This window comes from Strongylocentrotus purpuratus, unplaced genomic scaffold (genome assembly GCF_000002235.5).
Source record: "Strongylocentrotus purpuratus isolate Spur 01 unplaced genomic scaffold, Spur_5.0 spur5_scaffold_13, whole genome shotgun sequence".
In the NCBI taxonomy this organism is placed as follows: Eukaryota; Metazoa; Echinodermata; class Echinoidea; order Camarodonta; family Strongylocentrotidae; genus Strongylocentrotus; species Strongylocentrotus purpuratus.
The window spans coordinates 25628210-25700298 of NW_022145598.1; the positions used below are offsets into that span (position 1 = coordinate 25628210).

The 72089-nt window shown below is 38.0% G+C and overlaps 3 protein-coding genes across 3 annotated transcripts in view; 2 read left to right on the forward strand and 1 right to left on the reverse strand.

The window, feature by feature from the left end:
- The first annotated feature begins 4694 nt into the window (after window positions 1–4694).
- Window positions 4695–31146, forward strand: LOC588904 (serine/threonine-protein kinase RIO1). Its single transcript, XM_030983245.1, has 18 exons — window positions 4695–4886; window positions 8794–8864; window positions 10366–10458; window positions 11074–11117; window positions 12101–12151; window positions 14528–14655; window positions 15120–15162; window positions 18522–18665; window positions 20530–20672; window positions 21327–21413; window positions 22910–23047; window positions 23723–23826; window positions 24925–25031; window positions 25871–25936; window positions 27182–27274; window positions 28924–28977; window positions 29483–29671; window positions 30697–31146. The coding sequence occupies exons 1-18, from the start codon at window positions 4834–4836 to the stop codon at window positions 30811–30813; spliced, it is 1725 nt and encodes a 574-aa protein (XP_030839105.1). The 5' UTR covers window positions 4695–4833; the 3' UTR covers window positions 30814–31146.
- A 3910-nt stretch (window positions 31147–35056) lies between these two features.
- Window positions 35057–42789, reverse strand: LOC588937 (ADP,ATP carrier protein). The gene is made up of 6 exons (XM_011666870.2): window positions 42523–42789; window positions 40598–40803; window positions 39037–39179; window positions 38128–38516; window positions 37692–37890; window positions 35057–35549 (listed from the first exon to the last, which is right to left on the reverse strand). Exons 3-6 carry the CDS (start codon window positions 39154–39156, stop codon window positions 35358–35360), a joined length of 900 nt encoding a protein of 299 aa, XP_011665172.1. The 5' UTR covers window positions 39157–39179; window positions 40598–40803; window positions 42523–42789; the 3' UTR covers window positions 35057–35357.
- A 25473-nt stretch (window positions 42790–68262) lies between these two features.
- Window positions 68263–72089, forward strand: part of LOC575038 (regucalcin) — a 12823-nt gene continuing 8996 nt past the window's right edge. The window contains exons 1-2 of the mRNA XM_030983246.1: window positions 68263–68374; window positions 71578–71755. Of these exons, the coding sequence (XP_030839106.1) occupies window positions 71602–71755 (154 nt within the window). The 5' untranslated portion in view covers window positions 68263–68374; window positions 71578–71601. The remainder of the gene's footprint in view (window positions 68375–71577; window positions 71756–72089) is intronic.

The following is a 72089-nucleotide window of genomic DNA, read 5'->3' on the forward strand; positions in this document are numbered from 1 at the left end:
AGAGTGGTGAAAACAAGCTAAAGTGGGGGGGGGTAGCCTCTTGTCGATGGCCCTCGCGTTGTTGGAGTCCGTAAATTCTGGCGAGCGAAGCGAGTCAGAGAAACCGAGCGCGGTTCTGACTCGCTTCGCTCGCCAGAATTTACGGACTCCAACAAAGCGAGGGCCATCGACAAGAGGCTACGGGGGGGGGGGGGGGCGGGCAAGGATAACCGCAGGGGAAGAGGGTGGAGAAGAAGAGAGAGAGAGAGAGAAAGTGTGGGCAATATTATGTGGTGTTTATGTCTAAGAAAGAGAGAGATCGAGGGAGACGGAGAGAAAGAGAGAGACAGGAAAAAAACGGGTGAGAGAGAGCAAGAGAGAGAGAGAGAGAGGTGACCCTGGGACATTTGCTCAGGCAACTTTTGTGAAAAGCCTTATTTCTCTAAAGATTATCTTCTTTATTTCTTCAGGGTTTATGATTGGGTTGCGAGGATTAGTTGGATGTGAAAGGGTCCAGGGTTGCAGTTCCAGTGCACCTAATCATGGAACAATATTGTACCCAGAGGATGTGATGAGCAATCATGAGAGAGAGAGAGAGAGAGAGAGAGAGAGAGAGAGAGAGAGAGAGAGAGAGAGAGAAAGAGAGCGACCTCTACATAATTATTACCAAGGAATCTTATTTGAAAACAATTGGGTTTTTTAAAAGTAAAAATTGGTTTTGAAGAAGGGGAACCTGACACACAGAATGTTTTAAAGATGTGCAGAAATCACACAGGGATTCTTTTTGTCAAATTCAAGTGTTAAATTAAAGCTTCATTTTCACGTTACTCTTTAGCTCATTAGTATAGTTACATTAGAAAAAAAAGGAACACATAATATATAGAAGGCCAACAATATAGAAACTCTGGGAAAGCAACGAAGTTTGTTACAGGATCTCAAATTTCAAGCTATTATAATTGGACTCTTAATGACTACAAATTCACTAAACAAGACAAATAAAAGAAATAACAAATGGTAGAAAGTTATTAAACAGGCATCAATAATAATCAAGAACTTAGATTATGATTGTCCAATACACACAATTAATTATGTACAACTACAACCGCATTTTCATGAAAATAAAGAAAATATTATTGCTTGATTTTCTTCACTCATTTTTAGCTCTATCTTACTGAAAACCCATTTCTTGAATGTACAATCTTAGCACAGACAATTATGTTGATAAGCTTGTTTAATTTGAACTATTTAAACCTCGATTCCTCCATTGTTACATAAAACAAATACAATGGATGAAAGAAGAACATCAACGGTCCTAGAGAACAATCAAACATAATATATTTACATAATTATCTACATATTGACATATAAGGATTACAAAAAAGGGATTTCCCCTTCAATTTCCCTGGATGGGGAGGGGAGCATATTCTGAGATGGGGGGAGCGCTAGCTTGCCACGCAAATTTCAAGCTATTATAATTGGACTTTTAATGACTACAAATTCACTAAACAAGACAAATAAAAGAAATAACAAATGGTGGAAAGTTAAACAAGCATTACTAATAATCAAGAACTTGAATCTTGATTGTCAAATATGAATGTACAACCGAATTTAATGAAAATAAAATCAGTTTTAGCTCTATTACTGAAAACCCATTTGTGATGTAAAGATGACGTAATGGTATCGAAATAAAAACCAGTTGGATATGGTTTTTGGACAAGAAGCAAGAGATAATTCATTGCCCGGCAATCTGAACTGTATTTGAAACAGAGCATCCAACATTCCTGATATTTAATAGTATACTGTCAATGAAAAAATATAACTAAAAAACCCCATGAAGCTCAGAGTTTATAGGCATTTGATAAGGGTCAGATGAGCATATTATTTTGATACCTTATTTGTGACACTTGCATGCAGGTCACTAATCGGAGTGGGGTCCAGGGGGCGAAGCCCTCAGAAGCTCAGCGGTTTTAGGCATTCAATTACGATCAGGTGAGCATCCATGGTGGGGTCCAGGGGCGGAGCCTCCCGAAGCTCAGGTGTTTTAGGCATTTATTTATGGTCAGCTGAGCAACCAGGGGCCCACCTTGGGGCCCTTGGTGGGGTACAGGGGAAGCTCAGGGAAAACCAAACCATTTCAGCAACATTTGTAAATTAGTCACTGGTATCGAATTAGAAATAAACCACGTTTGAATTTTATCGGGAGAGGGGGGGGGGGGGAGACTGCCCCAAGCCCGATTGAGTGAGCATAGTGAATGAAGGGGTTAAGGTGACGAAAGTGAATACCCCTCACAGGTTTTGAAGTTTTGTTGTATTACAAAATTATATTCCTAAGCAAAAATACAGTATGAAACAAACAATGTACTTTTTCACACTTCACTTTTCTACAATATTAACTTGTACATTTTGAAGGATGTTATGCGAGGGAGCATAGCTCCAGAGCCAGGAGATTTTTGCATTTTTATTTGTCTAAACGCTGCACTCTTGGGCCCTGCAAAACCTAATCGTGTGTTGCAGTCTTTAGTCAGTATTTGCTGTACATTATTTTTTTGCACTTTTTCAAATTTTCCGGGGGGGGGGGGGGACGAAAAAAAAATCGAGGGGGGCGTCCCCCCGTCCCCCCCCCCCCCCCCCCCCCCCGGGATCGCCGCCCCTGGTTAGCCCATATTGGGCTTGAATAGACTTGAATTTGAAAGACCCTTTGTTTCACCTCGCGAAGTTTGGGCGCTTCCATATGAGAAGTAAAACCCTGCCCATCATTGAATTCATGTTGTAAAGTTGTTTACAGACTGGGAAAGGATAGCATGGGAGTGTACAGAGTGAATAAAAGGAAGAAGGTAGTACTGAAAATGTAAAAAAAACTGTTTTAACCTGGCAATAAGGGACTCTTGAATGTAGTTTAAAAATTGGGCATGGCTTTGGGGCTAACGCTACCGGCCGCCGGCTACGCTACGATGACGACCGCCAGCAAGCTGACGACCCTGACCCCCCCCCCCCAAAAAAAAAAGACCCCGAAAGGGGCTTTTTTCCTAAACTCAGCTGCTCCCCCCTCACATTAGGCTCTTTTTTTTCTTCTTTTGAGGAATCCATTGACATATTGTGCTTTAGAACCCTTTCCCATACATCAAAAACACCAACAATGATTATTTTATCACACCAAAATTGGAAAAATGATTAACTTTTAAAATCTTTTTTGGCTTAAAAAAAATACACTAGCTGGGGATCGAACCCGATACCTTCCACTTATTTTGTACCATTATTATTAATCTCGATGTAATTTAGTAATGTAAAAGGCATTATTTATTCCCATTAGTAGCGTACGCAGGATTTTTCCAAGGAGGGGGTTAACATTTTTAAATCGGGCCGAAAATTTCGCAACGACTCAGCCAGCCGCTGAATAAGTGGGGGGGGGGGGGGTGGGGGTTACCTTGGGTTAACCCCAACCCCCCCCCCTCCCCCTGCGTACGCGCCTTATTCCCATGCTCACTGTCTCCCACGAGTTTGGAATAGAAATAGGGTCGAGCTGTGGGGATCATCTAAATTTGGTAATCATAAAACATATATATGTACATTGTCTTACTATCAATTGAATATATATTTACATTTTATTTTCTTCTTTTTATTTGAAAAGAAAAGGGGAAAAAACGGTATAAAGTATTATACAAAGTAATATAATTTATTCTCATCCCTGTATTATATTTCAGGTGAGACATGCAGCAGTATGTTAATTTGTGTCACTCCTGGTTATTGTTATCTTTACTCGATTATCTATGTTACACTATAAGGCCTAAACAAAAAAGATGTTGTATTGCCCTTTGCGACCCAAAAATCTTGACATCTACGGTCGTCTTTAAAAAAAAATGTACTAGCATTCAAAATTGAGAAATATCAGCCCAAAGGGGGAGTAAATAAAAGAGAAAGATTTCCGACCGACCGACCGACCGACCCATGTTTTGGCACCTAAAGGGCAATACAACATTTTTGTTTTAGGCCTAACTTTGAAATTTATTATCCAATGTACACAAATTGAGAATGATCCTATCTGTTTGAATTGAAATCAATAAAATTTGAATTTGAATTTGAATTTGTAACATGTAAGAGTAGTGGTGATGCAGATTTTTTGTTCTCCTGCTCCCCCAAACGTTTTTGCTCATTAAGCCACTGAATTTCCACTTGTTTGAACTTACCATGGAAGTTGTCATTTCATTTTTCAAATTGCAAGAGCTTCAAGGGGGCTTCGCCGCTTCGAACCCGACCCCCACTGACACTGTACTACTTTAATATTCCTTCCGACGGGCTGACCCAACCATTAAAAGGTCCTAGAAATAAAAAAAGATGGGAAGGGGGAGGGGAATAGGGTAACACAAAGAACTATACCCCCCCCCCCCCAATGGCCCCCTCTCTCTCTCTCTCTCTCTCTCTCTCTCTCTCTCAATGTGTGTGTCTCTCTCAATGTCTCTCTCTCTCTCTCCTTCTCTCTCCCTCTCTCTCTCTCTCTCTCTCAATGTCTCTCTCTCCCTCTCTCTCTCTCTCTCTCTCTCTCTCTCTCTCTCTCTCTCTCTCTCTCTCTCTCTCTCTCTCTCTCTCTCTCTCTCTCTCTCTCTCAATGTCAATCTCTAATTTTAGGCTTGTCAAGTGATCCAGTGAGTCGGACACAGTTTATAATAAGTCTGAATTTAAAGACTAGCGCTAGCCAAGACAATGTCCATGTGTTGCATCCAATTTTGCAATACACACGTATCGGCTAGCTACACGCATATCAACCGGAATGAAATCATACCTTATCAATCATTACTGAAGTTTATTTTGACGTATTGGTGTGAACTTGGAGAAAGGATTTCGGCCAGACTTTCTAGTATGGCTGACGGTCAATTTGAAGACGCAGATGAGATGGGATTAGTCGTAAAAATGTGAGTAAAAAATATATAGCGGAAAAAAGACATTCAGTCCCACTCGTTTATTATTTTGTTGTATTTTTAATTATTGTGTGCATTTCTTGGCAACTCTTGGTGACGGCGCTCGTGATGCTCGTCACACAGTTGCATTACTATCCTGGCCTGGCTGTGTATTAAAAGCTGTCCTATTGATTCTCAGCATTTCAAACACCACTGTACAAAACGTAACTGATTTCACTAGAAATCGGCACTCTAGTGACAATTAATGACACCTAGACTAAAAATCAGTAGTTAAAATACAATTTTTAAAACTTGGGTCTAGAAATCTAGATCTAGAATCTAGCCCGAATTTTCGGTCTCTTTCGTTCATTAGCCTCTGATTTGGGTAGGGTCAGCTCCTCTCTTTCTGGAAGAGTCGGCTCCTCTCTTTCTCTAATAACGCCATTACAAACGTGTATGTAGCTCGTGCACAGTTTTTCCTTCATAATCATTTTGCCTTCGGCGTAGACTAAGTGATGAGATTTAGGCCACAACTAGGCGTTGTGGCGTGCGCCTGTAATCCAGCTAACAGTGGAAGTTACAAACTGATTCAGCCGAGAACGCAGGTTCGAAACTGAGTCACGTCTTTCGGATGGTGACGTTAAAAGTCGGTCCCCAGACGTAAATAATCATATCTGATTGATACACGTCTGTAAAAACCCAAATACACACACACACACATACATGTGATGTAGATGACGGCTTGCAAGATTTTCAACAAGGATGTCTATTTTGACCCATAAATTCCTAAAAAGGGAACATTAAGTGGATTATTTCAGTCAAATTGGTAAGTGGAACCGATGTATTATAGCCTACATGTAGGCCTAATTTACAAAATTAAATAAATTGGATAGATCTGTGCACGAGGTTTGGGGGCATAAAAATATGGCCATAAATGGCCTTGGTGTTTGAAAGTGAATGTGTATAGTCGGCTTCCGTCTCTAAAGAGAGAGCCGAACCTACCCAAATAAGAGGCTTAACGAACGAAACAGACGGAAAATTTGGTCTAGGTCTAGTGCAGTACTAGAGTTAAATACCATCACATTAACATCGACTCTCTATGCTTTGCTGGAGTGATGCTCGTGGGGGTGAACGCGCGAATCTCTGAGGCCTCTCAATAGAAAATTGGCCATAAAAAAATTAAGTCGCGAACAGACTGAATCAATTTAAGTTCCCATAATCCTATTCCCCTCCCCCCCCCCCCATTTATATTCCTAACGCATTGTGTGCTCCTACTCCTAGTGGTCGATATACATTTTGGCCTGATTCAGACAGAAGTCGACCAGAATCTAGAAATGTGGAAATTTGTTATCTGAGCGTCAGCTTTGCTTTACCTGCTTAGTGCTTACCATCCTTGTTCTGAATACCTTGAATACTAAAGCTTCTGGAAGAAAGCTGTCTCTAGCTGGGTTAGTTTTCCTGATAATTAACTGACGTGCGATTTACCTGACAGAGATGTTCACCTGTGCTGATCATTTGCGATGTTGAATTAGGCCTGAGTCATGTCGGGATTTTCATAAACCGGGTCCCGACGGCCTTGTACCGATCGGGACCCGGTGTCCCGAAATCAGCTCGCAGGATTTGTCACTTGCCTCTATAAAAAGCGCATATCATCAGTATGTCCCTTAAAAGTGACCTTTTTTATCAATCAAATTAATAAGCACATGCATACCTCGGCTCAGAGCGGTATATTCTTCCATTTGACATTATTTTCATCCATGATTGGCGATGTTTTATGCCATTTTCGTGCCTCTAAAAGTAAAAAACTGGGGCAGAAATGTAAAGACAACATTCAAGCCGCCGTTTCGATTTATGCAGGTTGAATAATTCTGGTAAAAAAATATTAATTTTAGAATAATAAAACGGCTTTCTAAAAATTTCTTCTGTACAATAAACCGATCATATAATATTTTAAAGACAAAATATATATTTTTTCTTTGATTTTGAACACTGCATGCTTCTTTTAAAAGCTGAAAATTACTTGGTAATCACAAGAAGTTTCGATACGGATAGCGTTGCAAGGCAAGTTGAGACTAGTCTCAGAAAAATGCGCAGTGCTCCTCGTAATTAGCTGTAATGCGTGCCAGAACAAACCCAAACAAAGACGTGATCGTAACGAGAAAAAAATCATTAAAAACTATGAGAGCACGATTGGAAAGACAACTACACTGTACTGCTCAAGATTACCATAATCAGATAGATAACTTGGACAAAGAATTCATTAATCGCCCAAGAAATGCCACAGAAATTGTGATAATCGAGGAGTAACTGGGTACATTTTTATCGCAAGGAGCCTGCTGCAAATACTTGAATCCTTTGTTATACTGCTTTTTACCGTAGAGGGCGGTATTTGCCTCGTATAGCCTCGTGTTCAATTTAAACACATGTAATTCGGATATTGCAGCAGGCCCTTCCGATAATGATTGTACCTATAGTAACTCCTTAAATATCACTATTTATGTGGCTTTTCTTGGACAACTATTGTTTTCTTCCTCCAAGTTATATATCTGCTTACGATAATTTTAAGTAGTTGTCAATCCAATTGTGCTCTCGTAGTTTATAATGATTTTTTTCTCGTTACGATCACGTCTTTTTTTGGGTTCGTTCTGGCACGCATTACAGCTAACGAGGAGCACAGTGCGCATTTTTCCGAGACTAGTCTGAACTTGCCTTGCAACAGCTATCCGTATCGAAACTTCTTGTGATTACCAAGTAATTTTCAGCTTTTAAAAGAAGCATGCAGTGTTCAAAATCAAAGAAATAATATATATTTTGTCTTTTAAAAATTATTCGATCGGTATGTTGTAAAGAAGTACTTTTTAGAAAGCCGTTTTATTATTCAAACATTAATGTTTCTTTCAACCTGATTCCTGCCGAGAGACCCGTCCAGTACAGTAGCTAGATAGCAGCTGGCAACAACAACCCCATGGGGCGAACTGCCTAATTGCAACCCATATTTATATCAGCAGTTCGGATTGATTCATGATGAGCTAGAATATGATTGTTAACCATTAAATACTTAAGTTTTAAGGTGGATTGATTTTAGTGGTGTGCAAAACTGCAATTTCTTACATATTTCGTTATTTTTTTCGGAGCGTCGGTTCTCAAAAAACGAAACCGGGACCCGACGGCAACGGTCGGGTCCCGGTGTGACCGACCGTACCGACTCAAGCCTATTGAAGATGGCCAGAAATGCAATTTACGTGGAGTCAGCCTTTTTTACTTGCGTTTCAACTCAATGTCGATCTTTAATTGTCTTTGTGAAACGCGCCCCATGACACCTCTTATTTAAAAGCTCATACTCCCGCTGTTCCTGTTAGAATTAGGTTTGAGTCCCGCCACGGCACTAATGTCCTTTGGCAAGACATTAATCTACATTTGCCACTCTCCACCCAGGTGTAAAATGGGTTATATTGGAGGACCTTGAGCACCTTAGTTGGTGGATATGTGTGCTATATAGATATCTGATATTGTTATCATTATTATAATTTGATGGTTCCATGAGACATGAGTGCTTTTTACCAACTCTGGGTGGTGTTTCACAAAGATCCTAAGTTGAACTTTTTCTAAGTTGGCCATTAGCATCCTTGAAAATAATTTGTAAAAGTTATTTTAAAAGGCATAACATGTTGATTCAAATCATTCATATTTTCTATTATGGGAGATTTCACATTCTTGATGTAGAATTTATTAAAAGTCTAAAATACTTGAATTTTTGCTTTTGAATATACTTCATTATAAGGCTACAAATGGCTCTCCATAATACTTAAGTCCAACTTAGAGTTAAGTTTGACTTATAATCTTCATGAAACACCCCCCCCCCCCTGGTGTAAGTTCTGGTTGTTTGTTATTCTGTTTTCTGTTTTGTTTATTTTGTTCTCAGGGTACAACCACCAAGGAATCCTGTGTCCATATCTACAGCTCAGATTGAGGAAGGAAATTTAACTCAAAAAGGTCTGCTTTTTTCCCCTTTCCCCCCTTTTTTCTTAAATTACATGTAAATTCAACTTTAACAGAATGGGAGAACTCTCTCCCATTCGAGAGACTGTATCCCATATTGGAGATTTAGCTTACAAAAGAACAAAAGAAACAACATCTACTAAAAGGTCTTTTTTCCCAGCCAAAGTTCTGCCTCGTTGAAATCTGGGGGGCGTTTCAGAAAACGTGTCATCAGTGACAAATGACAGTTATACTGTAACTACTAAAATCCTCGCTTCTTATTGGTTATCAGCAGATTTGTCAATGAGGAACCCATTTGTTTTGTGTGTGGATCAATCATAACAAACACAGTTATGAAAACAAAATCAGACTGAAATTTTGTAGACGATCAACAGGGGTAATTTTTCCTGAGGAATATGCTCATCATACATTTGCAGGCCTTAAATTTCAATATTTTTAGGGAGAGGCCGCTTTTCTGTAGGGCACATTCCTATATTACATTCCAAATAGGAAGAATTGGAAAGGGCACAAAAAATCTCCAAGGCCAATGAGAGGGGCATTGAGGCCAATCAAAGGGGCATCCACGGCCATGGCCTTGGTGGCCTTGGGTTAATTTAAGCCCTGCTTTTGATTTGAGCTGAGGTAATTCCTTTAAAACAAATGTAAATCAAAGAAAATGATATCCCAATTAGGAGACTCTTTCCCAAATAGGCTACCAAATATCTTAGACAAAAGTCTCCAATGTTTGTGACTTAAGAGAGTCTCTTAAATAGGAAATGGTCTTCCATATTGCCTGTGTGTCTCTACTGCTTAACCTGTAGAATGCCAAGCCCCAAATAACTTGGGAAGAAGTATATTATTTGATATTGTTGTAATACCAAAATCAGTTTGGTATGCAAGAGGTTAAAGGGAAATCCGATATGAAGAGCTAGTTGCCCTCGAGGAAGGCAGAAAGTTTTAGAAGCAGATTGATGAGATAAATATCAGTGATATCGGAAAAATAAAACTATAGGTAAAGTGTTTGGTGATCTCCACTATTTAAAGAAATCTTAGTTCTCAACATTTCGATTATGTTCTTGGTGAGAGTTTGAATTAAATCAGATAAAGTTATGAACTTTTGGCGAATGCACAACCAGGGGGTGTTTAAAAAAGACTGAGATCAACTTTAAGTTAGATTTAAATATGGCAGGCCATTCATGCCACTGTTTGCTCTCACCATTATGATCTTTAGATAATATTTTTCCCCTTCAATAATGAATTATCAAAAATTCAAATTCTGTAGATTTGTGACCATGACTGGTACGTCCTTTGAGAGACCAATGCCAGTAAACAGTGGGAGCCTGCCATAGTTAAGTCCAACTTAAAGTCAACCTTAGTCTTTTGAAACACCCCACTGCTGGCCCTGTTTAGCTGAGGGGGCACGAACATTACTGTGGATCGTCCTTATGTAAAATCATTCTTTAACATTCCCAATTTCATCCTTCTCTTCTAATTTTTTTTTTTAATGAACTTCTAGTTCTTGAGGCATCTCTGGAGGAGGCTGAGTGGGATGAAGACGACGATGGGGAGGAGGATGATGACTACTATGACTGGGAAGAGGAAAGCACAGGTTAGTCCAGTAGTTGACATATTACAGCCTGCAGTAGAGTTCACATTTATTTTTCTCTTTTTATCAAAGCTCTGTCATTGTAGAGGTGTCATGGACGAGTGGATATGTCAATGGACTGTGGATCACAAGGTCCGGGGTTCAAGTCCTAACGCGGCACTAATGTCCTTTGGCAAGACATTGATCTACATTTTGTCACTCTCCACCCAGGTGTTAAATGGGTACCCGGTAGGATGCGAAAGCTAATGGGCTTAGATTAGCAAGTGTGCGCTTGTAAAAATGACGCCTGGCTGGAGTGATCCCCAGGGAGTGGAGAATGTGCATACATTGTGTGCGGGTAAGCCTGAATCCGGTGACCGGGGTAATAATATATTGTAGGGCCCTCGGGGAGAATACAGTATGAATACTGATGAGGCTACCCTCGGTAAACAAGATTATTATTATTATTGTTATTATTATTGTCTTTTGTGCACTTATTTCTTCATTCAAAGAGACAATATTAGTTCATTAATACATATTCTGTTATCCGTTTGTTTTTAATGTTTTCATGAAGAGTGTTGAATAAACTTTGAATTTTAATTTGAATAATATTTACATTCTTTTATTTTTCTCTTTCAGATTTCACAAAGAAGTTCAATACAGTGAGGGCTTGCAACCCCCAGGTAAAATGAAGACTGATGGTATTGTAACTTAAAATGTTTTATTTATTTTTCCCGAAAATTTAATGAATTTATAGAGCTACAGAAAATTCATATGCCCATGTGTATAATAGGAAACCTGTTCTTATTCATGAAAGTTGGACAGTATTTTAAATAAAAATGGAGAGTAACTATTTACTAATCACAGAGTTGCCAATTTATGATTGATTTCAGGTACGTAAAGAAAATTAAACACTTTTTTCTCCAACTTACTTTTAGGGGTGGACTTTCCTTTCAAAAAGAGAAATTTGTTAATTGTCTTTGTTTGTTTCCTGAAGTGTATTTATCAAACAACATGCATATATCTCTAGCGATTACAGTGAGATTTCACTTCACATGTCCTGAGTCATACATTATTTTTAGCAATGTGTTATACAGTATTATAAGATGGGTTCTAGAATCTAAGCAATCCGATTGGTCAATTGACATCACGTGGGCGTGCATTAGTTTTTCATACCGTGCAAAAAGCTCTCATCAAAAATTGATAACACACACTCGATACCAGCCGATATCTCTTTCGCGTAATTCACCCAAATTTAATTTGTGCATAATTGTCAATATCTAGAATAATCTAGGCGTAGATCTAGTTAGATCTAACTTGGATCTAGATCTAATATCTATCTTTACTCTAGATCTAGACTATATTGTAAGAATGTATTGCTGATCCGTCTCATGAAACAAATAATGCACTGTTTCGCTCGAGTGTTAGGGCAGTTCCAGTGCACTCAGTTTAGTTGGTGCGATATTGATAATGCACTTGCCCTGCGGGCGCCTGCATTATCACTATGGGCACTGACTAAACTTTGTGCACTGGCCCTCCGCTATTACACACTCGCACCCGTGCATTATTTGTATAATAACATTTTTTCTTCCCCTACACCCTGAAAGGATACTTACTTGAGAGATATTAATTTACTTTTCTATGTATCCAATCCCTTGTTATACAGCCTAAACGAGGAATGAACCCGGCCAATCCAAAAGAAGTCTCTTCATTTCAGGTTAGTTAATTGGATGGTCTCTATTTTACTATGTGTGTCTATCTTTCTTTCTCTAATTCTCTGTCTCTATTGCTCTATCTTCTCTCTCTTTTTTTCTCTCTCTCTGTCTCTCTCCCTCTTTCTGTCTGTCTGTATAATAATAATAATAATAATGTAATAATAATAATGTAACTTATATCGCGCCAAATCCACTCTGTGGAGTGCTCAAGGCGTGTGTAAACAGGAAAAAAGATCAAGACTTGAAAAGAAATGTTTTGAGATGAGTTTTGAAAGAATCAGAGGATAAACATTTTTTGATGTCTTCAGGAAGGCCATTCCATAATTTAGGACTAGAGTATGCAAAAGATCTTTCCCCCCACGTTTTGGTAATTTTGGGGGTTACAAGAAAATTGGAAGTGGATGAGCGTAGAGGTCTTGCAGGAGTGTAGTTTTGGATTAGAGAGATAAGGTATTGAGGAGCAGAGCCGTGAACGCAATGAAAGGTGAGCAACAAAATTTTGAAAACAATGCGATCTTTTACTGGGAGCCAGTGTAGCGACTGCAAAACTGGGGAAATGTGGGTACGCTTGGTGGTCAGAGAAACAATACGAGCTGCAGCGTTTTGAAGCTTCTGAAGCTTGGACACTAGATTCTGGGGTAGATTGATTAGGAGGGCATTGGCAAAATCAAGACGGGAGGAAATCAGAGCATGAACTAATTTTTCGGTGGCAGACTTGGACAAATATTTACGAATAAAACCGATATTACGCAAGTGGTACCTTACAGATCTACAAATATTAAGAACTTGGTTAGACATTGTCATATGTGAGTCAAACATAACACCAAGATTGCGACACGTTTGTGACAAGTGAATTATGTGGCCAGAAAATGAAATGCAATTGATATTAACTTTACTAAGCTGTACTTTGGAACCAAATATAAGGAATTCACATTTGTCTAAATTTAATTTCAAGGAATGTGCGAGCAACCAATCAAGAACATCAGCCATGCAAGATTCAAGGCGATGAACGGCTCGTTCTGCAGCAGCTTGATCTGAATTGAAGGAAATCATAAGTTGAATATCGTCTGCATAAATATGATAATCTATGCCATGTTGTAACAAAACTTGTCGCAATCCAATTAAATAAATTGAGAAAAGAGTGGGCCCGCCCACAGAACCTTGTGGTACTCCACAAGAGAGAGGCAAAGCAACTGATTTGCAACCATTAATACAAACGATCTGAGAGTGGTATGACAGATAAGACTCGAACCATTTGTATGCCTCACCCTTGACACCAAGTGAACTAAATGTGTTCAAAAGGATAGTGTGATTAACGGTGTCGAAGGCGGAGGACAAGTCTAGCAGCAGGATAGCAGTTGAGTTACCCCTATCCATCCCTTGCAGGATATAGTTGGACACATTCACAAGCAGTGTTTCCACACTATGATGGGTTCTGTAACCTGACTGGAAAGGGTCGAACAAATCATTGTCCAGAAAATAATCCGAAAGACGAGAAAACACAACCCTTTCAAGAATTTTGAACAAAAACGGTAGGTTTGAAACTGGTCGATAATTTTGGAGGGAATTTCGGTCCAGAGAAGGTTTCTTCAACAACGGAGTAACATGAGCTATTTTCAATGAGGAAGGAACATGTGCCTGCTCTAAACTCAAGTTAATCAAGTAAGAAAGGATGGGAGCGAATGTGGAGGAACAGTCCATTAATAATTTAGTGGGAACAGGGTCTAACTGACATGATTTGGGGGGTAGTTTACGTAAGAGTGACATAATCTCATTGGGGGTAGTAGGTTGTATTACTTCAAAGGAAGAGGAAGTAAGGGGATGGTGTGGTGTTTTGTCAGGTGATAAACTGTCGCAGATGGTCTTGACTTTCGTCTGGAAGAAGTGGATGAATGTAGAGGCCATTTGCTGGCTATCCGTGTGGGCTGGAAGTGGTGGTAACTGTCGACGATTCAGAAGTCGGTTTGCTACTGAGAAGAGCTTTCTTGAATCATTCCGACAGTCTTCAATAAGATCTACAAAGTATGAGCGCTTCGCCTTTTTCACAAGTGAATTTACGAGGTCACGCTGGGCACAGTACAGTTCTTTGTCAGTCTGAAGTCGGCCATTGGCCCTCCATTTCCTCTCCAGTTGTCTACGTAACCTCTTCTGAGTACGAATGTCATTGGTATACCACGGACAGTCTGCATGATTCCTCACTTTCCGTGATCTCTGAGGGGCATGAGCATCTAGAACCCTTCCGAGTTCTAACTTGTATTGATGAACAGCTTCTTCAACACTACAAGTAGCAGGAGCAGTGATGTGGCTCTCCCTCTCTCTCTCTCTCTCTCTCTCTCTCCCTTTCTGATCATAACCATCTTTTTGTCTGTATATTTCAGCCTCATGAAAAGTCAATGCACCGTTACGCCAGCAAGATAACGGTGGATAAATACTCAGGACCCCGATCCCTCTCCAACTCTGCCACCAACTCTCTCATGAAGACAAAAAGGAAGGTGGAATCAGACAGGTAATTAAAGTAATACCATATTATACCTCAAACCAGTTACAAACCATTCCTACTGTCTTTGATAGAGTTATTTTTGTGTGATGGGAAGCAGGGGATTTCATGTTATTTGACATTTGACATTTTTCCTAATGGCTGGATGATAAGCCTATGGTATCACATCCATTATAAGATTGCTAATGGAAATATATTTTAGGTTTAAGTTACTTCGAATTGCAATAGAATTAGTTAATCTACTTAATTGTACCTTTTCTTCAGATTGTTCTTTGGACTGTTCTTTATTTTATGTTGATGCAAATTTTTAGAAATTGAATTGAAAGTATTTTAAGACCCAAAACATTGTAGAATGCTTTGTGTATTCTGAGAATTATCTCTCCCCCTCAAAAAAGAAAAGAAAGAGTTAACAGTGTGATCAGATGTTTAAAAAATGTTTTTATCTGTTTTGCGTGTTTGGAATTACTTTGCAGAGTAAGAGTCAAAGACAAGGCAGATAGAGCTACAATGGAACAGGTAATTTACGGTTTATCACACATGATTGGGATATGTTACAGATTAAACAAGTTAGCATGTCAGAGTTTCTTTAGATCTCCGTATCCAATATATACATATAAACTTTAATAGAGACCCTATTAGATGAAAATTATAACAATGTAAAGATGAATGAACATTAAATACAATAAAGTTTGCTGAAATATAAAAACAAACAGATCACTATAATTATGACACCATTCGTCACTGCTGTTGTAAAGAAATGTTTGGCTCTCACCTAGTAGATGAAAATCTCACGCTCGATTTTGTTATTGAAAACGAGTCATAAACAGCTTGGAACCTGCCATCTACTGCTTGCCGGGCAGCAACTCTACCACCAGGCCATCACTGGTGCATGGCACAGTCATGATGAACTAGAAACAAATACCCAAGACTCTCCTGATTCATTCTGACTTATTAATATTCATCAGTACACAGCGCTCAAAATACACAGGGGCGGTGGGCGATTCGCCCCCGTAAGCTACATAATCGCCCCCGTCAGGTTGCTCACGGGGGCGATTGCAAAATTAAAAATCGCCCCCGTGGAATTTAAAATAAAGATTATCTTTTCTGTTATAACTTTAACACAATATTGAGTTTTAATTTTCAAACCTTAAACCAATGAAATGGAACTTAGATTAGCGTGCAAGATTTCTCGTTTTATGAGTATAGGCCTATTATTACCGATTCAGCTCGCAGTGCAGTGCCGCCGTCAGCAGTGGTTATAGGCCTACTGCGCCGTTAGTAGCGGTATGTGTGCACGCTACCGCGCCATGTCTGCTGGAGCTGGAGGCGATCGCGCAAGGGCAGAAACATGGTCATGGAGAAGTTTTTCGTTGTGAAAGCGTTAACCCGCTGAAATCTGGTGATTTCAAATGACCAGCAAATAATGAACCTCGACCAGTAAATCAATATTAGGGACTTTTAGATTTGCACGATGAGAACGTGGACTGCAACGTGTGACCTCCTTTCAAGGCAGTGCCAGTGCTTAAAAGGACGTCAAATGTGACTGCCAGTGCACGTCCACGCAAATCTAAAAGTCCCTTTTAAGAAGAAGAGGAAGACCAATATGTCGTGGAATGATATGGTAACATGGGCAGATCTACGGGGGGGGGGGGGGGGAGTTAGGGGTTTAACCCCCTCCTCCCACCCCGGCCCCTTTGGGCTGCCAAGTGAAAATGTGATATTAAAGTGGGGGGGGGGGGGGATGCTGGAGAGGAGGACTACTCTATTTTATTTTTTTCAGGGGGGGGGGGAGTGAAGCGCCGTTTTAGCATGACTTTCTTTTTAACTCTTACTTTCACCTATCTCAGATAACCCAAGTTTTTGGTTGCTGCGTTATATGTAGTTGATAATGCATGATTAAAATAAAGAGAGAGAGAGAGAACCACCATCATTTTGCAATGCATTTCTTAGCGTCTCAACCCTAAAAAAATAGCAAAACTATTTTTGAGGAAAAGCATTATACTGAATTAAATAAAGAATAATAGCTTTATTTTGGATCATACTAATACTGATACGGGCTAAAGACAATGTGGTATTTGTATAGAGGTATTCCAAAATGACATTCTGATAATCGACATTTGTTCTGGTATCATAAATGTATATACGCATAATACAACTGATCTTTATGATTTCTTAACGTGACATAGCTTCTTCTCCCCCTGCAAACAAAAAAGAAAACAAGGTTATTTAATAAAAGGATCATGCGACAAATAATCATTGTGATTCAAATTGATGCAAGGATTTTTTTTTAATAAGCAATGCTTTTCACCAGAATCTTCTTTGTAAAAACGACTTTTACAAATCTCAGCCATGCAAATCTGCCACTGTGTTGTAAGATCACTTTCAGATTAGGAGAAGTGTATTCTTTAATGAGTATTTTACATTGAATGGAACGTCTCAACTCAGTAAGCATGGCTGAGATTTGTAAAAGTTGTTTTTACAAAGAAGATTCGGGTGAATAGCAGTGCTTATTCAAACAAATATTCGCATCAATTTGAATCACAATCATTATTTGTCGCTTAATCCCTTTTAATGACCTTGTTTTCTTTCTCGTTTGCAAGGGGAGAAGAAGATATGTCACGTTAAAGACATCATAAAGATCAGTGTTGTATGCGTTTATATTATATACACAGGCCAGTAACAGCTATGTAGCTTGTAAATTTGTAAGAGGGAAAATGCTGATTGAAATGATAATGATGAAATAGCAAATAATTGAGGAGTATCATAGGTACCAATTCAATGGATATTTGTATAAAAAAGAGCCCCCGTCAGTACTAAAAGAGCCCCCGTGAGAAGGCTTACGGGGGCTCTTTTTGGGGGGGAAGAGCCCCCGTGGACAAAAAATTAATTTGAGCCCTGTCAGTACACCATTAGGACGATTGCTTTAAGTGTAAGGTTCCCTGGGAGAAGTTTCAATCGTTGTAAAGAAATCTTTGGCTTGCACCCAGTAGATAAAGATCGCAGGCTCGATCTTGTAACTGCCCTTCATTCTTTCGGCACACATGGTTGGATGACCAAGTGTGCGCTTGTAAAATGGTGACTGGCTGGAATGCTCCCCAGGGAGTGGAAAATGTGTACCGGTATACATTGTGTGCGGGTAAGCCTGAATCCGACGACCGGGGTAATAGTATATATGCAAAGCGCTTAAGCCCCAGTCCCATATAAAGCCGGACCAGCACGGACGAGCACGGACCACTCCGGACCATCCCGGACCATGGTCTGGGGTGATCCGGGATGGTCCGGGATGTTTTGTTAAAAAAAGTGTGATGCTTTAAAAGCTACAGTCCCATATACGTCCCGGACCGTCCCGGACCGTCCCGGACCATCCCGGACCCCATCCGGGGTGATCCGGGATTCGGTCCGTGTTGACACCGTGTTGGCACCGGGGTGGTCCTGGATGGTCCTGGGCGGTCAATAACTCACTCCCGGACTGCCACGGATCAACACGGACCGCCCCGGCGCCACTACGGATGACCCCGGACCCAGCACGGTGGCTACACGGATCACCCCGGATCAAACTTTTGTCCCGGACCGTCCCGGACCACCCCGGCAGTTTTTGACCGTCAAAAACATCCGGGGTCGACTCCCGGACCGCCCAGGACCATCCAGGACCATCCAGGACCATCCAGGACCATCCAGGACCACCCCGGTGCCAACACGGTGTCAACACGGACCGAATCCCGGATCACCCCGGATGGGGTCCGGGATGGTCCGGGACGGTCCGGGACGTATATGGGACTGTAGCTTTAGGCACATTGTATCAATGTATTGGGCGCTATATAAAAGCAGAATATTATTATCGTACAACATTTTTGAATTGCTTTATTTACTGTTAGGTCATGGACCCTAGAACAAGGATGATACTGTTCAAGATGTTGAGTAGGAATGTCATCTATGAAATCAACGGCTGTATCAGTACAGGCAAAGAAGCCAACGTCTATTATGCTACGACAAAGCTAGGAGATCATCGAGCAATAAAGGTAGGGATGAAACTACAGGAATTTGACTTATTATGCCTCCGTTACGAAGTATCCGGAGGCATTATGTTTTCGGGTTGTCCGTCCGTCCGTACGGTACCGTACATCCGTACGTCCGTACGTCACGTTCTCGTGATCGCGTTATCTGAAGAACCAGTAGATGGATTCCTGCCAAACTTTGGTCATGTACGTATCTTGCAGAGCCGATGAACTGAGTAGATTTTGGGGTCACGAGGTCAAAGGTCACAGGGCTCATTATGTATGCAAAACAGCTCGTGATCGCGTTATCTCAAGAACCGATTGATGGATTCCTGCCAAACTTTGGTCATGTATGTATCTTGCAGAGCCGATGAACTGAGTAGATTTTGGGGTCACGAGGTCAAAGGTCAAAGGTCAAAGGGCTCATTATGTATGCAATAGGGATGGGATGTGTAGTCGAATGCTCGAGTACCCGCACGGTTGACAACTACTCAGGTACGATTTTTAGTACCCGAATATTCGGCCGCAAAAAAAAAAAAATCTGTCCAGGCCGACGCTTACCCGTGCCTGGGTGAGTGGCGGCCGCTGGCATGGTGCCGTCGGTAAAAATGCTTCCCAACTCAAGCACTGTCAAACTCACCACTCAGAAACTGGGACCAAATGTCTGGATTTCTGTTTGGACTTTGGAAAATGGATTATTCTGCCATCTTTGGTTTTTAAAACAGCATTGTTTACTGTTATTATTAAATCGGCGCCTTCAACTGCAACTCAAAGTAAAATTGCATGCGTCTTCGGCGACGTGAGATACTGCCCCAGTGGTATGGTGGTGGCAAAAAAAAAAAAAAAAAAAAATTAAAAAAAATCATAAAAATTCAAAAAAATTCAAAAAAATTCAAAAAAATTATAAAAAAACATGGCGTCCGAGTACTCGAGTATTCGCTTGTAAGCCTGGGAGTGTACTCGGGTACCTCATTACACTGTTGTGCACAGCCTTAGTATGCAAAAACAGCTTGTGATCGCGTTACCTAAAGAACCGATTGATGGATTCCTGTCAAACTTAGATCATATATGTATCGTGCAGAGCCAATGAACTGAGTAGATTCTTGGGTCATGAGGTCAAAGATCAAAGGGTCATATATGTATATGAGAAATTGCTTGTAATCACGATATTCTGAGAACCTGTTAATGGATTACAATTGAACTTGAATTTGAAAAATTTCTTCCGTTTTGGTTTGTAAAATTGCTCTTTGACGGAGGCATCATTTTCGACTGCGTGCAGTCGAAGTTCCATCTAGTTTTTTATTAAAGATGGTGGAGTTAAATTTTAAGGGTCCCATGTGCCTATCCTATATTTACTACTTTCATGGTTAAAGATAAAGGTGTGGAATGGATCAGAAAAAGTAGATCATGTAGCATGTAAGTATTGGTGTGTACTGCAAAGTTCTTGAGTCATCAAAATCATAATACATTTGGCCCAGTCTTGGTAAATTAACAAGCACTGTACACAGAAAGATGTATATGGGACTACACAAATGGTGTCAGGGCTACTAACCTTGATTTCCTAATCTTTCTATACTCATTACTCAGCCAGTTCCGTATACATTTTCTACCAAAATTGTTTGGCAAATGACATTTATTTGTAATCTTGAACATTCAGTGTAAGTTTTGTTTGATTCTGTGAGAAATCATTTTCTTTTGTTTACCAGAACTCACCTTTATCTTTAATGGCGTTGTTTTATTATTGTTTGAATTTATGTGCATCATTGTTTTAACAAAAATGGAATGTAATCATTACAAATACATTATGGTGATACAATGTTTGTCCAAATCGTGCTTATGATATTGGGAACTGTTTCATCATTCTCATCAACGTTCTGTTGTTTGTTAGATCTACAAGACGTCAATCCTGACTTTCAAAGATCGAGACAAGTACGTGACGGGAGAATTCCGTTTCCGACATGGATACTGTAAGAGCAACCCTCGTAAGATGGTCCGAACGTGGGCCGAGAAGGAGATGAGAAATCTTCTCAGGTTAGTAGAGATAGATGCAGATATAATAATAATAACTTTAACAATAATATGTCTTGTTTACCCATGGTAGCCTCATCAGTATTAATGCTGTTCTCCCTGAGGGCCCTGCAATCATATTACTACCCTGGCTGGACCCCAGTGAAAGAATTGAAGTGGAGCTCTTCTGGTTTAAAGAGATCAATAATAATAATAATAATAGTTCACATTACAATACTTTGTTTCTAGGCGCAGCACATATTATTACCCCAGTCATCGGATTCAGGCTTACCCGCAACACAATGTTTGCACATTTTCCACTCCGTGGAAAGCATTCCAGCCAGTCGCCATTTTACAAGTGCCACTTGCTAATCCAACCACAAAAAAAGAAGAAGATTACAAAAGGCCTGGCATGCAGTAGGTTAATGGTGAAGAAATGTGAAGAAATAAAGGACACAAAAACTCTTTCTGTTTTAACTTTATTGACTACCTTTAAAGCCTTCCTCAGAGAAAGTCTACCATATATTAAGACATGTTAATAGAAATTTCAGAAGAGTTTTTTTAACCCATTGTCTCGTGAACTGGGTTGTTACATTTATTCGGCTGATGGGAATTTTGAGAATGCAGCAGTCTCTGAGTTAAGAAATATACTAACCCTTTTATTTTGGCTCATTTCAGGTTACATAATGCTGGAGTGAGGTGCCCTGAACCACATGTCCTGAGAAGCCATGTTCTTGTCATGGACTTCATAGGAATCGATGGATGGTAGGTACTCTGAATGAATGCAGCTTTAAAGGCACACTGTCCTACTTGTAGCTACTTGCTCCCTCTATATAGAAAACTTCCCCAATCGGTACCTGTTGGTCCCCCATGATCCTCTTTTTCTTATGTTAATTGAGAGGTGAGTTAATGAGATAGCCACCTGTCACAGTGACCTCGCTGGCTAGCTGGGTGGTCTAATCCCTTCTGGCTGAACTAGTACAGCCGGCCTTTAAAGGCATCATTTAACAATGTTAAAGCTGAGATGCATGGCCTTACGGGCTATCAGTGTCTGTGATATGGTGTAATATTGAAGCTCTAAACAAAAATTGCGCTTCAAAATGATCATGAAGTGCCTCAAAAAAGTAAAAATCTTTGAGTGACCAGTTTTACCATACTTATTTCCCTCAATAGACTGTAGATTTATAAAAACTGTTAGGAAAACGGTTTTTGAAATTTTGATTTCCAATCATAAATATTTTGATAATCAGACAGGCGATCGGCTTGTAAAATTCATGGGACTCCTGACTGACCTAAAGGTTTATAATTATGATTGTAGCGTAAGCTAAATCCAGGATTTTTTTAGAATCTGAGACCGCCCAAGGGAAACACAAAAAGTGGTCTTTGTAGACAGGTTCCTTTAGTACATGTCTCAATTAGAAACCATTATCAAGGGAAACAAAAAAATGTGGCCTTTGTAGACAGGTGGTCACTAAAGCAGGTTTGACTGTAATAAAAAAAGAGAATCATCACTTCAAATGAAAGGGGGGGGGGGGAGCCTGGGTACATGGGTTGTGTTTCTCTATATCCGCCAGTGTTGACATAAACTATATGCCCTATATCATTGACCAAATGGTGCCGGGAGCAGATGCCTGATATAGGTCAAAAACAAACTATCCTGAGGTCAAGGGAAGGGCTGTTCTGTTTTCAGCTTTCTGTTTTGTTCTTCTCTGTATTGAGAACCAAACCATTTATGAGAAAATTGAGAATAGAGGCACCATCGACCAGTACATTATGACATTGTAATATTGCGAGATACCATAATATGCTATGCAGTGTTTTTCTCTCTCATTACCTCTCTCTCTCTCTCTCTCTCTCTCTCTCTCTCTCTCTCTCTCTCTCCTCCCTCCCCCCTCTCTCTCTCTCACTCTTACACTCTCTCTCCCTCACTCTCTTTCTCCCCCTCTCTCCCTCCCTCGGACAATTTAGGGGCACAGTTGACCCTATTCTGGACCAAATTTTAGTGAGATACTGTTTTTCTCACTCACTCTCTCTCTCTCTCCCTCCCTCTCTTTCTTTCTCTTTCTTTCTCTCTCTCCCTACCTCCCTTCCTCTCTCTCTCTCCCTCCCTCCTTTCCTCTCTCTCTCTCTCTCTCCCTCCCTTCCTTCCTCTTGTTATGGACAATTTAGGGGCACCAATGACCCTATTCTGGACCAAATTTGAGTGAGATACTATGCTTTTAAAATACATGTACCATGTGTTGTTTTGTCTCATATACCAGGCCAGCTCCACTGCTGAAGGACGTAAACCTGAGTGAGAGCAAGGCGAGGGAGCTCTACTTGGAATGTATTCAGCAGGTCCGAAGGATATACCAGAAAGCCAAGCTCGTCCATGCCGATCTCAGCGAATTCAACATGTTGTGAGTTGATAGTACAGTCAAACATGCTTTAGTGACCACCTGTCTACAACAAGCACATTTTTTGTTTCCCTTGAAAATGGTTTCTCATTGAAACATGTACATGTACTAAAGGAACCTGTCTACAAAGACCACTTTTTGTGTTTCCCTTGGGTGGTCGCTGTAGACAGGTTTGACTGTATTGGAAATTGTAAAGCCATCTTTGCAGAGGTACCCTGTAAAAAAATATTATGTATGGAAGACAGAAGTGCTTGCATACGAGATCACAAGATAATTATGTAATATTGAATAGCCTTGAGTGGGATAGAAGGGTGTATCCCAGGATCTGATCTGCATATTTCACGATGCAGCAGGACGAGTTTATGAAATTGTTGACTACATTTAATGAGACAAAGTGGGTATTGGAGCAAGTGGTTTTTGGACCAAATGGCAATAACCTAGCCATCGATTTCAAGCTTACCGCTCATGATGGTGGTCTCCTGCGTTTTATGTAATTTATCTTTTTTCATTAAAAAAATGTTTGTGTTTGTATGCATCTTATTTAATGTACTTACAAATGTATAATTATGTAAAATGAAGAAATAATTGTTACTTTATGTTTATGATTATGTTCTATTTCGAAAACGCAGAAATAAAAACAAAGAAACGAACGATATGTATTGTGTTGTTACTTCTCAGATATTGTCAGGACAAGCTGTATATCATTGATGTGTCTCAGTCCGTTGAGCATGATCATCCCAGTGCCCTGGAGTTCCTCCGCAAAGACTGCACCAATGTCACAGGTGAATATATAATTTCTTTTTTTGTTTGGCATTTCTTTCATCTATCTGTTTCTTTAAATCTCTCACTATAGCTGCATTTACACTGCCAGCAAAAAACATTGATTTTTCTCATATTCCGGAATTTTGTCGGAAGTTGCTAGGCAACTACCCCTTAACACAACAAGATACCCAAATTAATAAACCAACCTCCAGAGTTTGTTTTTTTCTTCAAATGCTGGCTAAAACTCGATTGGTTTTTCCAGTGTAAATGCTGGCTGAAACTCCATTGGTTTTTCCAGTGTAAATGCTGGCTGAAACTCCATTGGTTTTTCCAGTGTAAATGCTGGCTGAAACTCCATTGGTTTTTCCAGTGTAAATGCTGGCTGAAACTCCATTGGTTTTTCCAGTGTAAATGCTGGCTGAAACTCCATTGGTTTTTCTAGTGTAAATGCTGGCTGAAACTCGATTGGTTTTTCCAGTGTAAATGCTGGCTGAAACTCCATTGGTTTTTCCAGTGTAAATGCTGGCTGAAACTCCATTGGTTTTTCCAGTGTAAATGCTGGCTGAAACTCCATTGGTTTTTCTAGTGTAAATGCTGGCTAAAACTCCATTGGTTTTTCCAGTGTAAATACTGGCTGAAACTCCATTGGTTTTTCCAGTGTAAGTGCTGGCTGAAACTCCATTGGTTTTTCCAGTGTAAATGCTGGCTGAAACTCCATTGGTTTTTCCAGTGTAAATGCGCACTCTCAAAACACCTGTGAAGTATTCTGATTTTTGGTCGCATGACTCTCCTCGCTTTCATGCTAAACGCTTCCAGAGCAGGGGCAAGTGGCCCATGTGCCCAAATCACCAAACAACCATGGGTTTTTCCATAATTGTAAATGTTAAGTTTAAAAAACTGACTGTTTTCCAAATTTAGTTTTTCTTCAATGTAAATGGCCCTTGATGGAAACTTTGCGGTTAATGTAAAAAACCTCCATAGAAACTTTGATTTGATTGTGTGTTGAGTGATGTTGTCATGGTAATTGATATTGATGTTAAAGTTATCATCGGCATTATGTTTCATGCGACGGGACCCAGGTACCTATAAACACGTTCTCCATCTTGTCTTTTATGCAGAGTACTTCAGGAAGAATGGTGTGTGTACAATGACCATGAGGGAGCTCTTTGAGTTTGTCACCGACCCCAATATCACCGAAGACAATATCGAGGAATATCTTGATGAGGTAATCCATAAAACTTGCGTATCGGGAGATCATGGAGGGTGTTTGAAGGGTGAATTTCGTTGAAGGTTGTCTAGGCAACGGCACACACCTTCTTGCATTTTTCAGGAGGTAGAGAAATAGGCAATAATAGTATTTTAATGGTAATTTTTGATAATTCTGAGGAGCTGTATTATTATTTTGGAGCTGGAAGGGCATAAATTCATTATAGTACTCTTATTTAAATTTTATTGCCCTTCTGGCTGACAACGCATGATTTTTTTTGCTCAATAGCGTGATCCTCATATGCCCAGTTGATGCCAAATACTCTTTTATTGTACTAAGAGGTTAATCATGTAACTCCTGTGGCTATGTCATAAGTTTGTATGTGTGTGTATGTAGGTATGTATGCATGTATGCATATAACTCCCAATTATATTTCTGAAACAAATAAACAAACAAAGAAAAAGAAAGAAAGAAAGAAAGAAATTTGAAACAGGCTTCTTCTTCGACTGAATTCATCACCAGCAGTTGAACAAATCAAACAGATTTTGAAGACATCTATTGTGAAAAAATATCCAGTCATATCACTCACACTGTAACTGCTTTTTAACTTGTGTATTTAACTCTAACGCTGACTCATGAATGGCATCAAAATATATCTATGTGAATTGAAAATATTATCCATGATTTTCTTATGACAGAAAGAAAGACAAAAAAAAAAGAAAGAAAAAGAAAGAATAGAAATAAGGAAGGAATGAAATAGAAATAGAAATATGACTCTTGAAAGCTCATTACAGAATACCGTTGATACAATGAGCCAATATTCTCCACATTCTTTCTCTTCACCTTTTCTCGCACAGGCCATGGAGATTACGTCGAGAAAGTCGACCACAGAGGTCACAGCTCAGGAGGAGGTGGATGAAGAGGTGAGAAACATATTTGATAGTTGATTTTTTATTTATCAGGCCTGATAATTACCCAATTTATTTATTTTTCCTGATTTTTTTTTTCTTCCTGATTTGTTTTTGTTTTTATTTTTTTTATTTCTTCCAGATTTTATCCCTATTTTTCCCTTATTTTTCCCTTATTTTCTCTATTCTTCCGTATTTTCCCAATTTTCCCCCAATTTTCTTACTCAAAAGGGGGGGGGGGGGAATGTTGTAGATAACCTTTTATCCCCCGCGAATCCCCCCTTTTTTTACTCAAGGGGGGCCAGGTTGAGGGGCATGGTTGAGTGATCATTATCATTCCTGATTTATGTACCAGCAGCAGGAGGCGCCATGGCTTAATGGTAAAGAAGCAGTGGTCTCGTAACTGGGAGGTCCGGGGTTTGTAGCCAAGTCGATGCACTAGTGTCCTTTGGCAAGGCATTCATCCTCATTACCTAGTCCCTCAGAGAGGACTTAAAGCCATCGTTCCGCTGCTCGCTTACTTACAAGCATACACATGCTTTCGTTAAGAGCAATCATGTAAAACAAACAAACAAGCAAAACAAACGGCAATTAAGTACGTTCCATTTCGTACCCTACATGTGTTGCGTTGTGACTGACTGAATGTATAGCATAATGCCAGGAAGAGTTTTCCACAGAGTCTCCCAACAAACGGAATGTTTATTTATCTATTAATTGTTATCTATATTGTTGTATTGGGCCTTTATCACCGTTATAACAATTTTCAAATATTATAAAACATGTATCACCTTTTATAGAAGTTAGTCAAGCTACTATCATTTTTTTAATGTATACTGTATGCCTACTTACTTTTAATTCATATGTCATTATTTCTTCATATGTCTTTATTTCTATTGTCTTCTGCATTTCGTACCTTGATTTTGAAATGTTTGTAAAGCGCATTAGTATTACCCTTGGTAATCAAATGCGCTATAAAAGAGCTAATTATTATGATTATTATTATTACATTTCATAAAATGATATGTGCAAGTTGGGAAAAAGGGGCCAGATAATATCATATGTGCTAGTCGAGCCTAGCCTTACCCCTAATAGCTCACTAAAGAATTCTGGTACAAATGTAGTGCGAGTACACCTCATGAATTCTGAAATGTAAAATATTATTACATTTTTAATTAATTTTTAGTTTCCTGTGAACAGGGTAGCACTCTCAGTGTCCATATTTTACTATTATTTATTTAACTCATTTCTGTTTATATCCAGGTGTTCAGGCAAGCATTCATCCCTCAGAAGCTAGAAGAGGTCAAGCACTATGAAAAAGAGATTGTCAAAGCAAAAGAAAACAAGGAGCATGAGGTGAGAACAAAGTTTCTATTATTAAAAGAATTTCTTAATATGATTTCTTCAGTGGCTCTACTTGTAGTTACTTGTGCCCTCTATATAGCCAACAATGCCTAAGTGGTACCAGTTGGTCCCCCATGGTCCCCTTTTTTTAATGTTAATTGAAAGCTGATTTGATGAGATAACCACCTGCCAGTGACCATGCAGGGAGGTCTAATCCCTCCTGGCCAAACTAGTGCAGATAGGCTTTAAAGGGAGATGGTCGCCAGTTTCTATGTGCAGAAGGTCATAATTCGCTGTTACGAACAAGACTTAGTGGAAATACCATTAATGGGTATATAAGTCCCATCAAGAAATACCCCCTAGTTTCTCAGAAAGTCTCTGAGTGAGGGAAATGCAGAGCATTACATAAGGCCTGTTGGTCATAAAACTGAAGGCTAATCCTGGTGATTGACGACACTAAATTGTGTAGTATTCCCCATTAGAGCTCACTACTATACGTCTTTAAAGCCCATCTATACTAGTGCACAGGAGGGATAAGACCACCCTGCAAGATCACTGACAGGTGGTTCTCTCATCAAGTCAGCTCTCAATTAACATAAGAAAAAGAGGATCATGGGGGACCAATGGTCACCGATTAGGCATTGTTTGCTATATAGAGGGCGCAAGTAGTGCAGTGGGGCTTTAAAGGGATCCGGTAACTTTGTCTTAGATCCTTTAGAAATAATCGTTGATTTAGCTCATGCTGCAATGATCATACATGCCAACTGTTCAGATTAAAGAGGAACATTCCTCTTTTTGGGAGAAGATAATTATCATTTTAATGCAGGTGTTCCTCTTCCTGTACAAATTTGTCTGTAGTATTGAATAGGAGAGTTAGGATTGTTCCTCTTTTTTTTTTTAAATAGCATAATTTGTACAGATTTCTGATTTTCAAATGTTGGCATGTATGAATGATAATTATAAACCTTTAGGTCAGTCAGGAACTCCATGACTTTTACAAGCCGATTGCCTGTCTGATTATCAAGATATTAATGATTGGAATTACAAATTTTGAAAACCGTTCGCCGAACGGTTTTCATAACACTACAGTCTATTGGGGAAAACGAGTATGGTAAAACCGGTCACTCAAAGATTTGTACTTTTTTGAGGCACTTCTTGATCATTTTGAAGCGCGATTTTTTTAGGGCTTCAATATTACACCATATCACAGACACTGGTAACATGTAGGACCGTGTATCTCAGATTTAACATTGTTAAACGATCCCTTTAAGGCCCACAAATGCTGTTAAAGAACGCTGTGCTTTACAGCAGGGTTTTCTTCAGAGCATACTGCACATCACATTTGTATATGTTTTAACACACAGATAAGGGAGCTCACTTTGGATCCTTGTTGCATGCAGCTACTTCAAAAAAAATCCCACTTGCTTTTTATTTCACACATAGAAACGAAAGGTTGCATGTTATCGCATTATGTAAATAGTGCACATAGAGTCACAATTACCATATGAAAATTGGTTAGCTGTGAAAATGTTAATTCTACAATCTTAAACCCTGGATGTTTACAGTACAATCCCAAATGATTAGATATTAATATATGGAAGAAAATGTGATTTTTGTTTAAATTGTTTTTACTAATTCTGTGTTTTCTCTTTCTTGTGCAGATGTACTATAAGACAATCACAGGACTGAAAGGAGACCTGAGTGGTATTCAAGAGGTATGGTCAAATTCTGAGATGAAGATTAAGTCTTAGAGATGAATATTGATTTAGTTTCTAGCAATATAGAATGAATTATATTTGCCTGTCAAAAGGAAGTGATCTAAAGCAGTTATCAGGCAAGAGTTACATTTGAACTTCATTTTAATCTTTAAATTTGGGATGAAATATCTACTAGGTGAACAAACTGGACAATGAAGCACAGCCATTATTAGTTGCTACACATAGTTCAGCACTCAACATTTTTGGGTAATTTGTTGCACATGGCTTGGAAAGGATTTAAAGGCAAACAAAGTAGACTTGGTGAACACAGAAGAGATGTCAGTGTAGAGTTCATCTATCTATCTCTATATATATGTCCCTTAGCTTACCGTAGATGCCTTGGGGGGCACAAGGAAATGGACCTTAAGACACTGGTTCTCAAGTTGTTCCTTTCTTCAGCTGTTTCTAGTTAGCTGCGACAATGATGTAGACTTCAATAGAGTAATTATATTTGTCTGCGCAGGATCCTGCCTTACTTGAAGACAGGCTGGTCGGCCCCGGACAGACCCAGGGAAAGGGAGAAGCCGGAGAGGAGGAGGAGATGGAGGAGGAGGAGGAGGAGGAGGATGAGGAGAGTGGGGAAGAAGATGAGGAGAAGACATCAGAAAGACAGCATCACAGACCAAGGGATGAATCGCCAACAGCAAAAAAAGTACGAAAGATTTTCTTGCAGGTCTTTGTGAAAATAATTAATACGATAACGATGAGGGCGGTGTTGATAGTGAAGGTGATATTGATGATGATGATGATGGTGATGCTGTTAATATTATTGCAGACAGGATTTCAGAAAAACAGCATCGCTTTTCAAAGAGTGCATCGTCATCATCAAAGTAAATAAGAATGCTTTTCCATAGTCGAAGTTTTGATGATGATTATGGTGTTGATGATGAGGACGATGACAGTGATGATGATGTTGATATTGATGATTTTGATGGCAAAAGAGTTTTCTGAACCCCAACCTAGGCCAAGTTGGCATGAAGGCTAAATACAGCACTCTGTAGGTGTGCTTAAAGCCTGTAAACCTATTTCAAGTACTCACAGTTGAGCTGCATCTGAAAAACCAATCTGAAAGTCATTGTAAATTGTTATTATGTACTGATGATGTGATCATCTTTCGTAGTATAGTTTAGACCAACCAAATGTAGGTGGGCGGGGTCGTTCGTTTCTGGATGTTTCGCAGAGGTGACTGCGTCGACATGACACCACAGAAATAGTCTGTTGGGCATGTGAAAGGTCAACATCTCCTGGTTAACCTAAACTACTGGTATATCTGTTGTTTTCCATGAAACTACACATATTTAGTCTTCCTTTTGAAGATCTTTATATTGTTGGATGTCACGCCATGGTTGTCATGTTGTTCTTATATTTTATAATTGTTATAATTGTGTACATTGTTTGTAATAGCAGTGAGCAACGAATTTTCATTTTTTAGTGGACAATAAATCAAAAGAAGGCTTTTCATGCAGGTTTTGAAGATCTATATACTGTTGGATGTACATTGTAACACCATTGTTGTTATGTAGTTATTATGTTTTATAATTTTTATAACTGTGTACGTTGTTTGTAATACCAGTGAGCAGCGAATTTCCATTTTGAGTGTAATTCATTTCAGTTCAATTCAAGAATGGTGAAAGCCTAAACTTACCTCTATATTCATATTTTTTTTTATTTTTGCAGGAGAGGAAGAAAGCCATCAAGGAAGAGAAGCGAGAGAACAGGAAAAACAAAGTCCCCAAACACATCAAGAAGAGGAAAGAGAAGATAGCAAAGGAACACAAAAGCACCAAGAAATGATGATCCTCTGTATGATCAGGATTATGAACCATATTTATAGTAGTAATGATGATTCGTCGGTTGCCCGGTAAAAGGTCGCGTAGCGTGATCGCTGGTAAAAAAGGGGGAACCGCAAAAAACGCTTTTGAAGTTTTAATACCTACTTCAAGTGCTAAAAACGACTATGTTTCTATGTTCCATGTAGCCAAAACTATTCCTAGAGATAGATATTTACCTGATTTATTATGTTCTTAAATTAATTTGCAAATATATCTTTCTTTTGCTACACTACGTTTTGCTGGAAACAAAAAAGCCCAAACCATAATTTCACTTCCCGGCAAAAGGTAGTGTAGCGCTACGCGACGTTTTTTCCTGGGCAACCAACAAATTGTGATATTATGGGATGTCACTTTTACACCAAGATGATCAAGGCCTTCCGGTTATCAGGCTTTAGCTAGACTACACTGCTCCTAGCATTAGAGGATACTCTTCTTGCAATACATTACACATGGACGCAGAGCGACAGGTGCAGAATCTTGTCTTGCCAGATAATTTGTGTGTTCTTCTTCTTCCATCTAGGAGTACCCTGTGATCAGTGTGTCCGGACTAGTTCACTTGGGACTTTTTCCATTTAATCCATAAAAGAAGTACCAGGGGGGTGTTTCATGAAGCTGTTCGTAAAGTTACGCATGACTTTATGAACGACTTGTATATGAAGTGCCAGATAGGATGCCCAAAGTTTTTTCTGATATTTCCAATAACCTCAATTAAATTATGGCAAAAAACATTCTTTGCATTAAATTTTTTTGTTATAGTAAGAATGTTAATCTACATCTGCACAGTTTAACTTAATAAATAATAATCAACAATGATTGAGCATCTTTTGACAGAGCCCAGTGAATTGTCCACCTTTCATAAGCACCCCTTCACAAATTGTGAAAGAAAGCACATTTTAAAATAGAGAGTACTTGTATCGACTGTGTAGTTTCTGTCCCTTCTGTCCTTTTGTCCATGGTCTTATGGATTTCCTTGCCTTACTAGACAAGCGTCTTTCTATAACTGATTTTTGAAAGACATTGCCAGGCGACCTTTGGTGCATTTACCACCCCCCCCCCCCCCCACAAAGGTCATCTGTGAAATGTTTTCACTTTTGCTCCTTCTTGGAAACATGAACGTTTGCATATGATTGCAGATTTAAAATAATGATTCTGATTGGTTATTGTCAGCCTTTTCAACAATATGTGCATGTAACAACGATCTTGATTGGCCATTGCCGTTTTGCAATCAATTGCAAACCTTTGACTTGCAAGGCCCAGTTCTGAACAGAGGCATCATTCTCTCTGTCTTACAGGAAGCGATTTGAGATTTCTATGTAACTCTGTATCAGTCATGCTGACACACCTTAGCAGTAATATAAAGCGGGGATAAAACACAGGAAATTCTGGAAATGGAGGAGAGGGATTGATGAAAACTATGGGCTACCCTGACAAAAGATCAGAATAAATAAGTAAATATCACTACATCAATTTTTAATCCTTTTATTGGCTGTTGAACATCCTAACGAATAGGATTGTTTTTTTGACTCCATTAAGTGAAAATGGTCCTGTAAGGAGGTTGTAAATTATGTGAAAATCATCTCTTAAAGTAACTCAGATTCTGAAACAAAATCCTGGATTTAGCTCATGCTGCAATCATAATTTTAAACCTTTAGGTCAGTCAGGAATCCCATGACTTTTACAAGCCGATCGCCTGTCTGATTATCAAGATATTTATGATTGGAAATTGAAATTTAATTTTTTTGTTTTCCTAATTTTGTTCTTAACACTAAAGTCTATTGGAGAAAATGATTATGGTAAAACCGGTCACTCAAAGATTTTTACTTTTTTGAGGCACTTCATGATAATTTTGAAGCACAATTTTTGTTGGGCTTCAATATTACACCATGTCACAGACACTGATAGCCCATAGGGCCATGCATCTCATATTTCACATTGTTAAACGATGCCTTTCTTGACATTCCAAAGTAACATTTGTTCCCACCTGAGCCGTACATGGCCAGCTGGTACTACTCACCTTGCACAAGCCATGGAGTTCCTGATATGGTGCGTAGTAAATACATAACCAGCTGGCCCCGCACAGCTAAGACTAGACGTGTATGAATATTACTGTGGAACGTCCTTAAAAGCCAATCCAGTCTGAAATTGCCTAGGCCAAGACACTGGCTGGGAAGTCAGTCTATTTTTATATCTTGCTCATATCAACCATTCTGACATAATAATCTCCCATACCTTTTGGCAGGTTAAGATGAGGCACAGATATTTAGATGCTTCCGAGCTGCTTGCAAATCCAATGTATGCACAAAAGGAGAATTATCTTAAACGACTTGGTGTAGGCATACCATGACTGTAAGGTGATCAAAGGTGCCATTCTGAAAACTATGTTACCTATCGACCCAAATTCACAAAGCAGGTTTAAATCTTCATTTACATAACCGATGGTCTAAAATTAGCGCAAAATAAGCGCGACACAGTCAGAGGTCCAATATTAGACGCCCGCAAGGCAAGGTATGCTTAATTTGCGCTTATTTTTAAACCATGGGTTATGTAAATGAGGGTTTAATTAAACCATGGGTTAAGTTAAACCTCCTTTGTGAATTCGGGTCTTAATGTTTGTAGAAGTATGTCAGTTGTCACAGAAAATGTAAATTAGGTAAAGTCTATCTAATATTTGCGCAAGCTGGCTTCGTGCTCGTGCGCATAGGGACATCCGCTCGAGCACCAATGATAAAGGTGTATTAAGCATAATTTCAAGTAACATACTGGTAACTAACATCAAAGAGAACCTACAGTTAACAACCAGATTATTCATACCTCTTGTCAATTTGATGTTTTTTTGTGTTTTCGTAACTCAAGAATGAAAGATGGAGTGGTTCAATTAGGGCCTTTGTTGAATGCTTTAGGATGTAAGTTTTAATGTGTCACATTCTCAAGAAACATAAACAGGGCTGATAAAAACACAATTTAAATTGGTTTCCTGATTTTAAAATATTTTTTCCTGATTTTTTGTCTTCTTTTTCTTCCCGATTTTCTTCCCAATTTTCCCCTTACTTTCTCTATTCTTCCTTATTTTCCCCTATTATTTCCCCATTTTTTGTCACTCAAAAGGGGGGGGGGGGGGGGAATGTTGTTAGATGCCATTTTTTCCAGCAAATCCTCTTCTTTCTTTTTTTTACTCAAGGGGGGCGTGGTTGAGGGAACCCCCCCCCCTTTTTTTTTCGTGCTCACTAATCACCCCTGCATATAGTGGGTCAAATCAATTTTTAATAAATGACCAAACCTTGTTAGGGTACGAGTGATTAAGTTGTAAACTGTAGTTTTCAGAATACCTCTCTATTTTGTGCTGTTATTTTGCCTCGTCATACCTCAATGCGCCTTTAGAAAAGACGCTCTTAAAGCTGTTGGAAAAAACAACACTCACATTCCCCAGCCCGATTTGAAATTGGCTTAATATTTAGTATTTACGGTAATACAAATCCAATTCATTCTATAGTGCACTTTATATATAGACCTATTGTCAAATCGTTAATAAAAAAAAAAAATCATGAACGAGAAGGAAGTTTGTCTTTTGATTGTGACTTGATGATTATTATATTTATGTAAGCATACATTTGCCATTTTGTTAGGTACCATTTCCACTCCTCATCAGCAAGTGATTTCGGATGAATGGTTCTTTTGTGAAGTAAAGGAAAACAGTGAGTAGAAAATGAAATAGGGAAAGAGAGGGAGGATGGCAAATACATACAATGTAGGTTGGGAGGGAGAGAGAGAGAGAGAGAGTGGAAGAGATTGATTGACAAAGGAAGGAAGATTAGAGAGAGATAGAGGGGGGAAGGGTGTGTGAGAGAGAGAGAGAGAGAGAGAGAGAGAGAGACGGGGGTAATGCGAGGAGAGTGAGAGAAAGAACAGTGAAAAGGGTAGTGTAAATATGATAGAAAATGAAAGGGGAAATAGAAGATATAGGGAATTGATAAGGAGAGAGAAACGTTTTTGCATGATGAAGAAGGCAGTGGTGAAGTTGACCAATACGAGCAAAAAGAGATAGAGAGGAGCTTGAGGGTACGTAGAAGGAAAAAAATAGAGACAGAGAGGAGAGATGATGGATAGCAGAACGAAAGTATTGTTAAAATGTAGCTGTTCTTGTGCATGCTCTTCTTTCATTTCTAAAACTATCACGGAACAAAGTATTACACTTCACACTTGAATACCTGCATATTTACATATTTATTTCATTTGGTTACACAATAATACTCGCACTTCAAAACAAAAGGATGGTATAACAAAGAACAGTGCTCAAGCTGGATGGTGGAAAATAAAAATCATGATTTAGCGGCACTATTCCCACTACTAAAATTGATTTGTAGAAAAAAGAAAAAAGAAAAAAAAAGATTTTGGTTTAAGATGATGAATATCTTAATTTCCTATCAAGGGCCAACCGTTGCATGACAGTGACAAATAAATAAACAGAAGAGAAGTGAGTAGGAATGTTCGTAATCGTTCGTTTTCTTCTTAGATGCGCTTCTTGATCTCGTCGTAGAGGACAAGGACGAGGGCGCCGCCGGTCCCGCGGAGGACGTTGGAGAAGGCTCCCTTGAAGAAAGCCTTGGGGCCCTCCTGGCTGGCGATCTTCTTCCAGCAATCAATGGTGTTCTTGTAGAGGACATCCTTGCGGCCGCTCTGCATCATCATGCGTCTTCGAACCTGCAGACGACAACGTGATTGACATATCGGTTATGACTTTATCGACAGTGGAGATCGAGGAAAATGAAAACGATCAAAATACATTAAGGTATTTATTTACTCCTGGGGACTTTCATTACCTTATTGTATTGAGATTGAAATCATGGTCAGATGATGTAAAATGTATTGTTCTCGCATTTCAAAGATGACGCAAAATGTCGAAATTTGTGAATTATTAGATCTACATCTTTAAATTAAAAAAACGAACATGCCGAAACCCGGGACAGTTCAGAACTCATGCGAGTCCTCCGGGTGGTTTCGAACCAGGGACCTTTAGATCTTCAGTCTAACGCTCTCCCAACTGAGCTATTTCGGCTGTTGACTTACAAATTAACATGTCCGCATATCCTCACCAATTATTATAATTGTATGTTCGTCGGTCAATGGCCTATATGTGAATTAGATTATGTTAACGGTACTTTACCGACACATCCCCCCCCCCCCCCCCCACTCCGGGAACTGAGGAATACCATGTGTGTTCCCAAAATCTCCAACTCGTAACAAGGGGGGGGGGGGTGCTGAAAAGGCTCGTATAACAAAAGAAAAAAGGTCTACCCGTATTGATTTTACACACCGGACTTTTGCTGAAAGGTGGGGGGGGGGGGGGGTGCGCTGGGAACACGCATATGCATGCATACCCTAAATAACACTGAGTGGGGGGGGGGGGGGCACATCGCAATACCCACCGAATCAAAAGGATTGTGCCATTCAATAACTCGCTTACTTTCTTGTTTATTGATAGTCTGTGATTTGTTAATGGCGCAAACCTTTGTATTTAAACCCAAGACGAAAATCCAATTGAAATTAAGGGGGTGGCGAAAGAGACGCAATAATCAATTTTCATCGGGCGGTAAAGTCCCGTTGACACATCTACATGTACGTCACAAAGAGACGATCTATAAAATAAGTTTTTATGTAGGCAGGGTACATTTCACTGCGCTTCTCGACGTCAAATCGACGACACAGAGTGCTGCATGATTAAAGTACTGAATGTTTACCTGATAAAAGCGCCAATAATTCGACTTAATTCGTGGCGGTTTTCATTCTGTAATTTACAATGTTCAGTTACTTTGCCCACGATACACCGCTTTCCGCTTAGTGCATTCAAAAATGAAAAATGATGACGGATCTGAAATATATACAATCGCCCTTCTAATGACAGGAGTTGCAAACGATTTGAATCAATCGCAACTCTTGAAAGGCGGCTTCTTATGAAATAGTATCTTTGCATTTCAATCTTCAATCATTGTAATCAATATCAGGTAACGATATTGTTGTAAGCTACTGAAATCCTTGCATTTGTTAAAGATCTGTAGCAGTTGTTATTGATAGCAAGTTTTATGAAACTGGGCCCTAAAATAGGCCTAATGTTTTTACGTGTCAGAGAGGAAGTTTTTCATACAAATATTCACAAGGATACCAAAATTCTTTGGCTATTCCTGATCCGACCCCCTCCCCCTCCACAAGGAAATGAACACAATCGCTAAGACCTCCAAATAATCGACTTATTAAAGCCCCCGCACACTATACGACCGTCTTACGATCCGACTTTCGAAGAAAATTGCAATTGCATTGGATATGGAACTCTAATAATAGTACTACAAGAATACTATGAACCGGAATTTTACTGGATTTAAGCCTTCTAGTCAGAAGAAAATAAAGATTGGTGTCAAATCGTAAACAATTGCATTTACTGGTCTGACTGCGATTCGGCACCGATTTAGCTTTTCTTTCTCCTCGGAAAGTTTGATATCCCTTAAAATTTAGATTTCATAATGCAAATTCTTCCTAAATCTGGGCCCTGTGCCCCTGTTGCATAACAATTACCATTGATGGTAACTTTGCCATCACTGGCAACTGCCATGGTAACAGGGCTCAACAGCCTACCATAATCAAGGCTTCCATGGAAGTTACCACGGATGGCAAAGTTACCATCAATGATAAGTTTTGTGCAATCATTTTCATGTGCATGTCATTGTAATGCTCGTATATTTCAATGGGTGATGGATATGGTTATGATCTATCGAAAGCCCTTGCGATTGTGTGTGTGTGTGTGTGTGTGTTTTTGTGGCGGGGGGGGGGGGGGTATCCCTGGTCACTCACGGTATCGAAGGGATATGAGGTGACGCCAGCCATCGTGGTGACAACCTGGGCGATCATCCAGGAAAGGAAGAAGTTCTGGTACTCCTTGGGAATCATTCCCTTGACGGTGTCATAGGTGCCGAAGTATGCGGCACGGTAGATGATGATCCCCTGGACAGACACACCGAAACCTCGGTAGAGGCCACCGAAACCGTCCGCCCTAGACGGGAAGAAACATCAAATAAATCATAAATTCAACATTCTCATGAGTGTTTCGTTTGATTCAAATATGACTGCAGCGTAATTTGAGTTTAATATAAATGGTAGCTCTATTCGATTGACTTTCTGAAAGAGTTATAATTATGATATACAGTATATTAATCAAGTTTGCGATTGGTTGAACACCATAATCAACGATATTAAATTGTAATTTTGTTGAAGAAGGATCAAAACTTACTTCACAATCTTCTTGAGACAGTCACCGAGGCCGTTGAACTCCCTGCCACCTCCGGCCTTACTACCGACGTCGGCCGCCAGACGCGTACGCGCGAAGTCGAGCGGGTAGACGAAACAGAGCGACGTCGCTCCAGCGGCTCCTCCCGACGCCAGGTTCCCAGCGAAGTACCGCAAGAAGTTCTCGTTCTTGTTGACTCCGCTGAGGAAGATCTGCTTGTATTTGTCCTTGAAAGCGAAATTGAGAGCCTGAGTCGGGAAGTATCGGATGACGTTGGCGAGGTTGCCTCGCCAGAGCGACAGCGTCCCTTGCTCTTTCGCGACGCGTGTGAAACAGTCGACGATGCCCTTGTATTGTTTGTCGGCGGCAATCTGCTTGGAGACAGCTTGAACCTATAAAAGGAAAACAACAAGAACAAAAAGATTCGGAATTTGTTGTCTGAGCTGAGGAAGGTGCCTTAACAATAAGAGTTTGGGTATGGGGTGCATTGGGAGGGGGGGGGGGGGGATCAGTAAATCTTTTAACAACAACAAAATTGCGTCATTGGCAATTTTCCTGTCGGCAAAGTTAATTCGACATGGTCTGGCGACACCTCTGTTAAACTTTTGCAGACATATGAATTGCAACGGTTAATTTACCACTCGGGTGTGTCAGAGAGCTGGTCCTCGACTAATGTATGGTGGTGTGACCAAAGTTCGCCATCTCAAAAAATCAGTAAGATTTCGAAAATCTGATTTCACCAATGGAAAGAGGCAGTGGCGTACGCAGGATTTTTCTTCATAATTTAATTAAATATCACAAAGGAAGAGAGCGAAACAATAAGACCATTTATTTCAGTAATTAAACAAATACAACGAGAGCACCTCTCGAGCCGAACGTTAAATAAAATGATGAATATTAATTTTGACTAACCTGTAACAGCAGCTTGACCCTCTCGATAGGTGCTACTGCAGTCTTGGAAACCGCCGCCGATACTCCGCCGGCGAGCAGATCCTTACCGAATCCAACAGCGTCAAAGCTCTTCTGTGCCATGATGTTAATCTTATCTTAGCTGCCTGAAAAAAAGTTCCAAAAGAGAGGTGGTTATTTAATCACCTTTTCCAGTATTCACATGTAATGGCTTAGTACTAAAAGAGTTGCAGGTTTGATGATGTTCAATTTTCCCTTGTGCGAAAAAGAGCCAGAAATGGTGAAAGGGTGAATTTAAAGAAAACAATGGTACGCGTAGAGGTTGCTACGGAGTTGCTAGGCGTTGCTTGACGCGCATCAGGGTAATTTACAGGTTGGTTGCGCAGAATGTAGAGAAAGCCATAGTGCGCATATTTGATAATGAAAACGTGTTACGTCAGAGAGACGCATAGACAATCTTTTAGCGCAAGCTTGCATAAGGTCATTGACCGACTTACGCAAAATAATAAAAATTGGTGAGGATATCTAGAAATGATATTTGACAAATGATATACAACAGCCGAAATAGCTCAATAGGGGGAGCGTTAGACTGAATATAAAAAGGTCCCTGGTTCGAAACCACCCGGAGAACTCGCATGAAGTTCTGAACTGTCCCGGGTTTCGGCAGGGTCTTTTTGCCTAGTTTATCCATATTATTCTTGTGAAACTGAGCCACTTTCGTTGAAGGTTTACTTTGCGTTTTTTTTTTTCTTCTCACTTATCTTGAATTTTTAAGATATCATTTTTATTATTGCTAATTTTTCTGTCATGTTTCAACTTTTATGTTTCCTTCCAGGTTATTAAGATTCGCCAGTATTATGCGATCATGACGAGAAAATGCTAGTCGGTTATTCAACAGCCGAAATAGCTCAGTTGGGAGAGCGTTAGACTGAAGATCTAAAGGTCCCTGGTTCGAAACCACCCGGAGAACTCGCATGAGTTCTGAACTGTCCCGGGTTTCGGCATGTTTCTTTTGTCCTTGATGCTAGGACTTCATTTCAAGCTCCAAAATGGCTAGATTTAATCTTGATCCCGTCATTTTTTTCTTACATTCTGTTCTCCAGTTTGATGCATATATGACTGCTCGCTTTTTTGTTTTGCTATTTAGGCTAGAATGTAATCGCAGAGACTTGAACAATGAACCTTTTGCAATATCAAGAGCCTTGTGCATCATGCACCTATCGAAACGTGTGAAAATTACTGTGACCTATTACATGATTTGATTTGATTTTGATTTACTCATTAATTACCAACATTCGTTTCAAATAAATGCAACGAAGAGTAAATATGGACAATATTTTGGTAAAAGGAACTAACAAATAACGTAATGCTAATCGAGGTTATAGTTCCCTCAATATAATTTATTTACAGTTTACATTTTTATATTTACTATCTACAATATCTACAGAAGAATGTTAAATTTGACTTGAAACTTGATCTTTTTTTTTTAATGTCCAAGTGGAAATTTACTGATGGACAATACAATGGAGTCCTGAAATTGCCTATAGTGTTTTCCTATACTCACCACATTTTGGACCGCACAAACTTGGAGGTGGTTGATACCTTTCTCTTTCTCATGATGGAAACTCACTTCGGTTGCCAATGGTTACGTCTCCTTTCACCAATGTGTATGATTAGTACATCATCCGAAACGGTATCTTTCCCGCATCCCAAGACAATCCGCCGTCAATCTCGTTCTCTCCATCATAACAGGACGTCGACATCGAGAACCTATAATATACATTCAAATAATATATACAATCATGACTCTCGAACTCGAAGGAAGTAATCTAACTATTATAAGTATGGAACATTTTGCATATAAACACTTCCTCTTTTCCCCTTCTACTAAACACAGCTCCATAAATCAAGTAATGACTATATTAATATTTCTTGTTTTACCCAGGGTAGCTTCATCTGTACTCCTGAGGGTCCTGCAAACCCGGCTTTTGCCGAGAAACTAGGAAAAGGCGCTCACACGTTTAAAGAATTTCTTCCCACCGGGTACCCATTTACCTTTAATACCTTAGTGGAGTGTGACTAATATAGATTAATATCTTACCAAAAGACATTGGGTACCGCGGCGGGAATCGAACCGCGAGCCATGCGATCCACAGTCCGGCTACTAGACTACGACACTCTAGAAGTATTAAATGAGCGACTCTGATTGGCTGAAAGTGGAGTTGCGTATAGAAGCAAATTTCTGCGCATGCACGAAGCCTCTGGCCATGTAAGCGGGAAATGGATCGGTCCAAGAATGTAGTAGCTCTACAGTTTGACGTTAAAGGGTCTACCCATTTCTCTCTGTAGTTACTTACATCGTATAAAGGTTTTTTTTTTCATTCATTTAAGAATTTAAAATTATAGTAGATTTCTCTCTTAAAGCTCTTTTTAAAAATAAAATAACTAGCTTGAATATTTTTTAAAGAAAAATTATGATCCCAGTAATGCCCCGGTATTTGTTTTTGTTTTTTGTTTGTTAACAGATACATAGATATATTTACTGTTGCGATTGTGTTTTAGATTAAACTAAGTGTCAGGTTGAGGTATATTGTTGCTAGTCCGGGATTGAAGAAGGAATTTGACCGGCATGACCTGTCTCGGTAATTGACCACCGATTAAACTCTTTTTCATGGAGCACCAGGAGTGTCAAGTCTGACAGACATGAGCGCTATACAAGAACCCACTATTATTATTATTATCATTATTATTATTATGAAATCGAACTGGATATTAAATTTGTTTGAACATTGAAATTTACTTTTAATTCCTTCCCATTGACGATACTAAGAAATAGAACAGTACAGTAAATCTATTCAAAAGCAGACGAAGGCAAGACCCCGGAAAGCAAATTGCTTGTGCTGCAAACGCCCATTACACATACATACACGACACTGTAAAAATTGAGAAGAGAGTTAGTCATTGGAGGATAAATTCATATGAATTGCATGTTAAAAAAGTACTATTGCGTATAATTGTCTCGCGAGCATTCTATATAATATAATAGGCCTACTATAAGAGGTATTTAGAGGACGCCATCACACTCGAGACTAAAGATAGCAGTGTACGTTAGTATTGGCAATAATATAGGCCACATACATCTCGTTAAATACACACAAAAAAACCTGCTGACAAAGTTTACATTAAAAAAGTAAAACTATCGCACAGTTTTAACAAAAAATGGTAATTTCAACAGCGTTGTGTGTCACCCACTATGATATGTGAGCATGACAGAGACATATTACATAATACGAACATGATCTACATGCAATGCAACGAGGAATTAATATTGCTATAAAGTCGATATCTTGTAAGTATTTGAAAGTATTTGGGAATGCGTTATGTGCAAATCCCTTTCACATTGGCTAATACACATTAATAGTGGGCATGATATACCATGCACAATATGGCTACCAAATACAAAATTCAATCTGCAATACGAAATATTACCTGTCGATCGCTACACATGTATAGCCATTGATAATATTCCATAATTTGAGTCACATTCTGAATGTGATAGAACGACACCAACGTCAAAGTAATAACTCCGAATTAAAAATCCCGAGAGAAAACTTTCATAGTCCTCCATGTGAAATTACGACACCAACGTTTCAGCTCACGACAAAATAAATTAATCGAAATTATCCTGCTGATCGTTCTCGAGAATATTTCATCTCCAGCGGAACATATCAAGCACGACACCAACTTTGGAAATGAGAAACTATGCCCCAACTTGACTCTTGTATCGCTGTTATTTTGACATCGTAAGACGACGGTTCAAAGGGCTGTTTGCTTTAGATATCGCATGATTATTGGACTCTGACCCTTATTGTCTAGATAGAAGCACTGAACCTATATAGGAGGGTAAAAAAACACTGTGTTCCGATGAAATGACATTTTATCAAGACCCTTTTAAAAGGAAATATGATACGAGCCCTCCAAGTATTTGCATGACTGAATAAACTTTAGAACGTGCGTGACAGGATGGGACCTTTTTTTTTTATAGGCTTTAAAAGCCGCATGCGAGAACTCTTAAAGGAGAAGTCCGCCCTGATTTAAAGTGGGTTTGAATGGAAGAGCAGAAGAAATGTTAATGAAACATTGAAGTGACAGTTGGAGCACACAAAAAAAACTTTTCCAAATTTTTGATTAAACAAACATAAATTGGCAGGTCTTCGATATATTTTGAGAGGTCCTTTCCCAATTGCTCCGAAGTAAAAACAAGTCATAATTTCTCTTTCCTCTAAAGAAAGGTTTAATCATAAATTCGTTTGACCATAATGGTTATAGGACAATTACCCCTGGACAATCACCTCCGGAAAATTACCCCTTCTTCCTTCTCTTCTTCACCTTCCTTTCCTTCTTTTCATATTCTCCTTCTCTTTCTTCTTCTTCTTCTTCTATTTCTTCTTCTCATGCTCATGCTCCTTCTTCTTCATAAATATTTTTCTTTATAATTTTAATATTCTGTCATTTCACCTTCGAATTCTTCTTTATCCCTTCTTTTCTTCGTTTTCTTCGCCTCCTTCATTTTCTCATATTGCTTCTCTTCATTCTCAAGCTCAATCCCATGATTGAGAAGGAAGAACCTATAATAAATTGCACCAATAATTCTTTGTACACACCGACTTGAAAACGCATGACACCTCATTGGTAAAGGGTTGTTTTTAAATATTCCTCTCAGCAACGGTGAATTATCATGGAGTAACAAACAAACACGATTTATCACAGATAATGCACTTTGCTCGAGCGATTGCGTTGTCTTGGTATGACATCAAATGGCCTTGGGAAGTGATTATGATAATCACCAACAGTAAAACATCGAACAATGTCGTTTTTAAATGTCAGCAACTCTTAATGGTATAGACCCCCCTCTCAAAAAATGAAATGGAAGCTCTTATTACCAAATACGTAATTGATATATTTGGTAAATTATTATATCGTGCATGCATGCATGTTTTGACTAATACGTGATGATATACATTTTGGCGAGAAACTGCCTACTAATTGATATATTTGGTAAATTATTATATCGTGCATGCATGCATGTTTTGACTAATACGTGATGATATACATTTTGGCGAGAAACTGCCTACTAATTGATATATTTGGTAAATTATTATATCGTGCATGCATGCATGTGTTGCGTAGTCCCATCTCTCTGTGCTGTGTACAGTGCGTGTAGCTTTATCCATGACTGGGCCAAATTTCTTATCATGTTGATGATTCCTGAGCCTTGCAGTACACACCAATACTTATATATCTATGTAGATGATCAACCTTTTCTGATCGATTCCACAACTTTTCTTTCATAATGCAATCGCATGACTTACTGGTCTATAACTTTTAGGCTTGTTCAGATAATTATGGTGCTGCAAACCGCCGGGAAAAAAACACGCCATGATTTCTTCCTATCTTTACACGTATAAAACGAATGGCAATAGTACTTGAGCGTAATTCATTCAGCCCTGTGTCATAATAATTTATACAAAAAATGCGAAGCGTATTAGACTTCACGTCATCATACTATTAACAACTAATAAATATGATTACAAAATAAAAATAAGAAAATAAAAAATGCCGCGGTTTTGCCGCGTAATTATCTGACCGAGACTTTAATGATCTGGAAAAAAAAAGATAAAATACCACCCTGGATCTAATACAAATTATACCACTAACCCCGAATGGGAAACACTGGGGTATATGCTCATGTTCGAATCGAAAGCGGCTCGTTTTATCATGATAAATCAATAAATCAACACATCAAAGAGTGGATTTAGATGGAGTTCCCAACACATATATAGAGGGAAGGAGAGGGGGGGGGGGGGGGGGAGGGAAATGAATTTTGTACATTATATTCACTCAGTCGTGTTGCTTTTTTTTGAACTCTAATGGAGTTTTAATATAAAGTATCAGATGGCCAGGGGAGCTAAATACCAATGTTGGACCCCCCCCCCCCCCCACCCATGACTGACTGCAAGAGAAACCTTACACAAACTGTGCTATAAATGCCTAATATACATTGTAGACACAACAAGCACTCTTTTCGCATGTACGTTTTTCGTTTGAGGTTTAAATTTGTTCTACAACTTCCTGTATCATAGACTTCCCTGTTTGAGTGTGTATGTTATAAAAATAATTTGTGTCAGGGCCTCCACCAAAGAGTTGATTAGGTAAAAGAGGGCTAGCAAAATAAACCTATTTTTACTTTATTTGATGCTCCCGCGAGGTCATTCGACCAGAATTAAATCTTTTGAAAGTTTATTGCTGTAGGAATAAAAGAAATCTTGATTATTATCTAAATCTAAGCCGATGGAACCAAATATCATGGATGAAAGAGCATAACCTGTATAGATGACATTTACTAAGTAAATATAGGTATGATTGCAAAAAGCAAATAACTGTGCTGGCCACACAGCAAACAAGAAATCACGCAAAGATATAAAAGTGCTGATTTGACGAATTTTGGACAAACATCTTTGCTATGAGTATGAAAAAAGATGAAATCTTTGGCATGAAAACTTGAATCTAGAACAAGGCATAAAAGCACTCTCAAATGAAAATTTTTTTTAAAAAAAGACATTAAAAGGCCATTAATTAGCTTCAATCAGGATGATCACTGATTTCATTTACGCCTACATGATTTGGTCAAGTTTGATTGTTTTTTGTTTGCCTGACTGCTAATAAAGCATGTGTATGTAAAAAAAATAAGCAACCAGGGGACTGACGGCTTTAAGTGCTCCCCCAGATTCTTTGTAATGAGGGTTAATGCGTTACCAAAGGCATAGCGCATCGTCTTGGTTTCGAACCTGGGACCTCCCGGTTACGATACCACTGCTCTACCACTGAGCCATCGCGTCTCACACATCATTATGTCTGTGTGTTGGAAATAATAATTATTTAGTTGCATCCTGTCAAGATATTATCCAGTGTCAATGTTTCATGTCTGTCCTTTAAAATGTACTGTATTTGACGAAGAAATGAAAATCAAACCAGTCTGAGAATTCATCAACCGATTGATAAGGCAAAGTTTTAAAACCGCCAGTAATAAAACCCTTAATTCCTCCGCGGTCAACCCCTTCCGTGAGGTTTTCTAACCTTGGAGACCCCCCTAAATCCGGAACACTGCTCAATGTACCCCCCCTTATCTATGATATTTAAGATATTTCATTACCCCTTTTTAAAATTATTTCTTAGGAGTCCAAAAAGAGAGACAGAAAAAACACGCCCTTTTTTATATTTTTTAACCCCCTTTTTAAAGAAATCTCCGGGCGAAAAGTCAAATACACCCCCTTAAAAAAAAAAATCTTGGGCCGGAATTTGTGGCGCGAAAAGTATCCCTTTACCGGAGATTTTGGGAACACGACCTCGGAGTGGGGAGGGGGAGGGGGGGGGGGGGCAAGCCCAAAATAATGTCATCATGCTCTGTTTTTGAATCAGGATGCTTCTTCTGAAATAAATGGGTTCTTTTCATGAATGAAGTCGTTACACGTGTATAGGAGCGTAGTAGTATTATAATCTTTAACGAGCTAACAGCGGCTAAGGTGTTCATATATTTTTGTACAGACCGTCAGATATTGAAGCATTTCGTGTGTAAATTAGATTTGTTTGAATAACATACTTAGTTATCCCGTACTTTAAAAGCCTCAGCCAATTTAAACAACTTGAAAAACAGGAATACAAATAATATCGCTCCCTGGGAACACGTAGGCCCGAATTCACAAAGGAGGTTTGTCGACAAACCTTGGTTTTCGTACGTCATATGACGCGTTTTACGCGGTTTTTACAAACCTGGTTTGTAAAGAACGAAAGGAGGTTTGGCGAAACAAAAGGAGGTTTGAGCTCAAACCTTGGTCTGAGCTCAAACCTTGCTTTGTGAATTCGGGCCAAGGTCTTTTGAATGAGACATTGTTGTTGGTTTAATGTCTCTAGTAAGTATGTCAACCTTCTCCATACCTTCGAAATTTGCATACAATAATAGAGTTGTTTGCAGAACAGGTACGAAGGTCATCATTATTAAAGCTACGTGCAAGTTGCAACAGCACCTCACTTTTCCAATTTCTAAGCCATATCATATGGCTAAAATGAAACTATGATTGTCTGTTCAGTATTGACACGTCTGGCAATCCAAATACACTCAAGTAAAGTTCAAGTATTAATTGGAGCAAACAAATTTCTATTTTTAGGGTGTAATTTCGTCCGTTATATCTGAACATTCGGAACATTCGGAATTTCAAACGCGAAATTGTAGACCATCAATTTAATTTTTATGTTTCAGATTCGATAAGAAATATAATTTATGTAGTCTGTTCCATGAACACCATTTTAGCCGTAGAGTCATGCAAAAATGTATTATTGTAAAGCAGAGAGATCTTAATCTTACTGTGACCAATAACACCAATATATTATGTAATGTATTTCAGCAATATAATTATGTGCAATATTAACTGTCATGATGATTGGCACGCATAGCTGGTTCTTCCATTCATTCGTATTTTGATGTTGCATGTACTTTTATCCTTCGTCTCACTCCCTCATCCCTTTTCTCTATTCGAACTTGCTACTTTTCTAATTTCCTTTTCTCTTCTTAAGTTCTGGTCTTTCCTCTCTATTCTTATTTCACTCCCATTCCTCTCTCTCAGCTCTATGTCTGTCTGTCTGTCTGTCTGTCTCTCTCTCTCTCTCTCTCTCTCTTTGCTCTCTCTGCCTCTTCCTCTCTTCTTCCTCCTCTCTGTTTCTCTCTCTCAGTTTCTGTCTCTCCCTCCTCCTCTCCACCTCTTTCTCTTCTGATGATGTTTTACAGTACAACATGCTATTCTTACTGTGACTAATAATGCCCAAGGAATTCCATTGTTCACGTGCGATATGTTTATACATTATACTGTACTCATATCACACTTGTGATTAGCACACTGACAAGACTCCAATTTTAAATACCTTCTGAATGGAATTTGTATTGCATTTTATCACAATTTTCCAATATTACTCATGTATCTGTAAACATTTTACTTGTTTATTTCATTTTTGGCTAGCAATATATCATATTTTTTTTTTTTTTTTTTTTTTTATTCATTGTTATAAATTTGTTCTCTTTTGCTTTGTTATCTTTATATATGTACATATGTTTTTGAATGCTTTTTATATGATTGATGTAAACTTGCATTTTTAGTCTGTGGACTTTTTGACAAGTCATGAATAAAACCTTATTTGAATCTTGAATCTTGAAAAAGAGATTCATTATACATTTTCCCTATTCTGCATATCATGCCCTTATTAGTCTTATTCAAACTTTCAAATCTATGTCGACCACCCTTCCTGTATACATTTCCTCACTCTTTCAGCAACAGAGAACATCCTATTCCCTTAGGTCTTCATCAGCTCCTACCTTTGTCATTCCCAAATCCCGTAAACAGGCTGGTTTCAAATCCTTTCAGTCCTTAGCCCCACGTCTCTGGAACAAACTCTCCTCGTTCTTAAGGAAAAAGTACTTCACTAGATTTCTTCAAAAAACAACTGAAAACTTACCTGTAATCCTGTACGAGTCCTCTTAAATTGTTGAAAGCCTAAGAGAGCAACGCCTTGTATCCTTTGGAAAAGGCGCTATATAAATCCAATTATTATTATTATTATTATTATTAAAAACATTATTTGAGGCAGCAGGAAAGTTAAACAAATTTACAGTTTTTATTTCAACACAAACGAGAATGCTATTTCAAAACATTGTCATAACTATGTCATGCATCCTACGATTATTATCATGCCGTAAAATGTTGCGGAGCATTTCCCCTTGCCCGGTTCAGCTATTCATTATTGAATCAATATGTATCATATACATGTTTATATTAAAACGATATGTAATCAAATTAAATAAAAATAAACCTAATGAGGGTTTCATGTGATATAAACATTTTGATTGTTAGACATGGCTCGTAAAATAGAGGAGAACAAACTGCCGTTTGAAAAGAACATGAAAGGAAAATTCATTTAGGACAAACATATGCAAATTTGCAATTTTGGAATTGGCAAATAGTGGTCCCGAAAGTTTGGTGATGATTTATAGTTCCTAACAAAAACAAATTAACTAATTAATTGAATGTAAGGCAAAAAGACACTGCCAAAACCCGGGACAGATCAGAACTCATACGAGTTCTCCGGGTGGTTTCGAACCAGGGACCTTTAGATCTTCAGTCTAACGCTCTCCCATCTGAACTATTTCTGCTGGTTAATGTTTATCGTCAAAATGTACTCAACATCCCTATCATTATTGTATCTCTTATTAAATTAGCATTACTTGGAGCTAACAAATTTTAAATTTTAGGGTGTAATTTCGTTTGTTATATCTGCACATTAACTGATACCTCGGAATGTCAAATGCGAAATTGTAGACCATCAATTTAACTTTTATGTTTCAGATTTATTTAGAAATATAAAAGTTGACCTCCATTTTAGCCGTGGAGTCATGCACAAAATGTATTATTGTAGAAGCAGAGAGATCACAATCTCCCTAGTAAAAGAGATACTATCCCTTTTCTGCATATCATGTCATTGAAGACATTGTTTGATGCAGCAGGAGAGTGAGACAAATTTACATTTTTCATTTCAACATGAACTAGAATGTTATTTCTGATTTTTTTTTTTTTAATAAAAAAAATGCCGGCGGCCATCTTGAAAAATAGCCCGACTGTCAGGGAAATTGTACCGTGCGGCCATTACATTGGCATAACAGTATGTCATGCTTCCCACGATTATTATCATGCCGTAAAAGTTTTCTCTTTTGCCCGGTTCAGCTATACATTATTGAACCAATATGTATCATATACATGTTTTTATTAAAACGATATTAAATCAAATTAAATCAAAATAAACCTACCTGGAGTTTTATAGGATATAAACATTTTGATTGGAAGACATGTCTTGTAAAATAGAGGAGAACAGACTGCCGTTTGAAAAGAACATGCATGAAAGGAGAAATTCAATTAGGACAAGAGTTCTCAAGCAAATGCAAAATTTGAGACTATAGTTTGTAACAAAAACACATTAATTAATTAAATGCAAAGCAAAAAGGCACTGCCGAAACCCGGGACAGTTCAGAACTCATGCGAGTTCTCCGGGTGGTTTCGAACCAGGGACCTTTAGATCTTCAGTCTAACGCTCTCCCAACTGAGCTATTTCGGCTGGTGATGTACTCAATATTAAATTAGTATTAATTGGAGCAAACAAATTTTATTTTTACGGTGTAATTGTGTCTGTTATATTTGCACATTTAACTGATACTTCGGAACATTAAACGCAAAATTGTGGACCATCAATTAGTTTTTGTTTCAGATTCATAAAGAAATATTATATATTTAGTATGTTCTATCATGATATGACCATCATTTCAGGGTTTGTTAAAAGCAAAAATAAATAATTGTGAAAGCAGAGAGATCACAATCTCCGTGGTTAAAGAGATACATCCTAAATAATCCATTTTCTGCGTATCATGCCACTAAAGACATTGTTTGATGCAGCATGAGAGTTAAACAAATTTACAGTTTTTATTTCATCATAAACGAGAATGCTGTTTCAAAACCTTGTCATAATTATGTCATGCTTCCCACGATTATTATCATGCCGTAAAAGTTTGCGGAGCGTTTTCTCTTTTGCCCGGTTCAGCTAAATATTATTGAATCAAGTCATGTTTATATTAAAACGATATTAAATCAAATAAAAACAAAAATAGATCCATTGAGGGTTTCATGTGATATAAATATTTTGATTGTAAGACATGGCTTGTAAAATAAAGGAGAGCAAGCTGCTGTTTAAAAAGAACATGAACGGAAAATCCATTAAGGACGAGATTTCTCAAACAAATGCAACATTTTAGATTATAGTAAATAAGCAATTTTGGAATTGGCAAATTGGTCACGAAAGTTTGGTGTATGATTTATAGTTTCTAACAAAAACACATTAATTAATTAATTGAGTGTAAGGCAAAAAAGACAATGCCGAAACCCGGGACAGTTCAGAACTCATGCGAGTTCTCCGGGTGGTTTCGAACCAGGGACCTTTAGATCTTCAGTCTAACGCTCTCCCAACTGAGCTATTTCGGCTTGTTGATATAAGCTTTGGTAATGAACTTTATTTATCTATCATTTCGTATCTAGGCCTATTTGTTTGATAATTCACACGACACCAATAATTTAATGACCAATAGTATTTATATACCTTGTTTTCAGAATAGCAGCATATTTTTCTTTTTCAAATTATTATCTGGTGGACATATTGATCAACCCAATCTCTCTTCCTCTTCCTTTCTCTTATTTCCTCTCTCTCTCCCTCTTTATCTCTTTCTCTCTCTCTCTCTACCCCTCTCTCTCTCTATCTATCTGTCTTTCTCCCCTCTCTCTCTCGCTCTCTCTTTCTCCCCCCCCCCCCCCCCCCCCGCGCTCTTCCCTACAAGTCGTGCTTATATGAAATAGGAAGAGGGGAGAAGAGAGTCAGGGGTGAGAGAAAGAAAGAGAGAGAGAGAGAGAGAGACGGAGAGACGAAACATTTATATGATATGGAAAGAGATATACCAAAAACGAATCCATTTTGTATCTATTTTTGAAAATAATTTCGTGAAAAAATTGTTTCATTTTACCATTTTACCAAGTGTCTATGTTCAGTTTGCTTGTTTGTTTTTATGTTATAGAATTGATGTATTATCTTGTCAGCTGTGCGGCCGAGGTTATTGTGTAATATGTTATTGTTTTGGAATAGTGCATGTTATGATCTTTTGTGAAAATGATTACGTTAACAATTAATAAAGGAACCCTGTGGAAAGGTAAAACAGACAAGTTGACTCCCTAATTAAAGCCACTAGGCTAACAAAAGACAGGAAGGTGTGGCAAGCCGTTGTGAAACAGAAGCCATCATACATCCCAGTGACGGTGTGGACGGCTTAAGTCAAGTCAAAGTAAAATGATTAATAAAATCATTCGCACCCTCCGGTTACAAGTGAATTTTGGTTCAAACTGCCGTTTGACATCGTGAACAGTATTTTTTTTCTTCAATAATTGGTGTTTTAATTCGAATGTTGTATATTAAAAATGCAACCTACGAAAAATAAAACCACGTGATTTATTCGCAACATTACAAAATAGCTTAATTATTCCCATAACAGGTGCGGGGTATAAAGGCTATTTAAATAATTAGCAACACATTTTGATTTTGCCAAATATAAACTGACGGCTTTAGGTAGCCTAAATATTCAAGGTTATTTTTAAACAGCAGATAAACTATTATAATAATAAAATCTAGTTAAATGCAATACATATTTATTGATAAGATGCATGTCACTCATAAATAACTGATTTAAATCTTACTGAGTTTTTAAGCAGCTATATCAGTTCTTGTAACATTTTCCCCTGGATTTACCCACAAAATGCCAATAGAAAAAGTGAAAGACTCTATTACAATGTGACCTTAAATACATTATACAAAAGTGCGGGGTAAATCTAAACTGCAGAAGAGGATGCCGAAAAAGAGAGTACATTTGTACACACAAATAAAGGTTGGGTAACAGTATTGTTACGTTGCTAATTTACCTTTAAATAAGATGAATGAGATGCATACAATACCAAAGGGCAAAATGTAGCTGCCGAAACCCGGGACAGTTCAGAACTCATGCGAGTTCTCCGGGTGGCTTCGAACCAGGGACCTTTAGATCTTCAGTCTAACGCTCTCCCAACTCAGCTATTTCGGTTGCTTGTAATAATTCGAATAAAAGCTATAAAGAAGTAGAAAAATGTATTTTCTATTTATGACAGGCTTTACTGGATTCTACGATCGTAGATCTGTGTTAAAATAAGGAAGCCGTAGCATCTGCCAAATGACATCATAAAGGCGAAGAGAGAGAGAGAGAGAGAGGGGGGGGGATGTTTGTTTGTTTTTGTTTTGCTGCTAGGTGTATGAAAATGAAAAGGCTAGCTATACCGATACGGGATAGCTGGAAGGCCCTGTTGTATTCAAAATGATTGGTTATACTGTGAATGTGTGATAGAGCCTATAAAACAGAGACGGAAATAAAAATGATAAAATGGTAGGTTTATATAATATATACAATGCATCTTCAAAGAATACGATACAAATTAAGCGTTTACTAATATTATTATTTTTAGTTTTCCTCAATTGTCCCATTACTTCGTTATATTTATATTTCATACACCATAATAGTATCGGGCAATGTATTTCGAAGAAATTAAGACAGATACCGTGCAAAGACAAAATAAGGCATCTGACTATAAACATGATAGAGACAACAAAATATTTTAGATCAGAAAGTAGTTCAGTTCATATCTCACAATGATAAGTATGGCAAAATGGCACTGCCGAAACCCGGGACAGTTCAGAACTCATGCGAGTTCTCCGGGTGGTTTCGATCCAGGGACCTTTAGATCTTCAGTCTAACGCTCTCCCAACTGAGCTATTTCGGCTTCTCGTAATAACTGGAATATAAGCTATCAAAACGGAGAACTTTTTATTTTCCATTTATGAAAAATTATTCTGATCTCTACAATCGTAGATCTGTGTCAAAATAAGGAAGCCGTTTGATGCAGCATGAGAGTTAAACAAATTTACAGTTTTTATTTCATCATAAACGAGAATGCTGTTTCAAAACCTTGTCATAATTATGTCATGCTTCCCACGATTATTATCATGCCGTAAAAGTTTGCGGAGCGTTTTCTCTTTTGCCCGGTTCAGCTAAACATTATTGAATCAAGTCATGTTTATATTAAAACGATATTAAATCAAATAAAAATAAAAATAGATCCATTGAGGGTTTCATGTGATATAAATATTTTGATTGTAAGACATGGCTTGTAAAATAAAGGAGAGCAAGCTGCTGTTTGAAAAGAACATGAACGGAAAATCCATTAAGGACAAGATTTCTCAAACAAATGCAACATTTTAGATTATAGTAAATAAGCAATTTTGGAATTGGCAAATTGGTCACGAAAGTTAGGTGTATGATTTATAGTTTCTAACAAAAACACATCAATTAATTAATTGAGTGTAAGGCAAAAAAGACAATGCCGAAACCCGGAACAGTTCAGAACTCATGCGAGTTCTCCGGGTGGCTTCGAACCAGGGACCTTTAGATCTCCAGTCTAACGCTCTCACAACTCAGCTATTTCGGTTGCTTGTAATAATTCGAATAAAAGCTATAAAAAAGGAGAAAAATATATTTTCTATTTATGACAGGCTTTACTGGATTCTACGATCGTAGATCTGTGTCAAAATAAGGAAGCCGTAGCATCTGCCAAATGACATCATGAAGGCGAAGAGAGAGAGAGAGAGAGAGAGAGAGAGAGAGAGAGAGAGGGGGGGGGTGTTTGTTGTTTTTGTTTTGCTGCTAGGTGTATGAAAATGAAAAGGCTAGCTATACCGATACGGGATAGCTGCAAGGCCCTTTTGTATTCAAAATGATTGGTTATACTGTGAATGTGTGATAGAGCCTATAAAACAGAGACGGAAATAAGAATGATAAAATGGTAGGTTTACATAATATATACAATGCATCTTCAAAGAATACGATACAAATTAAGCGTTTACTAATATTATTATTTTTAGTTTTCCTCAATTGTCCCATTACTTCGTTATATTTATATTTCATACACCATAATAGTATCGGGCAATGTATTTCGAAGAAATTAAGACAGATACCGTGCAAAGACAAAATAAGGCATCTGACTATAAACATGATAGAGACAACAAAATATTTTAGATCAGAAAGTAGTTCAGTTCATATCTCACAATGATAAGTATGGCAAAATGGCACTGCCGAAACCCGGGACAGTTCAGAACTCATGCGAGTTCTCCGGGTGGTTTCGATCCAGGGACCTTTAGATCTTCAGTCTAACGCTCTCCCAACTGAGCTATTTCGGCTTCTCGTAATAACTGGAATATAAGCTATCAAAACGGAGAACTTTTTATTTTCCATTTATGAAAAATTATTCAGATCTCTACAATCGTAGATCTGTGTCAAAATAAGGAAGCCGTAGCATCATCCCACTCTCATCATGCAGAAGGGGGGGGGGGGGTAGGTGTATGAAAATGAATATAAGAAGGATACCGATAAGGGGTAGGTGGTAGTATTATCAACACGTTCATGTTCATATTTTTCTTTCTTTCTACATCTTCTTCATGTTCTAAGGAATATTGTCTTTTTTTCGCCGTTTGCTTCGAGGGGGGGGGGGGGGGGGGGGGGGGATTCCTGTGCTACCCGGGTCCTGTGACACTTTAGCTTTATCCCCAGCATGCGTTACGATACTTATTGGAGACTGTATGGTGCTACATGGTATGGTCAGGAACCCTCTAATTTCTAGTGCATGCCCCCCTTAATGAGTCCGCACTGATCATGCGTTTCAAAATATAAATAAATAACTTAGTCAATAACAAACAAAAACGTTTTTTTTTAAATGGAAAAAGAAGTTGATTGAAAGCTTGATTCCTGATTCATTTAAAAACTAAGGTAAAGATCTGTTATGTTATCAATGATAGGCTTTAGTATTAATGTGTTATAGAGTGTGTATGATAGAGACGGAAGCAATAATTTTTTTAACAATACCTAATAATAGCGTTGACTAATTATTTTTAGTTTTCCTCAAGTTTCTCCTTACTTCGTTACATTTATATTTCACACACCATGATAGTATTGGGCAATATATCGTTAATAAAGCTATATTTTTAAGAAAGAAAGACAGTATTAGACTTTATGGACTTTGTAAAAGAAGTCATGATTAAAGACAACATATTTATTTTAGATCAGAAAAAAAGAAATGTCTGATCGGCAAATCGAATATGATGTTGTTCATTTACCGTATATAAAAGTACAAAATGGCAAAATGACACTGCCGAAACCCGGGACAGTTCAGAACTCATGCGAGTTCTCCGGGTGGTTTCGAACCAGGGACCTTTAGATCTTCAGTCTAACGCTCTCCCAACTGAGCTATTTCGGCTGATGGGTAATGTTGTGATTCAAGGCCGATAGTTTCGATCGACGAGCGCACGTGAGCGAACCACTGATCTCTACGGTAGAGATCAGTGGAGCGAACACGCGGATAGCAAGAAACTTAGTCTAAAATACAGACACCGTCAGTTAATATTATTTACGTACATCAATCAGTAACGCGCTTTGGCAGACAGTTATTTTGTTTTCCTTCTTCATTCGGTCAGAAGTTTTTATAGCATGAGTAAAATGCATTCTTGATTTAAAATCAATTTCTCGTTGAAATAATACCATCAAAGGTGTTTTTAAATTTTGCAAAGTAAATTTAAAAAAAATGAATACACGGATTGTGAAATTGTACATGGCTTTCATATGGTCGAATACAACATTAGAATGTGTTTTATAAAATGCCTGTTCCACTAAAACTGTTATTGTATTGATTTGAAGCATATAAGCAACGTACTGTATAATGGCACAATCAATATATTGAAATGGGTCTTCACAAACGCTTTGTTTAGTCTGCAATCGAAGACCCTTTTTTTATACAAACAATGTCCGGTTGGCTTGAAAATTAAATGGATCGGTTTTAGTTATAGAGTCCTAAAATGTAAATGGATGATTATTGGCTACTCAGATAATACATAGACTATATCGCAGAACATGACACGAACCCATAAATAAACAAAGGCCCCGAGGAACGACTATTACGGATACGGTCAGACGTCACAAGACACAACGAATACAATTACAAAGCTTTTCTGATCTTACTTCGATGCAGGGGTCGATGGTGTAATATCTAGATATTCTGTGTTTTTTTTAAGCACAATTCTTTCATTTTCCCCTTAAATATTTCTTTGCAATTTTTGTTTGTACGTTATATCGGTATTTTGTACCCATTTGTTGACAACCTCATATGCTGAAAACTCCCGGCAAACACAGATATATACACATGGGGCAGTGTACTAGAATGTTAGTCTCATCCATGGTCTGATAATCTCATTCAACGCTGTACTTATTTCCCACAGACCCCCCTTATTTTGTAATGGCATGCGTTCATCATCTGTTGTTTTGAATAGGCAAATGGAATATAATCATCAAAAGCGTTTTCTGGATTTATCTCACTGATACATGTATTACAGTTATTTTTACACTTTAAATCATATACCAAAACGCATGCCAAAGATAGGAATACTGCAGGGTTCTTTTTATCATGACTAATACCCATATCATTTTATTATAATTATGCTTCATTACTTCTTTGCATCTACTTATAAAGTAACCATCCTTTATAATGCATTATGCCATGATGATTTATACGATTTATGATATCTATTCTGTTTATGAACACTGATATATATACACTGTAAAAAAATAATAGTCGAAATAACTCAATAAAATTGAGGAAAAGAATTGCCTTATTTTTATTAAGTAAATATTACCTACGGCATCTTAAGTAGAATTTACTTATTTTGCTGAATAAATTTTTACTCAGTTAAATCGAGTTACATTAACGTAAATAATTTAAGCATTGTAATCGTATTAGATAATTAAAAAAAAGCTATGATAGGATTACATATTGCACGATTTGGTACCCATCATCCACTAATCATTCACTACTTCTATTTAAGATTTAACCGTATATATATATATATATAAGTAGTTATAGCAGTGAGTACCGGGACGGCCATAGGTTTTGTACACGAATTTTTTCGTACTTATACTATTTCTAATTGACTCGTGTACATTAACTTTGACATAGTCTATTTTCGAGTAAAAACGGACTTATAACACGCGTGTCTATGGGGTTTTGACGAGGTCCTGACTTTTTGAATTTAATTAGGGATTTGTCATTTTGGACTTGTAAATTTTTTCGATAAAAACTGACTTATAACACGCGTGTCAATGGGATTGTGACTTTATGAATTTTACTTAGTGATTTTCTCTGTTGGACTTACTTTTTTTCAAGCAAAAAGTGAATTACAACACGTGTTTCTATGTGAATTTTGACATTTTGAATTTTACTTAGAGATCTTTAGGAATTATTGACGTTTTGAATAGTGGATAGGGATTTGTGGAACTGACTTTTAACACGAGTGTCTATGTAATTTTGACTTTTTGACTTTCTTTCTACCGGGATAATTTGTGTTTTACTTTCTAAGGAACGTTTACAACGCCGTTGTATAGGTTGGATCAATATCTATTGTTCGATCAACTAAATAAAGGAACGTGTATTTACCCTTCTTCTCCCCTTGCAAACGAGAAAGAAAACAAGGTCATTAAAAGGGATTAAGCGACAAATAATGATTGTGATTCAAATTGATGCGAATATTTGTTTGAATAAGCACTGCTATTCACCCGAATCTTCTGTGTAAAAACAACTTTTACAAATCTCAGCCATGCTTACTGAGTTGAGACGTTCCATTCAATGTAAAACATATTGACTTTGTATAGGTCTAGTTTCTTTTGTATTTGAATTACCTCTTTTCAACAATAGAACCGTTGTTTCTTATTGATCGTGTATTGAGTTTATGAACCTCTCAACAGCCTTTCGACAAATGAAGCTCGTTTTATTCCGCCCTGTTCGTACCGTCGAGTTCTTTGGACTTTCACACAACACTTTGATACTTTTAGTTCAGGGTTATGTTTGGACTCTCTCAAAACATCATCAAAATAGATTTGAATACACAGATAACAATTGCAATTTAGTCATGTTACTAGAGAACAGAGATAAAATATACAAAACATTTTTAACTAGAGAAATAGAACCCAAGTCACATTATTGTATTTTTTCATCGGTAAACAAAAAGTAAACACAATTGTACAGCAAACATACACGCCGTAAATCCGTAGTTTAACGTCGTAACATGCCGTAACGCCGTATATAACGCCGTAACGCCGTATCGTTATATCCACAACGCATTTGACGGATCATTCATCTCTATGCTAAATCACCAAGTTTTCTAGAGCACCCACTCTCTTGTTGAGGTTTAACACTCTATTATTAACTCCGTAACTCTATTTCATACTTTCACCATCTCGACTCTATTTCAATCTCGACTCTATTTCCATACTTTCAACATCTCGACTCTATTTCACACTTTCACCATTTCGACTCTATTTCACACGTTCACCATCTCGACTTTATTCCATACTTTCATTAATCTCGACTCTATTTCCATACTTTCACCATCTCGACTCTATTTCCATACTTTCAACATCTCGACTCTATTTCATACTTTCACCATCTCGACTCTATTTCATACTTTCAACATCTCGACTCTATTCATTCTGGACATACTTTGTATGTTGTACGACTATTGTGACGTAGAATACACACATCCATGAAATAAAACACTATGTAGTACATAATTATATTTTACTTTATTTTACTATATTTGTTTCCGTTTCAATGTGGACAACTTTATGCAAAACCAGGGCCCCGTCTTACAAAGAGTTACGATCGATCCAAATCAATCGTAAGTCCTCCAATCAATCGCAAGTTTGCAGTCTCCTATCTCTTATGTACATAGTTACGATTGATATCAATCGCAAATAAGTTACGATTGATATCAACTCTTTGTAAGACGGGGCCCTGATTTGAATACAAAGATAAGAATTGCTATTTAGTCATGTTACTAGGGAACAGAGATAAAATATACAAAACATTTCTAACTAGAGAAATAGAACCCAAGTCAGATTATTGCATTACTTCATCGTGAATATGTAAAAACTGTTAACATAATTGTACAACAAACAATTAGTGTTTATAAATAAATATCTTTAAAACATAAAACACAATAGAAAGTGTTTTTTTTTCTCAGAAAGGTTGATTGATGTACAACATGTTGAAATAGAGTAAATTTGTCATCTATTATTAGGGTTGTCTACGAAGTGTTCTTTTTCAGGGTGATGTCAAGCCTTAGTTGTCGCTTCCATCTGCACCCTCCGTCTCCGTCTCTTCTTCACTATCATCGTCATTCTCATCCTGATACTGGAATAACCCCTCGAATTGTGCACCGTGTCTTGCTAAGACTCTTTTCACGGCTTTCCGAAGATTCATGCCATTTTCTACTTTTTCCGTGAGATCAGACATAATTTCATCATTGATGTCAGCGCTTCCAAGGTACACATTCTGCTGCAAGAAGTTGGAGTAAAGATCGAAAAAGCTGCGTTTGACAGCCCATAGAACTTTCACGTGAGCCTTTTCTTTAGCTTCTTCTTCATCCATACCATCGGAGATATATTTTTGATATTTTTCGTCCCTGAGGTCCTCGGTGTTTGCCATGGCCTGTTCTAACCATTCTTGATAAGCAGGGTTGTCCTCAGGTTCTTTCATGTCAGGTGTCTCTGACTTTGACGATTCATCCTCTCCTTCACTTTCTGAATCACTTGTTTCAGATTCATCGCTAGATTCTACAACTCTTTGCTTTTTAGAGGGTGGTTCGGAGTAATCATCTTCACTAGTTTCTTCACCAGCTTTGGAATTTTCAGTCTCGTACCCATGGTCTTTCATATCAGGATGTACATTCTGTGCGTGCCTCTTCATGTCGAACTTGCGACTATAGGTCTTATCGCATAGTGAACAAGCGTAACGCTTGGACATATCGAAAGTGTTCGTGTTGACTCGTTGATGTTTAACTCGGATTTGATTCAAAGAAAATTGAATCTGTATAATTATAGTTTTTCATTTGATATATTTTGTTATTTGATACGTAACGCCGTAGATAACGTCGTAAATCCGTAATGTAACGCCGTAAATCCGCAGTTAAGCGCCGTAACATTCCGTAACACCGCAATGTAACGCCACAACGCCGTATCGTATTATACACAACGCATTTGACGGATCATTCAGCTTTATGCTTCATCACCAACTTTTCTAGAGCACCCACTCTCTATTTATGGTCTAACATTCTATTATTAACTATTATTCATCTCAGCTTCATGATCAATCATTATTTTTTTTTAGAACATCCAGTCTATTGCATCTCCCCTGTATACACCTTCCTCCTCCTCCGAGAAGAAAAAAGAAAACTTCGAGAATAATTATGTAACATCCAGTCAATGGTGATAACATCCAGTCAATGGTGATAACACAAACTATGGACAATGAACTTGTGGTTCAAATAAGGACGTATGACAATATTTGGGAATCTCAAAGGTACAAATTAATTTGTACCATTCAACAAAGTCAACTCGATAGGTTAAATGCACGGTTAAACTAACTGATCATGCTGAAGGAAAGAATGGAAAAGAAGAAGAAGTAAGTCACATTTGCTTTATAGCAACAGGAATAAAGACATAATTATCTACTCACATGTAATACCGTAAAATCTCTGTTACATAATTATTCTCGAAGTTTTCTTTTTTCTTCTCGGAGGAGAAGGAGGAAGGGGTATACAGGGGAGATGCAATAGACTGGATGTTCTAAAAAAGATAATGATTGATCATGAAGGCTCTTACACATTAACAGAAAAATGTTTGTTGGAAAAATTTGCAAGATGAGTACAATCAGTCCTTGCAGACGGGCATCTTTCCAGCTTCCCTCAAGTCCTCGCTCGTCATTCCCACACTGAAAAAACCCAGTTTAGAACCAGAGAGCCTCAATCACTACCGCCCCATATCTAATCTACCATTTCTTGGAAAAGTGATTGAACGTGTCGTCTGTAAGCAACTAATGTCATACCTTGATGGAAACTCTCTTCTGGCGTCTAGGCAGTCTGCCTACAGGCAGTATCACAGTGTGGAAACAGCCCTAGTAAGAGTCCAAAATGATCTTCTCCAAACTTTGGATAGCAGAAATGAAGCAATCCTTGTCTTATTGGACCTTACCTCCGCATTTGATACGGTCGACCATCATATTCTTCTAACTGGGCTGAAAGAAAGATTTGGTATCACAGGCATTGCTGCTGACTGGTTAGCGTCATATCTTTCCAATCGGCAACAGCGAGTGTTGGTTGATCAAGCAATTACATCTGATCCAATTAGTCTTCGATGGGGCGTCCCCCAAGGATCAGTAATTGGCCCGTTGCTATTTGTATGCTATACAACTCCAGTTCAACAGATAATTCATGCACATGGCCTGTCCTGCATGATGTATGCAGATGACACACAGCTGTACATCTCTATGAACTCCGATGACAGAAATCGAGCAATCAGAAAGCTTGATGTGTGTCTTAAGGAGGTCCGAACGTGGATGGGAGGTAACCATCTCTTCTTAAATGACAACAAGACGGAAGTATTACATGTATCATCTCACATGAAGAGCAACCAGGAACTGCCACCTTTCTGCTTTGGAGAAATCAAGCCCGCTGAAGCTGTCCGGGACCTAGGGGTAGTCATCGACAAACATCTATCTCTTCGTCGCCACATAAATTTGGTGTGTCGCAGAGCTTCGTTCGCCTTAAGAAGAATTGGTGGTATTCGCCATCTCCTTAACCAGAAGACAACAGAAATACTGATCCATGCGTTTGTCACATCACTGCTGGACAACTGTAACAGTCTTCTCTTCGGCGTTCCGGACAAAGACATTTCCAAACTCCAACGAATTCAGAACTCTGCCGCCCGTCTTGTATCTATGTCTAGTAAATACAATCACATCACTCCCATCTTAAAGGAGCTCCATTGGTTACCTATTCCCGCACGCATCCACTACAAAGTTATCCTGCTCACATTTAAAGCAATCCATGGCCTTGCTCCTACTTACCTATCCGAGTTGATAGCCCAATATCTACCAACCAGATCACTCAGATCTGCCTCGCAAAATCTGCTAGTAATAAATAGAAGCAGAACCAAAACTTTCGGTGACAGGTCATTTGAATGTGCTGCACCAACCCTTTGGAACTCTCTTCCTAGCACTCTACGTGCTCAATCAGACAAAGACATGTTCCAGAAAGAGCTCAAGACATATTTGTTTAACATTTCCTTTTAATTTTGTACTGGTTCCAAAGGGTTGGTGCAGCACATACCATCTTTGTGACTGACTGAATGCTGATGTTTATTTATCTATTCATATTTTAATATTGTTGTATAATTATAATCATTTTCAAATATTACATGTATCACCTTTAATTTAAGCTATTTTCGATTTTTCTAATGTATAATGTATGCCTACTTGTAAGTTTTGATTATAATTATATGTAATTATTTCTATATATGTCTTTATTTCTATTGTCTTCTACATTTGTAAAGCGCATTGGTATTACCTTCGGTAATTAAATGCGCTATATAAGAGCTAACTATTATTATTATTATTACAACAAATTAAATAATAATAATAATAATAATAATAAACAATAATATTCACGATGAAGTTATACAATAATCTGACTTGGGTTCTATTTCTCTAGTTAGAAATGTTTTGTATATTTTATCTCTGTTCCCTAGTAACATGACTAAATAGCAATTCTTATCTTTGTATTCAAATCTGGTTTTGCATAAAGTTGTCCACATTGAAACGGAAACAAATATAGTAAAATAAAGTAAAATATAATTATGTACTACATAGTGTTTTATTTCATGGATGTGTGTATTCTACGTCACAATAGTCGTACAACATACAAAGTATGTCCAGAATGAATAGAGTCGAGATGTTGAAAGTATGAAATAGAGTCGAGATGGTGAAAGTATGAAATAGAGTCGAGATGTTGAAAGTATGGAAATAGAGTCGAGATGGTGAAAGTATGGAAATAGAGTCGAGATTAATGAAAGTATGGAATAAAGTCGAGATGGTGAACGTGTGAAATAGAGTCGAAATGGTGAAAGTGTGAAATAGAGTCGAGATGTTGAAAGTATGGAAATAGAGTCGAGATTGAAATAGAGTCGAGATGGTGAAAGTATGAAATAGAGTTACGGAGTTAATAATAGAGTGTTAAACCTCAACAAGAGAGTGGGTGCTCTAGAAAACTTGGTGATTTAGCATAGAGATGAATGATCCGTCAAAATATGCGTTGTGGATATAACGATACGGCGTTACGGCGTTATATACGGCGTTACGGCATGTTACGACGCTAAACTACGGATTTACGGCGTGTATGTTTGCTGTACAATTGTGTCAACTTTTTGTTTACCGATGAAAAAATACAATAATGTGACTTGGGTTCTATTTCTCTAGTTAAAAATGTTTTGTATATTTTATCTCTGTTCTCTAGTAACATGACTAAATTGCAATTGTTATCTGTGTATTCAAATCTATTTTGATGATGTTTTGAGAGAGTCCAAACATAACCCTGAACTATAAGTATCAAAGTGTTGTGTGAAAGTCCAAAGAACTCGACGGTACGAACAGGGCGGAATAAAACGAGCTTCATTTGTCGAAAGGCTGTTGAGAGGTTCATAAACTCAATACACGATCAATAAGAAACAACGGTTCTATTGTTGAAAAGAGGTAATTCAAATACAAAAGAAACTAGACCTATACAAAGTCAATATGTTTTACATTGAATGGAACGTCTCAACTCAGTAAGCATGGCTGAGATTTGTAAAAGTTGTTTTTACAAAGAAGATTCGGGTGAATAGCAGTGCTTATTCAAACAAATATTCGCATCAATTTGAATCACAATCATTATTTGTCGCTTAATCCCTTTTAATGACCTTGTTTTCTTTCTCGTTTGCAAGGGGAGAAGAAGATATGTCACGTTAAAGACATCATAAAGATCAGTGTTGTATGCGTATATATTATATACACAGACCAGTAACAGCTATGTAGCTTGTAAATTTGTAAGAGGGAAAATGTTGATTGGAATGATAATGATGAAATAGCACATAATTGAGGAGTATCATAGGTACCAATTCAATGGATATTTGTATAAAAAAGAGTCTCCGTCAGTACTAAAAGAGCCCCCGTGAGAAGGCTCACGGGGGCTCTTTTTTGGGGGGAAGAGCCCCCGTGGACAAAAAATTAATTTGAGCCCTGACTATAAGTATCAAAGTGTTGTGTGAAAGTCCAAAGAACTCGATGGTACGAACAGGGCGGAATAAAACGAGCTTCATTTGTCGAAAGGCTGTTGAGAGGTTCATAAACTCAATACACGATCAATAAGAAACACCGGTTCTATTGTTGAAAAGAGGTAATTCAAATACAAAAGAAACCGTAGACCTATACAAAGTCAATACCTTTTATACACATAGACTGCAATACGCTTCCCCGTGTTGCCATGCGAGGATCACAGTATGGGTAAATACACGTTCCTTTATTTAGTTGATCGAACAATAGATATTGATCCAACCTATACAACGGAGTTGTAAACGTTCCTTAGAAAGTAAAACACAAATTATCCCGGTAGAAAGAAAGTCAAAAAGTCAAAATTACATAGACACTCGTGTTAAAAGTCAGTTCCACAAATAAAATACCTATCCACTATTCAAAACGTCAATAATTCCTAAAGATCTCTAAGTAAAATTCAAAATGTCAAAATTCACATAGAAACACGTGTTGTAATTCACTTTTTGCTTGAAAAAAAACTAAGTCCAACAGAGAAAATCACTAAGTAAAATTCATAAAGTCACAATCCCATTGACACGCGTGTTATAAGTCAGTTTTTATCGAAAAAATTTACAAGTCCAAAATGACAAATCCCTAATTAAATTCAAAAAGTCAGGACCTCGTCAAAACCCCATAGACACGCGTGTTATAAGTCCGTTTTTACTCGAAAATAGACTATGTCAAAGTTAATGTACACGAGTCAATTAGAAATAGTATAAGTACGAAAAAATTCGTGTACAAAACCTATGGCCGTCCCGGTAGCGTTATTTTTTTATGCGGCACAGATTGGGGCATGGTACGTGTTGAGCCTATGGGAAGTACGTTCTTTCCCTTCTGAATAGTGTCTGCACGTACGTGAGACTAATCATGTTCGCTAGCGCATTAGCGCTTCGAAGAAGTTTGAATATCCATCGCGAACTATGTGTTTAGATAACTTTCCTCTTCGTTTAAGTTAGTTAAGTTTTATTGACTAATTATTCTGATGTTCTCCTTATTGACGTGCTGCCTCCTCTTCAGATTTCCAATTTCATTTTAATTGCTGATGTAATGATTTTCTATACGGTAGTGGATTACACGTAACACTATTAAAAACAGACCTCTACTACTTACGCACACGACCACTATTATTAGTCTGTAAATCAAGATCCCTTTAAAAAAAAAGCCCCAATCTGTGCCGCATAAAAAAATAACGCGTCCCGGTACTCACTGCTATAACTACTTATATATATATATATATATCTACCACCATCACAAACTATTACATACGCTTCAATTCGACACATATTGAAAGGCTCCAAATTTTATATATACTTGATCGTAGCATCTTAAAAGGAAAATTGGTTGACAATTTCCTGAAATATCAAGTTTTTATTTGTTTTGAACTGGGTAACAATTAAAAATTGTCTTGTCTTTGCTTAGCCATGTTAAATGAATTAGTAAATTTTTTAAAGTCCTTAAATTTTCATTCAACCACAAAAAAGAATTGTTTTATTTAAAAAAGAGTTTAATTTGGTCTTAATGAATATTCATAAATTATGTAAATATTTCTATTACGCACTGCATCGGTCCTTACTTTAAAAAGATAAGAATAATCAACATAAATTGTTTGAGTAATACGTATAATTTCTGATTTTGAGTTAAAATTACTAAATTAATACAAGCTGAAATTACTTAAAGTTCTTATGTATTTGATTTTACTTCAATATTCCACGTATCATGTTCTACTAAATTGAAAGTTTGAGTTAGCAAGACTTAAATTTAGTGCGTAAGTGGCAAAACTAATGTTTTCAAGTAAATTCTACATGGAAAAAATACGTAAAAATTACCAATGAACAAATTCTTTTTTACAGTGTAATTATATAGGCCTAGTCTTTGAAATCCGCTGGACTTACATGTATCTTTGACACAGAATTTACAACAAGATGTTAACAATGACTATGTATATCAGAAGGCCCAGTTTTATTTGCGCACTACTTCTAGTTAAAGGGAAATCCAACCATGATAGCAAATTATTCTCCGAGGAAAGCAGACAAAACAGAGAAGTAGACCGTTGGAAGTTTGAATAAAATAGGACACAATAGGAAAAAGTTATATGTTTTTGAAAGTTGCAATCACTATAGATGTGAGCTCTTCAAAATGGCCGAATCAGTAATGTCTCTGTGAGTATAATGGCGGACAACTTGTCCATTAGTTCAAAAACACAAAATGACTATAATTTCAATTAAAAAGATGTAATGTACAGGAGGGCCTACTCTTTTTAGAGGACCTACAATAATAGGCTATCCATTATATGCCTATGTTGAGTATTACCCTAAGGGAAAAGGCATTTAGGAGAAGAAAAAAAGAAGTTAATGATATTTTTGTACACGGCTCTAACAGGAGCTTTATCCGCGGCTGCGTCACAATCCACTGACCAAACAGTCAATTTGAGATTCACATAGACTTAGTGATTTCAAACATTCATCACTTCCTTATTATTAGTTCGATTTATTTCAAAATTGCGCCATTCCGGTTATCTTATTTGTCTGCTTTTATATGCAAATGAACTTATTACAAAGGATCCAACAATAGGCCTACCAATAATTGTTTTCTAATTATTTTCCGTTGAATGCCCCCTTCCATCTTTGTATCTTTCGTTTCATTGTGTCCTTCTTTTTCTTCTTTGTAAAAATCGAATCTTTATAATTGACTAGTGACTGAATTTCCCATCAAATCACATTGTCTATGTTATTTCAAAACGACATTTTGTGAATCTATGATCAAAGGTTTGCAAACATTCTGTACGTTATCTTTTTTAAATCGATCGGTTGCAAGGGATCAGAACCAAAGCTGGCGTGAGGCGATTTTTATCCTCAAATAAATTTTAGGCCTTCTATTCACATGCCTTCCAAAATAAATAGAAAAAAAACGCTGTTTACTGCCGTCCCACCTCTCCAGAGCAAAGATCATTAGAAGAAGGCAAATAATGAAGAAATTAAGATATCAAGAAAATTCGCTGTTACAACACGCCCCCTCTGCGCAAATATATCTGAACAAATACAGAACAATGAGGACTGTGCTTTTTTTTCCGTACCACTAATACTTTAATTTTCTCGTTTCTTTCCCCTTATTTTTCGTTGGGATTTTCGTTCCTCACGTCTCACCTTAGGTTCACCGAATGGGGGCGCTCTATCTCTCCCAATGAGTGCTTGAGATCAAAGAGCAGAGCGAGGCGTTGTCGATGCGGAACCCTTTATAAACCCCTCTGTCGCAGGAGCGAATCCACACTCACAGCAGTTGTTATTGCCCGGGGAAAACGTCGTCTGCTAGAGAGCTCATCGTCTGCCCCTTTTAAGCTCCATTTTGGGGTAAGTTTCTTACCTTTTTATCAATTATTTGGCAACACTTTGGGGTAAAATACTCCACTAGGACAGAAATAAGATTGCAAGATATACTGCGATTTCCGTATATTACATTATTTTTTCTTCACTCTTGCAGATCGGCAATAATTGTTGTCAGTAAGGCGCAGTCGATAATAATGACCTACATAGTGATCTATATTATCTCTCCGCCCCATCGTCTTTTTAAACCGTAATTGCTCATCTGTAACATTAGATAGAAGATAGTTATCGCGTTTGGTATGATAACGCCATACGCAGATTTTGTTTATAAAAGCCAAGGCTTGATTAATGGGGCATCCAATCCGGGCCTCCAATACATAAAGAAATAAACATAGAATAAACATGGGATACAAAACAAACTTAGTTTAAAAAAAACATCAAAACATTAATCACTAAACATACAGGTAAAGGGAAATAGGAAAAGGCGAAATAAGAAAACGTAGAGAGGAGAGATGAAATTACAAGTTTATTTGGCATAGGTTGTTATTATTGAACGTTTGAGTTTGGTTTTAAATGAAGTAACATAAATGCTGGAAATTAAATCAGAAGGGAGGGAATTCCATATTCGAGTACCAGCAGATTTAAATGCCATAACAGTGGTCGAGTGCTAATTGAAAATGGAATTTAGATTGGGAACGGGTATTATATTTATGGTAATCTTTATTATACTGAAATAGATTTATTATAATAAGAGGTGCCAAATTAAGTTTCACGTAATACATTAGGATCGCAATTTGGATGTTATGAATATCGAAAATTGTCAATGTGTTTAATCTTGCAAATATTGATTATTTACGTATGGGGACCGACTTTTAACGTCACCATCCGAAAGTCGTGACTCAGTTTCAAACCAGGGTCGCCTGAGCCAGTTTGTAGGCGAAGACAGAGAGCTGAGTAAGTGAACGTGTGATGAATGTTGCTGCATGTTTATACTACACAAGGTGGAAGAGAGAAAGAGAGGGAGAGATAGAGAGAGAGAGAGAGAGAGGGAGAGAGAGAGAGAGAGAGAGGGGGGGGGGGGAGGAGAAAAAAAAGGAGAATCGAGAATAGGACCTAGGCCTATCGAGTATTTCTAGGCATTTGTTTCTAATATTATGCTTACGTTTTTAACAAAAGATTCACTTGAAGGCCGTAAATTATCATCTTTGATTGATACACGTCTGTAATTAAAAACCCCAGTTACACACAGACACACACGCACTTTGCTGCATGGAAGAAAATAAATCGCTCCCAGGGCCTTGATGAGGTCACGCGGTGATATCCTTGTCCTCCAATTTGTGCCTGTTACGTAATTGTAACGATTCTCATCGTTTGAATACACTCAAGTCTCAAAGGAGAGAGGAGAGCAGCCCATGCGTGAAGGTTCGACACACGACAAGGCAATCTATTTTTAAGTCCGATATCCGAAGGTATTACAAAGTTTTGGTATGGGGTCATGAATATAGTTCAAATAAACATAATAATAGAAGCATATGCGATTTTACAATATTCAATGATCGTTGTTGTGGTTGAAATCGTGTCTAAAGGGATGAACTGTAATTAATAAACTTTTTATTATGTATAGCGCCCTCTCAAGACTGATATTACTTTAGTTTTGAAAGAATGTTTATTGACTACAAGGACCGATTGCTATTTCCGCTTGGAAATTATATATCAGAACTGCATATTCTAAGATTTTCATGGTCGCAGCTACCATGAATGGCCTTAGGCGGTATTTGAAATATTTGAAATTTACCGGGAGCACCGGTAAATTATTGATTGTTCAATTTCTCGAAAGCAGAAGTGTTTTAGGAACTAAATTTTCTAGTTTTTATAATACATCCACAGGGGGCATCCAAATATATCCAAATTTTAAAGAATTATTAAGGCCAACCAATTTTTAAAATTTCCCAAAACTTTGCATTACCTTTAAACATGAAATGGATGAATTATTCAAGATAAACTTGAGTTCTGGTAATGTGATTGCATTGTGAAAGAAAAGGTGTGGAATGGATCAGAAAAGTTGATCATATAGCATGTAAGTAATAATGTGTAATGCAAGGTTCTGGAGTCATCAAAATCATCATAAATTTGGCAAAGTCTTGGTAAAGTAACAATCGCTTACACAGAAAGATGTATATGGGACAACACACATGGTGTCGGGGCTAGTACTACCCTGATTTCCTTATCTTTCTATGCTCATTACTTAGCCAGTATACATTTTCTTCCAAAATTGTTTGGCACATGACATTTATTTGTAATCTTGAACATTCAGTGAAAGTTTATCTTCAACGGGAAGCTTATAAGCCATATATTAGAATAATTTCAATTATATACCATTTTAGTGTCTGTCAGAGGAGTATCAGCTCTCAGAAAACTCAAAATATTAAGCTTTGATTATCAGGGAAGTTTACGACCTAAACATTTTCTATATCGACTTGATGAAATCATCATAATGAGTACGCATATTCACTTTGACTTTGCATTAATTAAGCACCGCAAATTCGACCGCTGTTGACCGATGATTGCATAAATGAGGTTTTTAACTTGCTTTTGTGCAATAATGAAAGGGTAGATACTTTTTATTCCTTTATATTTGTATTCTACATTAATTCGGTTTTCCATTTATATCAAGGATTCACGTCATTGGTAAAAAAAAAAAAAAAAGAAAAAAAAAAAGAAAAAAAGAAAACAAAAAAGAAACAGAAAAAAAAAAAAAAAAAAAAAAATCGGTATTAATTAGCTCCATGATCATAGCGCTTTTAACACTGGCATCACTTTCAGTTTTGTATCGCAACTATTGTATCGTCTGCATACAGTAATGTAATAAGCCTGAGATATACATCTATACCGTTTTGATACGCAGCTATAACAATTTTGTCAGGTAGAATATCTATTCCTCCTAACTTTTCGCAAATAATGTTTTAAGTCGTTTAAAAAAAAGGGCAAATATATAGCATCGGAGATTAACAAAAAATTCCTTGTCGCACACACCAATGTTAAAACTGAAAATAAGCGCGACACAGTCAGAGGTCCAAAATTAGTCGTGCGCAAGGCAAGGTACACTAAATTTGCGCTTATTTTAAACCATGGGTTATGTAAATGATCTAGGAGGGTTTAAATCATAGGTTAAATTAAACCTCCTTTGTGAATTCGGGCCATTATATCTCACATTGTATCTTGTCGTCTAGAAACCGAGATCTTACACTCTCATCATGACTGTCGAGGTGTACCTCAAGGATATGGGCTATCTCCTGGAAGGCCCTCACTGGGATGACGTCAACAATAAACTCTATTACGTCGACATCTTCGGCAACGCCATCCATCGCTATGATGTCGCCTCCCAGAAGGACGAGAAGGTCGATATTGGTAAGGATGTCGATGGAGGGATTAATGAGGATGATGATGATGATGATGACGATGATTTCTGATGGTGATGATGCTGCCTGATGGTGATGGTGATGATGATGATGATGCCTGATGATGATGATGGTGATGATGATGGTGATGATGATCCTGCCTGATGATGATGATGATGATGGTGAAGATGATGGTGACGATGATGATGGTGATGATGATCCTGCCTGATGGTGATGGTGGTGGTGGTGGTGGTGGTGATGATGATGATGATGCTGGTGATGGTGGTGACGATGATGATGATGGTGATGATGATCCTGCCTGATGGTGATGGTGGTGGTGGTGG

Bases quoted from the DNA above. Each gene is read 5' to 3' on its own strand.
- LOC588904 (XM_030983245.1), top strand. From the start codon at position 4,834: ATGGCTGACGGTCAATTTGAAGACGCAGATGAGATGGGATTAGTCGTA. The intron at 8,865-10,365 runs GTCTGCTTTTTT...ATGAACTTCTAG, and splicing joins AGGAAATTTAACTCAAAAAG to TTCTTGAGGCATCTCTGGAG. The intron at 23,048-23,722 runs GTGAGTTGATAG...GTTACTTCTCAG, and splicing joins CTCAGCGAATTCAACATGTT to ATATTGTCAGGACAAGCTGT.
- LOC588937 (XM_011666870.2), bottom strand. From the start codon at position 39,156: ATGGCACAGAAGAGCTTTGACGCTGTTGGATTCGGTAAGGATCTGCTC. The intron at 38,517-39,036 runs GTTAGTCAAAAT...TTCCTTTTATAG, and splicing joins GGGTCAAGCTGCTGTTACAG to GTTCAAGCTGTCTCCAAGCA. The intron at 35,550-37,691 runs GTGAGTGACCAG...TGTCGTCTGCAG, and splicing joins CCTCATATCCCTTCGATACC to GTTCGAAGACGCATGATGAT.